This window comes from Castanea sativa, chromosome 3 (genome assembly GCF_040712315.1).
Source record: "Castanea sativa cultivar Marrone di Chiusa Pesio chromosome 3, ASM4071231v1".
Lineage (NCBI taxonomy): Eukaryota > Viridiplantae > Streptophyta > Magnoliopsida > Fagales > Fagaceae > Castanea > Castanea sativa.
Window position 1 is genome coordinate 45,745,059 of NC_134015.1, and position 72,089 is coordinate 45,817,147.

Below are 72,089 nucleotides of genomic sequence, written 5' to 3' on the forward strand. Positions count from 1 at the left end.
GACTAAGATAATGTCCCATTAGTTCATTTATAAATAGTCTCATATAATTAAACAATTTAATTATTTATAACATGCCAATAAATTGGATTTTAGGACATAAACCCCAACATGGACTTCACTTATTTGCCCATCTGACATGGTCCACATATGCTATTTTCTATCTTTTCAAACTTGGGCAACCTAAAACTTCTTCACACTTGGAGATTTTTTTTAATTGCTTGTGACTTGCATGTTCAAACCGTTAATGTCATAGGTCTACTTGATTAATCTTTACGCTATAACACTTGATGTTTATACTGGGTGTTATACCATAACAGTTATCAACAGTCCTAATACCAATGCAAATGTAGTCACCTCCTTCATCGAGTATCTCACATTCATACATGGTGAAGAGAACATTCAATCCTTTGTCACAACTCTGACTGATGCTGAGTAGATTAGCCTTAAGCTCATCAACATACCAAACATCTTCAAATACTGGCAACCTTGGAATGTCTACTGGTCCAATACCTCTGATTACAAACTTGCTCTCATCTCCAAATGTGACTGTCCCAATCTTTCCTTCAAAGAGTGTCTTGAATAATGCTTTATTTCATATTACAAGTCTAGAACAACCTTTATCTAAATACCAAAGACAAGAATCACTTACCTTTATGGCGGTTAAAGCTATATAACACACATAAATATCAGCACATGTAATTATACCAAGACACTCGAGGAAAGAATAGACATATTCAACAAGCCATATGATCCAAAAATAGACAAGTTCATTTTTCAACCAAAATGACTAAAAAATCCATGAAAACAGGGGTCAAGGATCAACTCTTAGATCAAAAGATATAACACAGGAGCTAACCTGTTCTAATACCACTTTTTAAGTTTAGACCCTTTACCAGAATATGTTTAACCTAATATTATACTAAGTTGATTAACAAGATTGTTATTCAAGATTAGGTTAAACACAAACAGTAAAGCAGCGAAAAATAAAGAACACAAAGATCTGATAATCCAAGAAAACCTAACCGGTAAAAAACTTGGGGATGATTTAACCTAGCTGTTCTTAATGTAAAAACAGATCCACTATAAAAGAATTGAATTTTGTACAATAAGACTTAGACCACTAACATCCCATTGCTATCTCGTGTCAAAAATTTACTACCATGACCACGTGACAGCTCTGAGTTCATAGACTACTTCTTTCCTTCATCTGCAACAACCACAAATTCTCATACTTGTGACTTTGAGACACCTCCCAAAGGTTTTAGATCTTCTTGAAAGTTCTTTATGCAGCAACTGAATTCACCATCAAGTTCTTGATGCAAATGTTGATCTTGTTAGCTCTATGTGTGTGTATGAAGGTAAACACTTCTTTGATCTCACAAAAGATTCAACACACAACTCAACAAAGACTCTAAAAACGTGGCTAGGGTTTTTCATTTTATACTTGGTGTGAAACACTTAACCCTACACGTCATACAGGCTTGGACTGGTTTGAAAATACTGTAGAAAATTCTTATTCTGCAATTTTTGATCGATCAAGGCTAATTTTTGATTGATCGAGCCTTGCAGAATTTGAATAATAATTTCTCGCAATTACTCAATTCCAAACTTACTCTTAACCAAACTTTGAGCAAGCCTAAACCTAGACTCATTGTTTTGATCATGGTTTGCCAACATATACTGTAAAGTTGTGATTTAAAACTATGTTTTATGTTGGTTTTTTTCTATGACAAAAAGTGTTGTATTTGCATTATTTTGTTCCTTAGATTTTGTGGGATTTTATTGTATTGGGTTTAGTATTAAGGTTGGTGAAGAATCAAGCATGAAATGAAGAATTAGTGCAATTTCACTAGTGTCTCGGGAGAAGCTTACCTGCGAAAAGGGCATATGAGAAGCACATGTTGGAAGCTGAAGAGTCATGCCAGGCTGTTAGTTTCGCGAGTATCTCACGAGAAGGGCTAACCTGCGAGATACCCACAAAACATTCTGCCTGTAGGATTTTAAGTGTGACTTTCTTATCCTCCACCCATACTATATATACCCTCATCACCCACAAATGTATAAGAGGCCAGTTAAAGAAACAAAAACCCTAGATAGGTTTTCTACAGCACAACACACACATCTTTTAGAGAGAGAACTATTCATCCTTAATAAAAAATCATTGTAACCTCTTCTCCTTCCTTCTTCCATTATCATACCTTGAGAGAAGATTTGTACCCAAACATAACCCACACCTTTTCAAAGTGTAGTGAATGTTTTGGAGCTTAGGAAGTTTTGGAGATTTTCCAAAAGAAGCCGGTGAGGCTTGGCAGATGTTATCGGGCATATTGTGGGATCCGGAAAGCTATAGAAGACATGACTTCCAGAAGTACATTGGTAGCAGGAGCTTGGAGGGCTTAAGTACATTGGGTAAACTAGGCTTGGAAATTATTTTGTTATTCGTTGATAGGCCAAGAATGTATTGATCCCTTGTGATAAATTAATTGATTAATTACCCAAGTTTATTAATTAACCAAATTAACATGCAATGTACGTGGAAACACAAACAAATTACCAACTAAAATATAATGTAGTGAAAAATAAAGTTGACACGGTAATTTATTTACGAATAGGGTAAATCTCCAAAGCAAAAACCCCACCGGGTGATTTTAAGGTCGCCACTTCCAAGAATTCATTATTATCACAACAAGTGGTTACAAGTAAAGGAATCCCAGTACCTTATACCAACTTACAGTTAAACCCTTACCCCAATACCCAATTGGACTTGTTTTGTAGTGACAATCTCTCCTTTTAATGCACGGCTCCCAGTACGTGACTAACCAATAAATGCGCGGATCCCAGTACACGGCTTGATCACTAACTTGAGAAGGATGTTAGTTGCAAAGTTCTTAAGTTCATCACACAATAAAGATCAAAAAGTTTGTTGGTAACAAAACCCTATGGTGCACAAACATAGCAGTTTCTTCCAGATGAATTAGGACAAACTAGGTTTTTGGTCACAATTTGCATGAACAACTCTTTGCTTCACACTTGTGCAACTTGAGCAACCTGTGATAGCCCTTAAAAAAATCCTTATATATGTTTAGGGTTGTGAGAAAAGAAAGCCCAAACATACATTCACGGATTGAAATGAAATCAAATCTGAAAAACTGATTTTTATAAATCTCGACAGATACTTTATCTATTGAGCAACTGTCGAGCCACGGGCTGAAACAGCTTTTTAAGCCTCGATAGATACTAGCTGTCAAGCTTTAATGAACAACACTTCTTCACTTGTTTCTTAAGCAGACTTACATGCCTTTAACACTTAAACTTGAAACCTTGTTTCTTGAAGCATTAAACACATCCTAGATCTGCCCAAATACAAGTAAAGTGCGTTTTGTCAAAAGATTAACCAATTACATAAAATATTGACATATGTTCCTAACATAATTCACATATGTCCTAACATTTATGTACTCCAAATTTATTCTCTAGTGGATCGATTTCAAATTAGAGGGTCGCAGAGAGGTTTTTCGCCGAGTTCTTCAGTTTCCTCTTCGATAACACGTCTTGGTGTTATCTTGTGTTTGCATCTCTCTTCCCTTACTCTTGTGCTTTACTTTTATTGTTTGTTGTTCATGTTTATGCACTAGAGTAGTATCGGTTCATTGCACACATTTACTTTTGTGCCTCACTTTGATTAAGTAAGAGTAAAAGGAATCTAGCCGTAATAATTTTTAACTAGGGGTGTAAACAAGCTCTTGTATTTTACCACAAATTCGAACTTTCAATTGGTATTAGAGCGGGTGCACTTGTTTTGGTTTCATTACCTAAGTGTGATCCTTGACCCCTTGTTTGTATTGCCATGGATATTGCTTTGTATGCGTCTATGGATGTTGTTGATTGTAACATGCCATGTGTTTGTGAAAATACCTCTATGAGTGTATATCCTCATGATTGTGATAACATGTTATATGAATCTATGGGTGTTGTTAAAATTCCAAATGTCAAACTCTTGAAGAAAAAGGCTAAGAGTTTTCATGAGAATTTGAGCATGTTCATTTGTGAAAATGATGATTTGATTGCTAAACTCAATGAATCCAACAAATTGGTTGAAAAGTATAAGAAACTTGCTAAACATTCTTTTGAAAAACTAAACGAGTTTGAATGTTTAAATATGGACTTGGATGCTAAACTTCTTTTGTCTAACAAACTAGTTGATGATCTTAAATATGAAAATGAATCTCTTAAGATGCATGTCAAGTGTTTGATTGCTGAACCTATTGCTAAAAAGGATGCAAATATTTGTTGTAATCATGTTGTGGTACCCAATGTACCCAATTTTGTGCCTATTGTGTGTTCTACCTCAAAGGACAAATTTGTGTACATTGCTCCACATAAAAGAAATCAAAAAGTGGAGAGAAGGGCTCTTAAGCCTAAGCCTTAGTTTAGGTCTCAGCCTATGGTTTTGGACGGATCTATGTTTGTTCCAACTTACTACTATTGTTGCGTGTTCGACCTAAACCCATTGTTTGTCACCATTGTGGTGCCTTTGGTCATCTAAGACCTCTTGCTCTAAGTTTTAAGCTTTTAAAAGAATAAACTGAAAAGAGAAACTTGAGCTTCTTGAAATTTGTGCTTTGCAAGCTAAACCAAATTTGGGGGAAAATGGTAAGTTGTTGAAGAAAGTTTTTGATATTCTTACCTCCTTGTCTATGTGCATCTCCAGTTCTCACTCTTCCAACCCTCGTCTCACTTCTCATGAGACACTCATTCCAAACAATCGTTCCGTTTGGATAAAGAAGGGTTCCTTTGGTTAAGCTATGCTCTTTTGATCCTTGATCTAATTCTTTCGATCTTTGTAGGACTCTTTATGCATTAGATGCTCCATTGTCATACATTTGTGCATCATGTATCTCTTTATATGCATTGTTTTTGTTGTTTTCATTTGATCTTACTTTTATGTCTTTGTTTTGAGTGTAAAAATCCAAAACCACATAAAAAGTGAAAAACTCAAAAAGTTTGATCGTATATGTTTAAGCACATATATCATGTGAGTTTGACCTAGTACTTCCGTATTAATGGCGTAGTGCATTTACGAGCTTAGCTAGTTATGTATACACATTTTCTATGTGTGAGCGACATCTAGAAATCTACGCTTGATTGTTGTAAATAGATCTTCAAGCTTGTCATGAATGATTGGTCAATAGTCTTGCTTGATCTTAATACATGCGTAGACTTGTGCCTATATATCTCCTCACATATTTATTCTTTTTGCTTAAAAAGCTCAACAATTGTCAAATCTCGAAAAGAGATAATGAGCTACAAAAGCCGTTACACATACTAGTATTTGACTAGGAAAAAGGGAAAGTGACTTGTTTTTAAATGTATGGTGCCAAAGCCAAAGCCTAAATAGTCAAAGTTTATTCAAAATGTTTGTGGCATTGCTTCTCAAAAATTGAGTTGTGTTTGATCAAAAGTATGTAAAATGGAAGCAAATCAAAAGGCTTTCAATCAATTGTAATCACATTGGTGAGGGGTCATATATGTTCATTTCTACAAGTGAGATAGGTCACTTAACTTCGTACTAGTTGTGAATGACTTGATTGAATTGATCATTGAAACTTCATACTAGACTATAGACTAGTTCATACTTGATCCACACACACAGTACATAAGATTACTGTTCAATGAATGCCTATTTCATTTATGTGTTTGTTCTTTTTCAAATGTGATGTGCGTGTGCTCAACCATATGTGGATCAAATAAAAAAGATTTTTGTTCTTTTTATTTGTTTTTGGAAGAGATTTGTATCACCCATGTTTTTCAAGTTGTTTTTGTGTGAAAAACATGTTTTTGGGTATTTCTGTGACATATTTCATGTGTAAGCTCAGTTGCGAGTTTAAATGGTCCAATTCTCAAGTTTTCAACTTTGAACAGAGAGTTTCGCGAGTATTTCACGAGTAAGACTTACCAGCGAGTTACTAGCAAAATTTCGCGAGTAAGGCTTAACAGCGAGTTACTAGCAAAAATTTCCAGATCAGCTTTTTAAAAGGCATTTCGTGGGGCATTTGTTTTAAACTTCTCCCATCTTCTCACAAACCCCTAGTTTAATATTTCTACATCAAAACCCAACTAAATTTAACTGTTTTTCATTCCTTTAACATCTCTAAGAAAATCTTTAACTATTTTCATTGATTTTGATCCTTAGATTATGTTTTTGGGGGGTTTTATGTTCATAGTTGAGAATTTCTCAAATGGGGGTTGGAAAACTTAATGTTTGTCATTCTTTTTTATTGGGTTTAGTTTTAAATGATGATTTGCTTTGGATGTCGGCCTCTTGTGGCAAAAATTAAATGTATTTAGGCAAGATTTTCATATGTTCATGCATTGTTTAACATACATGTGTAGTGTGTGCACTCTAAGTGTTTGATCAAATGCCCAAATGGCATTTCTCATTGTTTTGGACTCTGATGAGTACCAATTTTTGGGGATTACCATGATTATGCATGTTTATCATGTTTTGATCATTGGTTGTGTGTTTTACATACTATGTCCCATGAGTGCATACTCATGCATTAGTCATGCATCTCACATTTACACTAGATGCACATTTGCTACACACACTCTAACACTTGACATGTTTTGCATTCACTATGCTAGTTAAGTCTTTTTAGATCTTTTAGCACATATAATATGTCCTTGTGTCTATGTCATGCCTAGGTCTATATCATGTTCCATCATCCTTAGCATGTCATGTTTACTTTATGCTTTGTAGCATTTTTTTTTGATATTTTTGTTTTTTATTTGAGCTTCATTTTCTCATTCATCTTGCACCCCTCAGGCATTTTATCCTTGTTCATATCTTCTTTTCCTTCCTTCCTTCCTCTTTATTCATTTTTCTATTCATGAAAAAAAGGGAGAGAGTATACCGGATTATATACCGGAGTATTTCGTCATTTCCATATGACTCTTGTGCACATTCTTAGGGGGAGAAATTCTATCTCGTGCACATTCGTATGGGGAGAGTATACCAGATTATATACAGGAGTGTTTCGTCATTTCCATATGACTCTTGTGCACATTTTTAGGGGGAGAAATTCTATCTCGTGCACATTCGTAGGGGTACAAAGCCATAGGGGAGATGCATATACAAAGGGGGAGAAGATTTTTTTATAAGAAAACCTTGTTTTGCTTTATACTTGTTTTCTCATTGCTATATGGTGCTTTGAGTTACTTTTAGTATTTATGCTTTGCTGCTCTCATTGCACCGTGTTTATGTGTTGGACTTGCACACATCCTTATGCTATTGTGCTTTAATGATTGAATGTTTGAATGATCATTTGCTTTGCTGTATAATCATTGTGGTCATTTCCGTATGACTGTTTTGTGTTTAATCAAGCTGCTCATATGTTTCACATCTTGTTTACTTGATCGTTCCTTACTTGTTACATTATACTTGTAATTTTATCACTTGATTTTCCTTGAGGGTCTAATGTGTTTTGTGCAAGTGTTTCAGGTCACAAGTATACATGTTCCAAGTTCATCACAAGTGTAAATGAGTTTTTCCATTGTTCCCAAACTCACGTTTAAGTCTAGAGTTTGTTATAGGGTGTTTTGTCACGAAATAGCCAAAATGGGAGATTGTAAAGTTGTGATTTACAACTGTGTTTTATATTGGCCTTTTTCCATGACAAAAATTGTTGTATTTGCATTATTTTGTTCCTTGTATTTTGTGGAATTTTATTGTATTGATTTAGTATTAAGTTGGTGAAGAATCAAGCATGAAATGAAGAATCAATGCAATTTCGCTAGTGTCTCACGAGAAGCTTACCCGTGAAAGGGCATGTGAGAAGCCCATGCTAAAAGCAAAAGAGTCGTGCCAGGCTGTTAGTTTCACGAGTGTCTCACGAGAAGGGCTAACCTGCGAGATACCCATGAAACATTTTGCTTGGAGGATTTTAAGTATGACTTTCTTAGCCTTCACTCGTACTATATATACCCCCATTACCCACAAATTTATAAAAGGCCATTTAGAGAGAAAAAAAAAAAAACCCCTAGATAAGTTTACTACAGCACAACACACTCATCTTTTAGAGAGAGAGCTACTTATTCTTAGTGAGAAATCATTGTAGCCTCTTCTCATTCCCTTTCCCATTATCATACGTTAAGAGGATATTTGTACTCAAACACAACTCATACCTTTTTAGAGTGTAGTGAGTCTTTTGGAGCTTGGGAAACTTTAGGGATTTGCCAATAGAAGCCGGTGAGGCTTGGCGGATGCAATCAAGCCTATTGCGGGATCTGAAAATCTAGGGAAGACATGACTCCAAGAAGTCCGTTGGTAGCAGGAACTTGGTGGGCTCAAGTACTTTGGGTAGACTAGGTTTGGAGGGTCTTTTGTTATTCGTGTAAGATAGGCCAAAAAGTATTGACCCCTTGTGATGGATTAATTGATTAATTAGCCAAGTTATTAATTAATCAAATTAACATGCAAATTGCATGGTAGCATAAACAAATCACCAATTAAACTAAGTATGCAGCGGAAATTAAATGACACGGTGATTTGTTTACAAATGGAGAAAAACTACACGGCAAAAACCCCACAGGGTGATTTTAAGGTCACCACTCCTGAAATTCCACTATTATCACAACAAGCAGTTACAAGTAAAAGAATCCTAAGTACCTTACCAACCTACAGTTGAACTCTTACCCCAATACCCAATTGGACTTGTTTTGTAGTGACAATTTCTCCTTTCAATGCACGGCTCCTAAGTATGTGACTAACCAATTACGCGGATCCCAGTACACGACTTCAATCACCAACTAGAGAAGATTGTTGGCTGCAAAGTTCTTCTTCTTCATCCACACGATGAAGATCAAGAAGATGTTTGGTTACAAAACCCTACGGTGCACATTACACAGCAACTTCTTCACAAGAGAGATGAACTAAGGCAAGAACTTTGTCTCTAGTCACAACTTGCTTGAACAAGGATTTCTCAACACTTGTGCAACTTGTGAACTATTTGACGGCCCTTAAAATAATCATTTTATATGTCTAGGGTTAGGAGAAAAGAAGGCTCAAAGACACATCCACGGATTGGAATAAAAATAGAACTCAAAATCTATTTTTCTTAAACCTCGACAGATAGAGGTGTTAAGATGCTGTCGAGTAGCTGTCGAGCCACGAGGCTGGAACAACTCTTTAAACCTCGACACATGCTAGTTGTCGAGCTTTAATAAACTTGCACTTTTCAGCTTGTTTCTTGGACAGACTTGATGACTTCAACACTTGATCTTGAAACACAGTTTCTTGAAGTATTAAACACATCCTAAATCTACCCAATTACAAGTAAAGTGCGTTTTGTCAAAGGATTAGCCAATTACATAAAACAATGACATATGTTCTAAACAAGTGAAACACATATGTCCTAACAATCTCCCCCTTTGGCAATCCATGACAAAACCACAACAAACAAATGATCATATGAGAGAAGTCATAAATCACTCAACTCATATTCACTTGTTGAATACAATAAAATCTATCCTAACACAAACTCTTGAAAAACTTTGCAAGAAGAGAGTTTATGGCTAGTAGACTTTGACAACCTGTATTTCTGAAACACTTTAAACAAAACTCATCAAGGCATCTTAATGTGAAACAAAAATAATAGATTGCATACAAGTAATAAGAATCATGTGTATAAAGATAGAAAAGAAACAACACATGTAAGGGTAGGTGAAAGAAACATATATCAACATATAAAGATAATAAGTCCAATGTATGTCATACATGGTCACAAGACCTAGATACAAGAAGAAAATGTATCTAAAGTAGAGAAAAGAAAAAGATACAAGTAATCCTCACTACATCCCTTAAAACAACAACACTCCCCCTATCAAAAATGTCCTATACAAGCTTTCCCCCTAAGTATGACCACTCTCATAGCCCAACAAAACTACTACTCCCCCTTTTTGTCACGAGTGACAAAGGGTAGAGTGTCAAGTAGACATCTCATCGGTAGAGCTAGCATCTCCATCATCATCAACCGAAGCATCATCGTCATCACCATCATCATCCTCAGACTCGGAAGCCACAGGAGGTGGTGGATGAGAAACCTCAGGAGCAAAACCACCCATGGTTGCCTGTCGCCGAGCAATGTGACTAACACGAACATTCACCTGATACAACTCTGTAGAAAGCGTATCTAGGCAAGCATCCATGCGCTAAAGCTGCGCTATGATATGTCCTAGTGACACATCGCTCGTAGAAAATGAGGGAGTAGATGAGACTCGAGCAGATCTAGATGGAGCCAGACGGGAGGAAGGAGCTGCTGAAACCATCTATCGCGACCTAAACTGCGCCTCACTATGTTTTATGGTAGCGGCGTCTATGGCACACATGACATGAAAGGGGTCGGACACGGGAAAAGGATGGAAAAATGGCGTAAAATCCTCGTGATAGCGGAAGGAAAGATGAGCTTATCACGGGTAGCCATATCCCTATACACATCTATGATAGAAATAATGAAATGTGAAGGAAAATCAATGGAATGATTCTCAAGAAGAGACAACAGAAAACAAGCACGAGGCTCTGTGATAGAGTTGTAGTGAGAGAGAGGATACAAAACAAACGTCATCACCATGTTCAAGAATTGAGGACCTTTAGCAAAAGGCCGACATGATGTAAACTAACGCTCACCCCAAACAGTTGGGTGCTCACAGAAGGCAGAGATCATCTCGTCTTTGGACACAGTCCATAGACGCTTGCAACCGGGGTAGTCAAGATGCACAACCCTCGAAATATGAAGCACATTGGATACCAACTCCGGTGTGACTACTATACGCGTACCTCGAACGCGAGTGTGAAAAGAGGTACTGAAGTATCAATTCCATGCATGTTGGAGTAGAACTCCTGGATTAGCACGGAAGGACATGTGACCGCGACGTCACATAGTGACTCCCATTCCCGTTTGTGAATGACATCGGGAAGGTCAGTGCCGGCGAAGTCCGCCAGAATAACTTGGCGTTCCGAATGAACACCTCGTTTAGAAAAGTTCTCCGAGAAGTCCTTTTGGGCATCCTCATCATGGAACCGAACAAAGGTGGGAGTAGGATCAAAAGAAGAAGAGGCCCTAGAACGGAGAGGGTTCTGGGACGGAATAGAATTACGTATTGGTGCCATAGACACTACTAACGTAAATAGAAAGAGGGGGAGGAAAGAAAGAAACACCCAAAGAAGTTCTAAAACTGCTCAAATATAACAAGTATATTGAAAAGAGAGAACGTGTGCATGGGAAACGCATAAACATGTGACATGTAATATGAAAAGCATCATGGGCTCAGCCTAATCCAAACCTACCAACACACAAACAGTTTGCACACATCTAAATGCATGAGAATACTGTTAAAATGTGAATACGATGCAATGCATGGATTTTTTAAGATTAAATCTACAAAACCCATCCCAAAAATTGCAACAATAACTCATCAATTTTGAAAAACCCCAAAATTTTCAAGGACCCCAAAAACTAGGTTTCAAAACATGAAATGCATGTAAATAAAGAAGATTAGAAGCTTACCAAGTGAAGGAAAGCTTGAAAAAAAGATGAAGAAACCTTGGGTAGAGGTTTGGAGTGAGAGAGAGAGGTTTGGAAGGTGAAGAGACAGAGCTTTCGAGAGAGAGATCGAGAGAAATGAGAAGCCGAATCGCACAGAACCTTTAAATAAAGGTTCAGTAAATCTCGAAAGATATAGGTGTCGAGAGGTGTCGAGTCATCTGTCGAGGAATGTGTCGAGAAAAGCAACTTCAATACATAGAGCTATTGAGAAGGTGTTGAGGAACAAAGCAAAGACACTAGAACAGAAGCTCGATCGATCCACCAGGTTTTGAGAAGCTATTAAGAGGATAGAAGTTAAGACAATTTAGTGAGCATACATCAACACATGTAAATCTTGTGATGGCCAAATCACATTGTACCTGCACATGTATCAAAAGTAGCAAAGAATATTGCGTGTTGTGTGTGAAAACATCACAAGAATGCATAAGTGTCTCTATGTTATGACGATTTGAGATATGAGAAAATCAGCTTAACTCACACACAATCATAACTGTTTGATGGGGACTATCACCTTTGAGGTACATCCTATAACTTCCACATCTCCTAGAAAACATGCTTGCAATCATGTTTTTAAAGCATTTTGTTCTTTTTGGTTTTATTTTCTTTGCATATTTTTTTTTTATTAAGCAAACCATGCATGAGTATATAAAGGAGAGAAAAGAAATACCCAATTATGTTAAGTTTTTTGACATTGCACTTTTACTATGCCGAAGCATACAGATGTCATATCATGATTGGCGGGCAATAGTGGTGAGATGGTTATTTATGCCTTTCTCTTAGGATTTTCTAGTCCTTCCCGTTAAAAAGAGTGATACGAGTGTTAAGTACAAGAGATCACTTAACCTTACTCATCACAAACAAGGAGCCACAAAGCTCACTTGCTTAGTTTGTGCATAAGAATGCTCATCTAAGCTACAAAAGATGCAAAGTTTAGAAAACTCTGTTTCAATAGGCATTTTAAGGTTCACAAGAACCAATGTACACAAACACACACTATTTTTGTATTTTTTCAATTTTTCAATTTTTTAATTTATTTTTATAAAAAAAACACAATTAAACAAAAACTGAATGTAAGCAAGCAAAAACATGTTAATCAAAGCAAAACAATGCATATAACTAGACTGACTCAAAACAGTAACGTAAAACACACAATTAATGCAAAAACAAAAACAAGAAGAGGAGAGAGAGAAAAAGTGATTAAATCACTTGGAACCCTTTTCCTTCCACACCTTGGAAGAACCTTTTCTTTTTGCAAACTCTTGAACCGTTGATGAGGGGGAAGAATTGAAACCGTTCAAGTTCGAAAGGAACATGAGGGCTTTGAGAAGATCTCCAAGAGGAGTAAGAGAGGTTTGAAATTGATTCTGGTTCCTAGATGCTATCATGCCATTGCTCTGTTGAGTAGCTAACCACTTATAGCAATTTGGTTGAGTATGACCGGCAATACCACAATGATGACAGAGATGTTGCTTCTTCTGTTTAGGCTTTTGAGAGTTAGCCTTCTTAGTCCTAGGGTTTTTAGTTTCCTTCTTAAGCTTAGGGGGGTGCTCCTAAGATAGATTTACCATTGTCTAGGTTCTCACTAGCTAATTTAGTTTTAACATCATTGTTCTCAATTTTAATATTATTAGCAGGAGGAACAAAGACAATAGTGCTAGTAGAAGCAATATTAGAAGAAGAGAAATCATACCCCAAACCGATTTGATCAAAAGCATATTTCTGAATGTTGAGCATCTTATCTAGCTTTGCACTTGATGTCCTCTCCAATTGAGCTCTAACTTGAAATAGCTCCGCTTCAAGCTTCTTGGTCTTCTTAGCCAAGAAATTGTTCTCGAATCTCAGTGCCCCAATAGTCTGATTGGCTTCATCAAACTTAGTGGAAAGCTCCTCACGGTCAAGTTCCACATCACTGAGCTTCTTGGTGGCCAGCCTGTAGAGTTTCTTATGCTTCTCAGAAAGCTTGTACAGTTTCTCATAGACTGTATGGATGTCATTTTGATATCCATCTTTTCAAACTTGGATTCCACCAATTCCTTTTCTTCATCCACATCTTCAACAATCCCTTTAGTAGGATTGATAGTGGCAGTGAAGGCATTGAAAATTCTGTCATCCTCATTGTCAAAATCATCCTTAGGCTCAGTGTCGCTCAAAGTAGCAACAAGTGCCTTGCTCTTCCCAATGCTCTTGAGATATGTGGGACACTCTTGTTTCATGTGACCAAAGCCTTGACACCCAAAGCACTTAGGTCCCGCGGGACCAGTGTACTGACCACCATCCCTAGCATTCTTTTTTCCTTTATCTTGGCTCTTGAACTAAGAAGAACTAAATTGCCTGCAGTCCTTGTCGAATCCTTTTCCGTTTGCATTTTTCATGACTTTCTTGAATTGCCTGGTGATGTAGGACTTCATCTTAGAGTCTTCATTATCTGATGACTCATCTGTCTCACTACTCTTGGCCTTCAGTGCCATACTCTTGCCTTTACCCGACTTGCCAATTCTTGTCAACCCTAGCTCATAGGTTTACAGATTACCAACAAGCTCAGTCAGAGGAATCTTGTCAATGTCCTTTGATTCCTCTATTGCCGTGATCTTGGCATGGAATCTCTCGGGCAGAGATCTGAGCACTTTTCTCACAATCTTGGGTTTAGGAATGGTTTCCCCAAGATTGAAGGCTGAGTTCACTATGTCCTTGAGCTTGGCATAGAACTCATCGAACGACTCATCCTCCTCCATCTTAATTTCTTTGAAGCTTGTATTGAGCCTTTGTAGCTTCAAATCTTTGACAGCCTTTGTTCCCTCATAGGTTGTCTGGAGGATGGTCCATGCTTCCTTAGCAATTTCAGTGGAGGATATCTTCTTGAACTCCTCATTAGTGACCGCACTGAATAAGGCATTCAATGCTTTGCTGTTGAAGTTTGCCGCCTTGATCTTAGCATCATCCCAATCGACCAGCGCTTCTTTAGGCTTGGTCCAGCCTATCTCCACAGCTTACCACACCTTCTCATCTAGAGACTGCAAGAATGCTCTCTTGTGTACTTTCCAGTATGCATAGTTAGTACCATCAGACAATGGAGGTATAATAAGAGATTGACCTCTATCCATGACAAACAGGGGTCAATGGATTACACATGAAGATTAACCCTAATCAGAGTGTGCCTGCTTTGATACCACTTAATAGGCTAAAAAGTATTGACCCCTTATGATGGATTAATTGATTAATTAGCCAAGTTATTAATTAATCAAATTAACATGCAAATTGCGTGGTAGCACAAACAAATCACCAATTAAACTAAGTATGTAGCAGAAATTAAATGACATGGTGATTTGTTTACGAATGGGGAAAACCTACACGGTAAAAACCCCACCGGGTGATTTTGAGGTCACCATTCCCGAAATTCCACTATTATCACAACAAGCGGTTACAAGTAAAAGAATTTCAAGTACCTTACCAACCTACAGTTGAACCCTTACCCCAATACCCAATTGGACTTGTTCTGTAGTGACAATTTCTCCTTTCAATGCACGGCTCCCAAGTACGTGACTAACCAATTGCGCGGATCCCAATACGCGACTTCAATCACCAACTAGAGAAGATTGTTGGCTGCAAAGTTCTTCGTCTTCATCCACACGACGAAGATCAAGAAGATGCTTGGTTACAAAACCCTACGGTACACATTACACAGCAACTTCTTCACAAGAGAGATGAACTAGGGCAAGAACTTTGTCTCTAGTCACAACTTGGTTGAACAAGGAATTCTCAACACTTATGCAACTTGTGAACTATTTGACGGCCCTTAAAATAATCATTTTATATGTCTAGGGTTAGGAGAAAAGAAGGCCTAAAGGCACATCCACGGATTGGAATCAAAACAAAACTCAAAATCTGTTTTTCTTAAACCTCGACAGATAGAGGTGTCGAGATGCTGTCGAGCAGCTGTCGAGCAGCTGTCGAGCCACGGGGCTGGAACAGCTCTTTAAACCTCGACACATGCCAGCTGTCGAGTTTTAATAAACTTGCACTTTTCAGCTTGTTTCTTGGACAGACTTGATGATTTCAACACTTGATCTTGAAACACAGTTTCTTGAAGCATTAAACACATCCTAAATCTACCTAATTACAAGTAAAGTGTGTTTTGTCAAAGGATTAGCCAATTACATAAAAGAATGAAATATGTTCTAAACAAGTGAAACACATATGTCCTAATAGTGTACTCCAAATTTATTCTCTAATGGATCGATTTAGACTTGGAGGGTCACGGAGAGGTTGTTCGTCGAGTTCTTCGATTTTCTCTTCGATAACACATCTTGGTGTTATCTTGTATTTGCATCTCTCTTCCCATGTGCTTTACTTTTATTGTTTATTGTTCATGTTTATGTACTAGATTAGTATTGGTTCATTGCGTACATTTACTCTTATTCCGTACATTGATTAAGTAAAAGTAAAAGCAATCTAGCCGTAATAATATTTAATTGGGGGTCTAAACATGCTCTTGTGTTTTAGCACAAATCCGAGCTTTCATATACAAAGTGAAGTTTTAATACATTTAGTTCCTAAATTCTTAGAACCTAACAAAGAGAAATCGAGAGAGGTGTGTTATTGGCTAATTGATATGGTGTCATCTCCATGAGAATATAAGAGAAAGTTGCTATGGTTGAAGATAAGAGCTTATCAAGACTTGCCTTATATTATACCAAAAAACGAGTTTTTGCAATCACATGGAGTAAAGAAAGATGTTGTGATCCAGAAGAAATTATTATTGATATTATTAATTGTTAGGTTCTAAAAGTTTAGAACAATTGGCAAATCGTGAACACAAACTTGTCTAGATATAGATCCTAGAGTCTATATGTATTATTAGACAATACTCAAGGTTATACAAGTCAAGATTCAAGAATAAGTAAGTTGTAGAAAGAAGATTTTAGAATTTTTCTGGCTTGACCGATCGAGAGACAGGCTCGATCGATTTAAACACATATCTGCAGAATTTTAATTAAGCCCAAACAGCAATTCAAGCCAAAAAGGATTAGGGTTTCAGATCTACTTCTTCTATTATATAAAGGAAACCCTAAGCTCGTTTTTATATAGGCTTTTCAGAGAGAGAAGAGTGAGCCTCTTTTGTATCAAGGGTTTTGTACCAAATAAGCTCTCTCATGTCTTTTACCGGTGTTATTCTTTGAAGAATCTCAAGATCCGATGTTGTAGAAGTTGCTGCCTTCTCTAGTCATCAAAGGTGCTGATAATCTAAACCTTCAAGGGTGGTCTCGGAGTCACAAACAGGAGAGTTTGTGTGTGTGTGTGTGTGTTTTTTTTTTTTTTTATCACAAGTGTGGGTGCTAATGTTGCAAAGGCTTAATATAGAAGGAGTCCGTGGATTCGGAGCTTGCATGTGGTCGTGTCAGTAAGTTCTACATGTGGTAGCAATAGGATTTTAGTGGTTTAAGTCTTATTGTAAAGTTTGATTCTCTATAGTGGATTTTCTTTTTACCTTAAGGATAGCTAGTTTAAATCCTCCCCAGGTTTTTTACTAGTTTGGTTTTTCTGGGTGATCATCTCATTGTGTTATTTATATTTTCACTGCTTTACATGATATGATTGTTTTGTTTTAACCTAGATCTGAATAATAAACCTAAGTATCCACTTGGTTAATTAATTAAGTTAAACAATCAAGTTTACTAAGATCTAAAACCTAACAAGTGATACTAGAGCAAGTTAGCTCTTGTTTTTAGGTTTCTTGACCTAGAGTTGATCCTTGATCCCTGTTATCATAAATTATTTTAAGTGTTTTACTATTTTTTATTGTGATGTTTTGAATAAAAATGACACTATTGTTTCAGTTGATCTTTTTGAGGCTTGTGAAAGGAATTTGCAGTATTTTAGACTCTTTTAGAAGATTGGTGCAATCCCTCAACTACACTCTGCTTCTCATGGATTTTCACCTACAAAGCCGAAGAGTCGTGCTATATGGGTGAGAAAGACTCTCTAAGGTGAGTGTTTCTTACTTGTCCCTGATTTAATTCTTTCAATTATTTGTGGACATGTTTACTTTTAATTTTTGGTTGTTTTATTTTTTTAGGTTGTTTTGATTATCAAAAATCCAAAAACATTGAAAATTTCAAAAAGACAAAAATATTTTATTTTGTGACTTGTTTTATTTGTTTGAGGATTACATGAGTTATAATATCTCTCTCTTGATTTAGAACACGCTTGACATTGTGGAGAAACTTGAATAATATGTGTTATATAAGTGCTAAGCTATTTCTGATTTTGTGTGAGTATGTACTAGTTTGTACATGTGCTCAATGGTTCATTAAGAAATTGATATTTCTGGTTTGTGTACCCTTTATAGCTTAGTTAAGCACTGTCATGCATTGCATTTGCATTTTTAATCATTTAGCATATTGTGTGCTTTTAGTTTTGGTCATAAAAATTTTTTTTGAAACCAAAAATATTTTTATTTCTTTTGTACTACACATCATGAATATGTAATTGAGGTTGGCCTATTATCTTTGCATAGCATACCATATGTACCTTGTTTAGCTTAGATGAGCTTATTTTTATGCACTTTGCTAGTTTGTGCTATGTAGTGCCTATTTGTGTGAGTGTTTATAGTAGTTGTTTAAATGGTCATGATTTTGAAGACACATTCTTTTGATTGTAAGGACTAAAAAATTCTAAGAGAAATGCATAAATAACCATCTTACCACTATTTTCTAGCCAATCATGAACACCTTAGTCGGGATGGCAATGGGCCGAGGCGGGGCTGGAGGATGGGATCTTCGTCCCTGCCCCCCATGGTTGCTGCCCTTCCCCATCCCCACCCCGCCCTAGGGTGCGGGAAAAACTACCTTGCCCCATCCCCGCCCCTTGGGGCCCTGTGGGGACCCGCCCCGCCCCACCCCTAATACAATTATATATATATATATATATTTTTTTTTTTTTTTTTTTGGTATAATAATATAAATCACAACAAAACAAAATGTTTTAAAATCCAAGCATTTAAATAAACCAAGTATTTAAATAGTCAAATGTTGGAAAAACTGGTTTTGCATATCATACAAAACACACAACGGAAGCAACAATCATGGATCTACTTCATTCATGAGATATAACATGCAACATTAAATTTTAGAACAAAGAATAGAAAGCGTACCTTGATGCAGTGAAATTCAAAACCAAGACTTGAGAATACCTCCAATTTTCATCTCAATTCCACATGGTGCCCAAGATGTGTAGTCTCTCAATCAGTTTTTATGTATGTTGAATCTCAAAGAAAAATCCTTCTTCTTCTTCTTGTACGGAAAAACTATTTATTTTCTCTTCATCGTACGTCAGTTCTAACTACCCTTAGTAGTTACTTTATTTAATAACTCTTATTAAATAAAAACTAAATATCTAATTGGGTTAGCGTTTTGGGCCTACCCAATTGGGCTTTAGTTTGTGGCTTGAGATGGGACCAAAGGGAACAAATAAGACTCTAGCTCCAATAAATCCATCGGTCGGATCAAAGTTATGGTCTCGGGAAGTGTGCTAAAGAGCTTTTCACAGTTTTCTAGATGTCTCAACCGTTTTAAATCCAATTTCAACCCATGAATAGTCGTTGGAAAGGGAATTTGATAATATTTACAATAGCGCTGGTCCCAGCCCATTCTGATAGTCGAAACAAAATTAGGATTTCTGGTGCCCTTGGGAGTCACCCTCGGGTCAAACTTGGTCTAAGTTGACGAAAATCTCCGAGTAGCTCGGATTTGACAGAAACATGAAAAATGTTGTTTTTGGGATGATTTTGACTGACTTTTACTTTCGGTCAACCCGGGGTTCACCAAGGGCAACTTGGTCAATTTGACTGGAAAATGCACTTTGAGTGCTTTGATGCCCAAACGGGTTGTGCCACATCAATCTGGATGCTTCCGCGGCCCAATGGAAAAAAGATTATATTTTTGGAAATTTTAGGGTCCAACACACAAATCAAAGGCAGACAAAATACGGTGTCTAGATCATTGAGCTACGAAATCTATATATATAAATATATATATATATATATATATATATCTAAAAGCTGAAGCATAACATTTATTGTTGTCACGCTCCAGTTAAGCCACATTAGCGTCCACTTCATTATCATTTTCTTTCCAATTTTCCTATAATTGTTTTTAACATTTACTTTTTATTTTATTTTAATATTTACACCTTTTTCAACATTTCTCCACCCTTACCTTTTCATCTCTCCACTCCCCTCTACGTAAATATTATTCTTCTTTTTTTCATCTCCCCACTACCCTCTACATAAATAATATTCTTCTTCTTTCTCTTCATCTTCCTTTATTTTGTCTCTACTTATTCACACCCTCTTACTATATATTTGTAACTATCTATTCCATCCTATGCATGGTTTTCTCTCACAAAAAAAGTTTTCTCTCTCTCTCTCTCTCAATTTCTTGATGAATTTTTTATACATTCTTCTATTTATGCCAAATTACTAATCTTTGGGAATCCTTTCTTTTTTTTTTTTCCTACACTTGAATCATTATGCTCATTCTCTCACTTAATCCAATCGGGTAGTTTGCTGGAATTCAAAAAAAGGTTCTCATTCTCTCTCTCTCTCTCTCTCTCTCTCAATTTTTCGATGAATTTTTTATACGTTCTTCTATTTATGCCAAATTACTAATCTTTGGGAATTCTTTCTTCTTCTTCTTTTTTTCTACACTAGAATCATTGTGCTCATTTTCTCACTTAATTTAATCGGGTAGTTTGCCGAAATTCAAGTAAAACAAACAATAAGGAATTTTACGGCATTGGAGAACGCCTGAATATATACCAGCCAAAAGTTGAAAGTCAGCAAATTAGTGGAGCTATGATTAAGCTTCAAACAAGATTGATGGTATTGCCAATGTTCTTTAATTATCATCCTTTTTTCTATTTCTCTATATATGTTTCCTAGAATTAGTATTAGTCTCATTTTTATTTTCTCTATTATATTCTACGTAAACCAGAGTTCTTTAAAACTCCACCTTGGTTAATGCCATTTAGATTTTTTTTAAACTGTTTTTTTTTTTTCTCTTTAATTGTTAAATGTTATCCTATTTTTGTTCTTTCTTATAACTCTAATTAATGTTGATGGTTCTTTTTTTTTTTTTGGTTAGTTAAGGTTGATGATTCTTTCTTATAGAGAAAAGAAAAAATTGAAAACAATTGAATTCTGTATAAATTTGTACCTAAAGGGGACTGGAGCCTTTTTATTTTATTTTATTAGAGACAATATATTAAAGGGGCATATCGTTTGGCCATTGCATTGCATTTCTTAGAGGTTAAAAGATAAAACTTGTCATTATAGGAAAACATTTTGGGTGGGGATAAGGGTGTCATTTTGTTTGCTCTAAGAGTAACAAAAGATCCTATTATAAAGGAAGCCCACAATCATATCACATGCTTCTTACACTAACCTGCATGAGAACAATTCATTATTTTCTCTCACCATGTTTCTATTACATTTGCATTTAGCAACCTAAGATTAGAATTTATTCCCAATAGAAGACTTGTAGAATCATTCAATTTTTATTGGAAACTAGTCGCAGACTTGCGCGATGCGTGGAAATATAAATATTATGTAATGAAGTGTAATATATAAAAAGTAACAATTGCTTCAAGCATTGTCTTTTTTTTTTTTTTTTTTTAAAAAAAAGAAAAGATTTTTACACTTATTTTTTAAAATCTTTTTATCTCTACAAATATATCATTTTAATATTTTTTGTGTACTTCATTAATATTTTTTAAGGTGAACCATATTCTTCTAACTTTGTTGTAGTGTGTTACATTTGCTTAGTATACAACTCATCTTAAAAAAAAATATATATTCTATAAATAAATAAAAAGGTATATGTAAGGTTTTTATTAACTTTAAAGAAAATGAAAAATCAATTATTAACAACAACAACAACAACAACAACAATAATAATATAGAAGTAATTACATTCCCCTTCCTTGAGGTTTGAGGAAATGACACTCTACCCCAAACTTGATAGGAAAAAATATTTTCACAACTTACATTTGTTTGACCAAACTTTGTTAAATTAGTATTAAAATATTGTGTACTAACCTGCCTGTGCTTAAGGTAGGTTCCAAAATTGTCCTTAATTTTAAAATTAAATTCTCTTATTTTTAAATTTTAAATTAAAGTGTATTTCAAAATATTAAGTAATGTCTTTTGCTTTTTCCCCCCTTTTCTTTTCCCAATGAGTTATGGAGAAATTTGTCATTTCAAATGTTTTGGTATTTCATAAATTTGTATTTTAATTCTAAGGTTATGAGTAATGTCTTTACTAACCATGGTTAAACATTTATAAATAGATCTTAAATAAATTTAAAATATTTTGTTATTAATATAAACAAAATGGGAGAGTGTTATTACTTATTACCCCAAATATATTTAATAAGATCACCCTACAAAAAAAAATTATCTCGCGCAATGCGCAGGTCTGCGACTAGTTATTTATAAAAGACAATAGTTAGTGCAACAAACCATTTAGGTACTTGACATCATTTAATTTCATTGTTAATCATTTGTTAGAATATGCAGATTAATCATCCAAAATTGCCTCAATTTAATAAGAACATTAAGTAAGTTTACTAAAATACTTACATAATTGGTTTTTATTTCCTATCTTAATTTTTCCGTTGGGGGTATAATCATCTTCAATAATGTGTTATACTTTTAAAAATAAAAGTGATTAAAATTTAGTTGTTACAGAAATCTATATTAAAAATATACAATATTTAGAGACGCAAATTTGAATATATGGCGTCCGTTTTATGAGTTTTATATCTTACCGACGTCGAAGAGTATGAGAGCAAGTTAATTTGGCGTTAAAAACATGCATGCAGATGAATTGAATGTTACCATATCATGGACAAAAGCATGTATTTGGTGAATAATAATAACAATTACAAAGAGTTTAATAACTATTTTTGTTTTATTTTGAAATATCCCAGCTACAGTAACAGAACAAATACTATCTACAACAACACTCCAAATCACAGCAGCCTTTAGTAAAAGGTTGAACTCAAACAACTCTAAAAATTACCATCCAACATTCCACAGTTTCATTTAAATAGAGAAAAAGGGAACGTGATAGACTGAAGTAAATGAAATTCTACTTAGAATAGAACTCCTATAACCTATTTGCAAATAGTATTTCCTCATTCTGCATTAGTTACAATAGCTTGGGAGGCATTTAGTTATTGTTTGATGGTACAAGCAGGAGGATTTTGCTTGCCCGAAACGGTGGGCTTGACATTAACACAAGTGGAAGTAGCAGATCCTCCAGCTCCCTTGTATACGAGATCAATGTCAGCAACCGCCACTTGTTGGCATGGAACACTTTTACTGCAAATAAGCTTCATAGCTTCCTTTGTTGAAGAAGTTCCTCTAATGTTCTTGAAGCTAACATTGCTGAGCTTAACTTTCGAGACAAACAAACAAAAACCTACACAAGAATTTGATATTAGTATATGTAATTTGTTTTTCTATTTTTAACTTCTAACATCAAAATGAGTGTATATATTTGTGATGTTTAATAATAACCTTGTTTGAGCATTGATTGTTTGGGCAGTAGCCTTGATCAATGAGGATAGGATTGGCAACATTGTTCATGATAATATTCTCGAAATGCATATCTGAAGCACTCCCAGGAGGGGAAGAAGGTCATGTTTTGATTCTAACACCATTCTGTGTACTGCTTAAGGTGCCACCAATTACTCTGATTCCTGAAACAGGTACCTTCCAAGACTTCCAACGTTGATACCATGGGCAGGTCCACACGTTACTTGGTTAGCAGTAACATCTTGGGCTCCATCACCAATGGAGATGCAATCGTCACCTGTTCCAATTTTGGCATTGCTGATGGTGATCTTAGATGAACGTCCGATGTGGATTCCATCGGTGTTGGGGCTATCTCCGGGTGCAGTTATGGTAACATCTTGGATTTGCAAGTTCTTGCATCCCATAATGTTTATTTGGAAAAATTTGCTGTCCTTCGATTGAATGTCACGGACTATTGAATTTGTGACGAAATCGAACCTTATATTTTGTTCATGTTTACAAGTTAGACAAATCAAAACACCAAATATGAACGCCATAGTTTCATTTAAATATTCTCCTAAAAATATTTTCCTTTAAATATATTATAGTAAAATGCTAACGCTTCTTTGAAATACTATATTAAAAAAAATTACAAATATATATATCAATGAATGTGGTTGGTACTACTTCAACAATATTGTATGGCAAAGTCATTTTGGACCAAACAATTTGTCACAACTTGATGTTATATGTGAGTATGATTGGTGAACCATCACTTTGATCACCTTTAACCACCACTTTTTCTCCATTACACATAGTTGCACAAGTTAGGGTCATGGCACAGAAGTTGTGTCCATATTCCGTATTTGGAATTTCTCATATGTAAATTTTGAATTATCTTTTTTGGTGAGTCGTGACACCTCACTATATAAAGCTTACATCCAATTATTAATAATATGACAATATCCTTAACACCATTAAACGAATAAGTGCTTGAATTATTATTTCGTGATGGTTAAATTTCTTAAAGTTGTAGCGTCTGTATATATCTACATAAATATAAAGGAAATTTAAATGCTAATTATTAAGATTGAAATCTTACGATAGGAAGTAGTTTGCAGTTGTACTTTTGGTCACAATTATTTTTTTGCCATGCTGTTTGTCCTTTGCCATCAAAAACTCCACCACCTGACATAGTGAGACTGTCGATACGTTCAAAAGAAACCCAAAAGTCTTTACCGTTGAAGGAGGCAAGGTCTGATGGGGCCTGTAGGGTGCCTTGAAGGTTAAACTCAATAGCACCTTTGCATGGACCTAACAAAGTCACTACACCTAGTTTGTATGTCCCTGCTGAAATCACAACTTTACTTCCCTTTCATCACGCACGCAGCTTTCCAAGCTTTTGTCAAAGCCTGGTAAACACATTATGAAAAATCAAAATCAGTATATTACAACCATTTTTCACGTTAATGTTTTATGGTCTGGTCAAGACACCGAAGAGTTTTTAGTGTAAGCAGAGTTTGAACCCGAGTACTTTTATTTGACATTAAAAGAGTTTACTAGTTAAGTTAACTAGAACCCACTTTTCATGTTAATTAGGTGTATTTAATTGTGCTACACATATTTATACCTGGGTGATATCGGCATTAGGTTGTCCTCCATATGATTTGATGTCAAAGACTTGCCCGGCATTGGTGGATGCCAACAATAGTAGTAAGGAAATTGTTACAATGCTCAAATTCTTCCCCATTTCCCTGCTATTGCCAATTTGTTGTACGGTATGATGGCATCCCTATTTGGTTTGAAGCTATTTATACTACAGTACCTGAGCTCATCACCATTAAAGCTATCCAACTGATATTAACTAATTTTATGCACGGTTGCTAAGAACTCTCATGTTTACACTTCAACTTCTATACTATTATTAGCTTTCGTGCTTCCTCCTTCACTAATTAATTAATAGTTTATCGTTAAACGAATTGAATACTTCCCGTTAGAGAGGGGGGAAAAGTCTAGAAAAATAATCACCTCCGAAAACTGTCCAAAGTTAGTATAGGCAGCATGCCCATCTGTAGAGTAAAATAGAAAATAAAGAAAATACTATATAGGAGAGGTTGAACTCACCTTTTCAATTATTATATTTATCATTATTACTATAATTGGTGTAAAGATCTTTGTCAATTATTATATACTAGCCAGTTACCTATGCAATGCTCGAGAAAGTTGGACATAGTCCTTTTTGTCTAAATAAGAAATTTGATAATTATGATAACCAACGAACATTTATTATAATCGCAATGCCAACAATATTGTAGTTTTGCCACCTTTTGAGTATTTATAAATAAAATATTTAGGGTTTAAATTCTCTCTTCTCTATTGCAACTATCAAATTATAAACAAATGAAATCAACAAATACTTTCAATGGTCTTTCTTAGAATTAAGAAGTTTGAAATTGGAAACGTTTTTTGGTTCTTAAAGTAGAGACTAAGAGACTACTAAGATTGTCCATCTATGGGTTTTTAGTATGTAGAATACAAAATCTTTGCAGATTTACCCTCCTTAATTCTCCAACCGTGAAACTTGCTCGCTTTCTCCCCCTAGACTCTGACACATTACCACCATCAACCTCCACAAAATTGTGTTGTTCAAAGACAAATTTGTGATAAAGAAATCAGGTTGTGAATAATCAAGAGAAAAAGAATGTAGAAATAATGAAATTCGAAAGAAATTCAAATTTTGACCAGGCCTAAAAGTAAGGGTTTTAATTAACTAGCAGATGAAGATGATGATTTTGGCCTTAAAACTCATCAACCCAAAGGTGAGGGGGAATTCTCCTTTTTCATCAAGTTGTGAAACACGACACTTTTCTACTACTATTTTTGGTAGGTGAACTTCAATGCAACTTTTGAAGTGTTTAGTACTAATATCGATTATCAACAATGACGAGCCCTAAAATATGTCATTGTTCATGTACCAACCCATGATTATTCTTACTTTGGTTGATTATGACTTAGATGTTGGTTGAATTTCAACAAATATGAATTTTGAACAATAGTATGTTTCACATCAAATGAGAGGAAAAGACTTCGTTTTTTTTCTTTAATGATAAAAAATATATGCCAACATTGATGTCAATGAGACTAACATTTTAGCTAGGTTGCAAATTACATGTTAAGCTTCCTTCACAAATCATCCGTTTTATTTATTATGATATGCAAACTTTTCATCACCTTCATATTCATTTTTCCAATCATGCTTCTTCACATTCTCTTAATATTTTATTTGATAAAAGTTGAATCCATCCTCATGTAACGTCCAAATCCAATTGGCTCGACCATAATCCAATTGATGATTGTGGACTCCGCTAAACACCTCAGAAGCAACACGGAAGTTCTCATACCAAAAATAGCTGTAGAAAAGTCTAGTTTCTAATATTTTGATGTAAAGGAGAATTCACACTCTCTTTTGGGCTAAAGAGTTTTAAGTCCAAAAACATCATCTCCATATTTATAATGGCAATTTTTCTTTAGGTTGTTGATGATTTGTACATAGTGCTCGCCGAACTCCCGAGGTGTCAATGTGTAAACCAGATTGAATATGAGTGATTGAACAAGTAATTTAATTGACATGTTCTAGGAGAGATTAAGCATTAAATATACTCTAAGATCCTAATGAATCAAAGAGTTGAACCATTAGAGATATATATGTCTGTGTGGGTGTGGGTGTGTGTGTGTGTGTGTGTGTGTGTGTGTGTTTGTGTATGATATTAAATCTTAAGGACTTGTCAACTTGCAATGATTCCAAATAGTAAATTAATCTCAAAATTCAATCATCAATCTATAGAAAGCACATAGATAATCCTAAGAACACATGTTGAGAGTATTAGGTTTCACCTCTAACCCTAACTAGAGATTTAGCCACACGTAGTTAGGCAAAAGAAATAAATAAAAAGAATGCTAAACCTCTAAAAGAAGAAGAAAAAAAATATTAAAAAAAAGTTCTAGGACTTTTCCACCTCTATTGTGTCAACCTCCTCCAAAGCTAAAGAGAAAACCCCACAAATTTAAGACGTAAAATCTGTGATTTTTGGAATTGCATCTGCCGTTAGCTTCCATCACACTTTTGGCCTACAATTTTTTTTTTTTTTTTTAATTTTTGTTAAGCTAAAAAGTTGAAGATTTTCTACTCTTGGACATTTGTGTAACAAGTTATGGCAGAAATACGAAGACAGTGTAGAATGTATCCATATCAGGATTTTTCCAATTTTGGCTTGAACGAATATTTTTCATCCATTTTTAATTCCGGCACTTTTTTTAATTTTTTTTTTTATTTTCTTCTGTAATGCTCAAAAGCAATGCCACAATTGATCTTGACGCTTGGTTCTCTTGGTTGCATGTCTACAAGATTATTGGGCTTTTTTTAATCTCGTTTAAGCAAAAAATACACATAAAGAATATATATATATATATATATATATATATATATATATATAAGAGATATCGTTTAAACCCATATATTTACATGTAATTAAACATATAATTTTTTGTTATATTGCCTATTGAAATAAAAATAATAGTGTAATTATAAGCAATCAACTGGACCCGCGGAAGTATTTTTGCTTATTAAACCTCCAACTCTTTCGGTTGCATTCGTGGGTATCGTAGACTTCTTTGAGGACATTGATCTGGGTAGGTTGGAGACATGAAGATTTCTAGGATGGACTCCCACCAAGCATTCATGACATTTGTGCAAAAAATTTTGATAAAAGATAAATGATACTGTCGTGAAACAGTGTACCAAATGATCAATTTATATTGATTGATACGCAAGCCAGTGCAGTTATCTATATAACTCTTTAATAGGATAGAATAAAACAAACTCCTTCGATTTGATCTCTAAGGAGCCTCACAATCCAAAGGACTTTGAAACTTGATCTTGAATCGTGTGTTATTGTCTCCTAGTTTAACGAGTAGTTGAATGTATGTACTCTATTTGATGCGAGGGACGTTAGCTTAATCTCATACCAAATCAAAGGAACATGAAGGAAAATACTTACTTTGATTTGAAGTAGGAATGAGCCTTGCTTTTGAGGGAGTAGTGATGCTCTTTTGAACTTAGAGATGACTCTTTATTTTGATAGAGTGTCGATAGACTTTTTCTCTCTAAGTGTCTATCTTTTTTTTTTTTTTTCTTTTTTTTTTTCTCATATGAGAAGCCTATATTTATAGGCGACTCAGAGGTCATTGATTTGGAATTTTCACTCAGTATTTATTGAGATTTAGTTACAAATTTTGAACTTCAATTTAATTTTCATCGTGTATTTAATAAGACCTTTCCATGTGCATTTTTTATTCTGAAGTTGCCACATGGCTTTCTTATTTCACACAACCACATGGCTTGGACACATGTCATTTCTATGTGCGTCTTAGTAACTCGTGGGCTTGCCATGAGGCTTGACTTCATTTTTTGATTGTCCGCTGTTGACACATCATCAAATGGAAATTAATTGGATCGCAAATATTTGATCATGATCGATCAGATGAATGCGAATACATCATAAAATTTTGATGTCTACAGCAGCATCTGCAATAGCTAGCCAAAGTAAGGAGCTAAGGTCCGAAACCGACTGTGAGTATGGGAACGTCGTATGAGTATATAATGTATTGTACCATCCTTTAATAGTAGACTTATTGAGTTGGGCTTAATCCCGTAGTGTTTTTTACAGTTTGGGTTTTTTTCCCTATAAGGTCTCTGTGTGGTTGTGTATATTCTTCACTACATTGAAAATGTTTGTCCATGAACAATGTCAAACTTGAATCTTGATTGCTTAACTATCCAGTTAATATTTGATTAAATTTATCATTAAGTTGTTCAAAGGATCTCGCCTCGTTTCTTATTACTATGTTAGAAGTCACCCATTGGTTGCTATTGCATTTTGCAAATTAAAGCTTTGTTATTTTCAGTCACAATCATTAGTAGTAGCTGAAAAAATAGTTATGTTTGCCTTGGAATGACGTAACATTCATATTTACAATACATGATATAATAATAATTGACTTCAATAATGTGTAAATAGTACGTAAGCAGTACTATTTTTTTTTTTTGGATATCAAAATAATATTATTTAAAGCGTAAAGGATGTACAAGAGATTATATCAATGGGGATACCATTATATTTAAAATATATTTCTTATTTTCTAATTTTTTTAAGTAAACTTCATGCATATGCACAAGCCTAGATTGAATAGTTATGACTAATTCATACTGAGTTATCTTTTACCAACGCAAAACAAAAACAAAAACACAAAACAAAACCAAAAATGTGAATATTTGTCATTTTGAATGAAAAATTTTTAATTTAGGTTTTCAAAAAAGTAGTAGTTTTATTTTTATAATTTGATAAATAATATTAGGAGGATTTGAACTGTGATTCTCTTACTAAATGACAGCGTGTTATGTCATTTGTCGACGCCTCGCAGTTGCTCGACCACCTGTCACAGAGATGCTCACTCGCCTTTCATCTCATCTTGTCCTTGGTGCAAGAGATGATATATGGAGGTGTGTCATACCTCGGGCGTGTGACTTGAATATAAGTCGATTTTAAGGAAATTTCAAGGGTAAGTGTAGTCTCCACCAATCATTGGGTTTTTCTAAGGCGTGATTGGTCAACTGAGTCTATTTGATTTTATTATCGATCCTAGGATAAGAAAAATGGCATTTTTCCTAATCTAATGTGAATGGGCTAAAAATCTTGAGTCTTGAGTTTGGAAGTCTAGTTACATGTGGTGAAGGTTTTAGGCACCCCACAATGCTTGTCCAAAGGCAGTCATTTGTTTTGGTAAAATCGTAATTTTAAGACATTGGCAATTGAAAACGACCTATTGGCATTAGCTCACGGGGCTTTGAACGTTTTTGGCTCTGAGGTTTGATTTTGGAATAGGTATGGTCTTGATCGACGCTTTCTAATTGTGTTTGAGATTGTAGCCAAATTTCCCCAGCGGAAATCCGGCAGCATTTCGCCTTATTTTCAAGGCGAAAATCCAGCGGCGCTTCGCCTTAGATGCGTCATTGCATGCAAAATGCTATTCTCACCTAACTTTCGATGCAATAATGCGGCAATGGGGATGCCCCATTTTCACGGTGAATTTCCTACAGAGTTTCACGATTGATGCGCTACGGTGCACCGACAGGGTTTTGAGTCTCTACTTACGGCCCGTATGGACATGCTCATACTGTGACGATCGGATACCGTTCAAAGCATTAAGCATGTTGGTGCATGTCACACACACAAAGAAACCAATGTCACTTGGTGACATGGATCAGGACAATCACACCGCAATGATCGTGCACACAATATAGTACGAATATGCACCTACGACAATCGCCTTAAGCACATACCCACACTACAAGGTCAAGAGCTCTCGTGACTAGAGAGGGTCACTCGTGCAGCCACGAGAGTCCATCTTACAAAGTGCACAATCACCCATATACAAGTAGATATAGATATAGACATCATGCACAATGTAACCACACAGAGTGGAAAATTAAATCAAACATTGTCAATGTTCCAATGGTATGGCCCAGCAAGGTATAGGAAATGTAAAACGGACATTGCCAGTACCAGGGAACACGGCCCAAGCACGGAGTAGGAAAATAAAAAGGGGGCACGTGGAGGGGGACCCTAATACATGCTCTTGAGAAGAGACTTAGAGAAAGGGAAAGAGAAAACCGCTCGGGATGGGCTTATGCCCTCTGATCTATTGAACATTGCCCGTTGGTGGGCTTGCATCTACTTGGTTGCATTTTGCCCTTTTTTTTCGCTTGCGCCTAGGAGGTCATGCCCTCGATCCAAGCATCCTAGCTCTATGTGTGGAAGTGCAACAAACAGGGAAACAAGCCAGCAAACAAGCAAAGAAACGAATAGAAGGAAAGCATGCTAAAAGACAAGCTAGGAAAAGATGTCGAACAGGGGGCAAACAAGCATGTGAAGCACACGAAGAGGAAAACAAACATGTTATCAATCAAAAGGGGGTGTCCTAGGAGGAAAAATGTAGGTTTGGATTAAATGTCTATAGTTCCATTGGATTGGAGTGTGGACGACACACAGACTCATGCATGAGCATGTTGGCAAGTGTGCAAAGTGAAAGCATAGAAACAAGGGTCAAAACACAAGAAAGAGAGATATTAAGAGGTAGAAGGGCTTTAAAAGCACGTGGCATAGGAACCACCATGTATATCTAGACACATGAACAAGGCATAGAGCACTCAAAGTTATAGATCTAAGCGTAGACAAGGCAAAGAGCACAAAAGCATATGGATCTAAGCATAAACGTGGCAAAGAACAGATAGGCATGTAGATCTAAGCGTAAACATGTTGAGGAGCCTAAAAGCATGTGGATCTAAGCCGCAAAGAACACATAGGCACGTAGATCTAAGCGTAAACATGGCAAGCAGCCTAAAAGCATGTAGATCTAAGCATAAACAAGGCAAGAAGCCTAAGAGCATGTGGATCTAAGCACACACATTAAATTTAGACGTCTCCTAGTCCAAGAAAGCTAGACCAACAACATCAAAACATTAAATCATGGCATAGCAAGGAAACATGCTAGAGAAACTTTAAAGACATGCTAGAAAGCAAGAATAAAGCTAGGAAAAGCAATAAAGCATTTTATTATGCAAGAAAATGCTATAGAAAGAAAAGGGTGTGGATTTTAACTAAAAAGCTACATCCACACCCCTAAACCTCAAATCCAAGGTATGGAACTTAGGACAGGAAGATTGGGTGCAAGAACACTACGTTGATGATTGTAGACAAAAAAGGAGAATCTAAGGTGTTTAAAGGTTTTTGGGAGAGAAATTAGAGAGACGAGAGAGAGAATCTACCTAGAAAAACTGCACAAAGCTCTTCTTCTTCTTCTTCTGTTCTGCAAAATGAGGGGTCTGGAAGCCTTAATAGCTGAAAAGTGACTCTTCGGCTTCCGACGCACCTTGTAGGGTAGCCTGCCACTCTACTGACATGGGCAGTTTCAGTCTTTTGCTTAGTTTAGCTTTCGATGCATATTTGAAGGCCTTCCCAGACTCAGATTGAGCTGATTGAGGTGTATATGGAAATTTCTAGTTGTCTAGTGTCCAGAACACAAAAACAATTGAAAATCCATCGGTCGGATCAAAAGTTATGGCCTCGGAAAGTGTGCTAAAGGGCTTTTCACAGTTTTCTAGATGTCTCAACCGTTTTAAATCCAATTTCAACCCATAAATAGTCGTTAGAAAGGGAATTTGATAATCTTTGCAATAGCACTGGTCCCAACCCATTCTGACAGTCGAAACAAAATTAGGATTTTTGGTGCTCTTGGGAGTCACCCTCGGGTCAAAGTTGACGAAAATCTCTGAGTAGCTCGGATTTGATAAAAACATGAAAAATGTTGTTTTTGGGATGATTTTGACTGACGTTTACTTTTGGTCAACCCGAGGTTGACCAGGGGCAACTTGGTCAATTTGACTGGAAAATGCACTTTGAGTGCTTTGATGCCCGAACGGGTTGTGCCACATCAATCTGGATGCTTCCGCGGCCCCATGGAGAAAAGATTATATTTTTGGAATTTTTAGGGTCCAACACACAAATCAAAGGCGGACAAAATATGGTGTCTAGATCATTGAGCTACGAAATATATATATATATATATATATATATATATATATATATATATATATATATATCTCTCTCTCTCTCTCTCTCCAAAAGTTGAAGCGTAGCATTTATTGTTGTTATGCTCCAGTTAAGCCACATTAGCGTTCACTTCATTATCATTTTCTTTCCAATTTTCCAATAATTGTTTTTAACATTTACTTTTTATTTTATATTAATATTTACACATTTTCCAACATTTCTCCACCCTTACCTTTTCGTCTCTCCACTACTCTCTACACATATATTATTCTTCTTTTTATCATCTCCCCACTACCCTCTACATAAATAATATTCTTCTTCTTTCTCTTCATCTTCCTTTATTTTGTCTCTTCTTATTCACACCCTCTTACTATATATTTGTAACTATCTATTCCATCCTATGCATGGTTTTCTCTCACAAAAAAAGTTTTCTCTCTCTCTCTCTCTCTCAATTTTTCGATGAATTTTTTATACATTCTTCTATTTATGCCAAATTATTAATCATTGGGAATCCTTTCTCTCTTTTTTTTTTCTTTTTTTTTTCCTACACTTTAATCATTATGCTCATTTTCTCACTTAATCCAATCGGGTAGTTTGCTGGAATTCAAAAAAAGGTTCTCTCTCTCTCTCTCTTTCTCTCTCAATTTTTCGATGAATTTTTTATACGTTCTTCTATTTATGCCAAATTACTAATCTTTGGGAATTCTTTCTTCTTCTTCTTCTTCTTTTTTTCTACACTAGAATCATTGTGCTCATTTTCTCACTTAATTTAATCGGGTAGTTTGCCGAAATTCAAGTAAAACCAAACAATAAGGAATTTTATGGCATTGGAGAATGCCTGAATATATACCAGCCAAAAGTTGAAAGTCAGCAAATTAGTGGAGCTATGATTAAGCTTCAAACAAGATTGATGGTATTGCCAATGTTCTTTAATTAGCATCCTTTTTTCTATTTCTCTATATATGTTTCCTAGAATTAGTATTAGTCTCATTTTTATTTTCTCTATTATATTCTACATAAACCAAGAGTTCTTTAAAACTCCACCTTGGTTAATGCCATTTAGATTTTTTTTAAACTGTTTTTTTTTTCTCTTTAATTGTTAAATGTTATCCTATTTTTGTTCCTTCTTATAACTCTAATTAATGTTGATGGTTCTTTTTTTTGTTTTTTGGTTAGTTAAGGTTGATGATTTTTTCTTACAGAGAAAAGAAAAAAATTGAAAACAATTGAATTCCGTATAAACCTGTACCTAAAGGGGACAGGAGCCTTTTTATTTTATTTTATTAGAGACAATATATTAAAGGGGCATATCCTTTGGCCATTGCATTGCATTTCTTAGAGGTTAAAAGATAAAGCTTGTCATTATAGGAAAAAATTTTGGGTGGGGATAAGAGCGTCATTTTGTTTGCTATAAGAGTTCAAAAGATCCTATTATAAAGGAAGCCCACAATCATATCACATGCTTATTACACTAACCTGCATGAGCACAATTCATTATTTTCTCTCACCATGTTTCTACTACATTTGCATTTAGCAACCTAAGATTAGAATTTATTCCCAATAGAAGACTTGTAGAATCATTCAATTTTTATAGGAAACTAGTCGCAGACTTGCACGATGCGTGGAAATATAAATATTATGCAATGAAGTGTAATATATAAAAAGTAACAATTACTTCAAGCATTGTCTTTTTTTTTGTCAAAAAAAAAAAATTTACACTTATTTTTTTAAATCTTTTTGTCTCTACAAATATATCATTTTAATATTTTTTGTGTATTTCATTAATATTTTTTAAGGTGAACCATATTCTTCTAACTTTGTTGTAGTATATTACATTTGCTTAATATACAACTCATCTTAAAAAAAATGTATATTCTATAAATAAATAAAAAGGTATATGTAAGGTTTTTATTAACTTTAAAGAAAATGAAAAATCAATTATTAACAACAACAACAACAAAAATAATAATATAGAAGTAATTACATTCCCCTTCCTTGAGGTTTGAGGAAATGACACTCTACCCCAAACTTGAAAGGAAAAATATTTTCACCCTTTACATTTGTTTGACCAAACTTTGTTAAATTAGTATTAAAATATTGTGTACTAACCTGCCTGTGCTTAAGGTAGGTTCCAAAATTGTCCTTAATTTTAAAATTAAATTCTCTTATTTTAAAATTTTAAATTAAAGTGTATTTCAAAATATTAAGTAATGTCTTTTGCTTTTTTCCCCCCTTTTCTTTTCCCAATGAGTTATGGAGAGATTTGTCATTTCAAATGTTTTGGTATTTTATAAATTTGTATTTTAATTCTAAGGTTATGAGTAACGTCTTTACTAACCATGGTTAAACATTTATAAATAGATTCTTAAATAAATTGAAAAAATATTGTGTTATTAATATAAACAAAATGGGAGAGTGTTATTACTTATTACCCCAAATATATTTTAAAAGATCACCCTAAAAAAAAATTATCTCGCACAATGCGCTAGTCTGTGACTAGTTATTGATAAAAGACAATAGTTAGTGCAACAAACCATTTAGGTATTTTACATCATTTAATTTCGTTGTTAATCATTTGTTAGAATATGCAGATTAATCATCCAAAATTGCTTCAATTTAATAAGAAAATTAAGTTTACTAAAATATTTACGTAATTGGTTTTTATTTCCTATCTTAATTTTTGCTTTGGGGGTATAATCATCTTCAATAATGTGTTATACTTTTAAAAATAAAAGTGATTACAATTTAGTTGTTACAGTAATCTATATTAAAAATATACAATATTTAGAGACGCAAATTTGAATATGTGGCGTCCGTTTTATAAGTTTTATATCTTACCGACGTTGAAGAGTATGAGAGCAAGTTAATTTGGCGTAACATGCATGCAAATGAATTGAATGTTACCATATCATGGACACAAGCATGTATTTGGTGAATAATAATAACAATTAGAAAGAGTTTAATAACTATTTTTGTTTTATTTTGAAATATCCCAGCTACAGTAACAGAACAAATACTATCTACAACAACACTCCAGATCACAGCAGCCTTTAATAAAAGGCTAAACTCAAACAACTCTAAAAATTACCATCCAACATTCCACAGTTTCATTTAAACAGAGAAAAAGGGAACGTGATAGACTGAAGTAAATGAAATTCTACTTAGGATAGAACTCCTATAACCTATTTGCAAATAGTGTTTCCTCATTCTGCATTAGTTACAATAGCTTGGGAGGCATTTAGTTATTGTTTGATGGTACAAGCAGGAGGATTTTGCTTGCCCGAAACGGTGGGCTTGACATTAACACAAGTAGAAGTAGCAGATCCTCCAGCTCCCTTGTATACGAGATCAATGTCAGCAACCGCCACTTGTTGGCATGGAACACTTTTACTGCAAATAAGCTACACAGCTTTCTTTGTTGAAGAAGTGCCTCTAATGTTCTTGAAGCTAACATTGCTAAGCTTAACTTTCGAGGGAGACTGAAAGCAAAACAAAAAAACAAAAACCCACACAAGAATTTGATACCTTGGGTTTTTCTGTCAACTCTTGGCAAGTCCAAAGTTACCATTAATTATATTTAATACCATTATATAAATATAATTGCACTCTAGGCCTTATTAATAAATTATATCCCAAGACTCTAATAATATCATTTGACCTCTCCATGAAATATCCATAGTGAATAAAGTCATAATAAACTGTCACTTTGTAAACAACTATTTTATCATTGAGTACCTGGTTTAATCTTTTAGTTATTCACATTTATTGAAATCCAATTTCAAAAAATATAAGCTTTAGTAACTTCTTACTAAAGTGGGCGCCTTGAATAACCAGTTCCCATTAAACTTAACTCAAGGGGATATTTCGTGTCTCTACAAAAAGAGATTATGGATTCCATCTTGAGAATATGTGTTCCCTCAACACTACGTGTGGTTACCCAACATACTGAGATTTTGACCGTGAATATTAGATCTCACTCCTGATATATTAAAGTAACCTATATTTCATGATCGGGTTCACTACCCTCTCAGGATTGAGAGTCTATGTAATTAGAAGTCGTGAAATTAATTATTCAGGTGACAGTTGTTGATTGAATAATTAATTCCACAGTGTTCCAGTTCAATATGTCTTAACTCTTAAGACACATCAACACATCAACTAGAAGTCTTCACTTCCATGATCAAGACAAATCATTTTAGTTGATGTGTTATAGTCTTCGCAGATGAAACGCCCAATTTCATCACCGACTACGAACTACATTTTGAGTTTACAAGGAACTTGTGATTTACATCTTCTGTGACTAAATCACATAAATTACATACAATGCATCTCATGGACTATGATAATGTCTCATTAGTTCATTTATAAATAGCCTCATATAATTATACAAACCCTAACAATCTTCCACTTGCCCTCAAAAACAATTTATCATATATCCGACACTTATTTCCCTTTAGAGTAATTCATAAGCACTCTAAGGCAAGGTTTGGAAACAAGTTTCAGCCAGATTTATTGCATAAATTATCTTTTCTACTACTATAAATCACGTACTCATATTTCTCTAATGAGACAATACTTACGCTTAATGTGTATCTTCACCACCTAGGATGAACACATATCTTGAAGTCTAACTTCATGAATCACAACCAAACTACAAGTCAGTATTTATACAACTAGTAACCATCTAATCCTCACTTTGGTGGACAAGCATATAATCCCTCATTCTCCTAAGATATTTGAGTATATGCTTTACTCCCACTAAATTAAGTGATCTTAGATTCAGTTGATATTTGCTTACCATGCCCACCGCAAAATAGATATTTAGCCTAGTATACAGCATAGCATAAAGACTTCCTATTGATATGGTATAAGGAACCATCTTAATATGCTTTTCCTTTTATATGTCTTAAGACTATAGTCCTATATAAAGGAACTTCAAACTTGAAAGAAAAGAATCCTTCCTTGAAGTATAACATGTTATACTTGGCTAGAATCTAATCTATTTAAGCAATTTGAGATAAACCCAACATCCTAATTTCTGAATTTTAACAAAGTTTAATTCTTAGGATGTGACCAGTCTTTCCCAAGTACTTTATATCAAACTGGACTAGACAACAAAAAATTCTATTCATGACAATAACTCTATATCATTCTAAATGATTAGAATGTCATCAACATACATTAAGAAATTTATTACTCTATATAGCTTTTACACACATAAGGCCTTTTAATACTTGATCAGAATCAAATAATTTGATTGCTTGATCAAAGATGATATTTTATGAATTAGATGTTTGCTTTTGTCCAATAATGGACTTTAAGCAACTTGCATACTAAATACTACTGGTTCTTTGTTATGAACAAGTCTAGTTACATTATATAGATGTCTTCCTAAAGGTTGCTACTAAAAGAAGCTTTCTTGATATCCATTGTCATATTTCATCCAAATGAAATATAATGAATAAGAGAATCTAGATAGAGTCAAACTTGACTATTGGTGAAAAAATCTTTTCATAGTCGAACCATTTCTTTCTAAATAAATCTTTTCACCACTAGTCTTGACTTTGAAGGTTTACACCTTCAAATCTATCAATCTTATTTTCTTGTAGACCTATTTGAAATAATAGGCTTAATGCCATTAAGCGCCTCTACAAGTTCTAGACTTTAAATAGAATCTAATCCTATTAACATAACCTTCATCCAGTAATCCATATTTATATTATCTATTACCTTTACGTAGGACCGAGGATCAAATTCATATCCTTATGGAATGACTTCAAAAGTTTATTCTAAAAGTATGAATCTATTTGATAATCCTCCCACTACGATATTGTACTGGTGTAATAGTTATTTACAGAATAATGTCTTGTGGTGTATCAAATACAACCATCTCATTTTTAAATGAATTTTATAGTTGTCCTACAACTAATACTGACAATTTTCTTCTAGAACAATCTACCTTTAAAAGAGCCCTATTCCTCATTTATGCATGCATTGACTTAAAGAAGTCATTGGAACTTTATTCCTTTACGAAAAGGAGCTCTAGATCTTATTATCCTCTAAATAGAATTCATAGACTGGGAATAAAAAAAAAATGGTTCTAAAAGCCCATCTTTCACCAATCTTTGAATGTTATTTAGATTAATAAGTTCTAGACATAAGTGCCAAAACATACAATACCAAAAGATGAAACTTTCTCTTTAAAAAATAGAACATGTAAATTTTCATCTAGAAAACAATCATGAACAATGCTTAGCCTTACCCAAATGGAAACATTTTCCTTTTGGTCATACTTTTGAGTCTAATTTCCTTTTGGCAACTACTAGGGCAACTAGCTTGTCCAACTGCTTGGTATTTTAATTCCTCTTCTTACCACCCTTACCTTTCGGTTCTGGCTAAGAATGTGAATTAAATCATATTGATTCTAGCCTTAGCTTTTAGGATGTCTTCTATTGCGTAGAACTCACTCATCAATTCAGATAATATAAAAAGAATTTATTTTCAAAACAATCTGAATTGATTAAATGATTCTAACAAGGACTTATGGATCATATCCATATAAGATTAACAATTAATCTTTATATTCAAGAATTCTAGTTCATTTTTTTTAATAAAATATTTTCATAAACTGATATAGAATTGAAAATCCTTAAGCCTTTCTTAGCACTCAATATGATTCGTACCAAACATCTCATTTAGACTTAATATCAAGTCTAAGTCTAGTACTAACTCTTGCATCTCATGCTATAGTACAATTGAGATAGAAGCCAATGTAACATTTTAGCATTTCAATGGAGACTATGATCACATCACAAGCTATCTTACATAAATGCATCATGTATAGGAAATTATGACAATGCTGAATCGAAAACATATTTATGTACTTCAGCTCCTTAAAGTACCATGTCCAAAATTATTTCTTAGTTAATGTGATTCAATTAAAATAGTAGTTAGAGAACAAAATTTTAGGACAACTTTATTTTGAGACTATGAACTTAAATACCAGGACATTATATTTTGCATCCATAACCATATAATATGGAACCCGAAAACCATACTATACTAGGTGTAATGACAACCTAATCCTGCAATTAATATTCCTTGGAAGCGAGGTCATACCAATCACTATGATTAGGCGAGAATTATTCTCATTATTAATGCTATCATGGTAACTCTTACCAAACAAAAATAATTTGCCACATTTTCTTTTGCCTCTAAGTAATAATGACATAGCTCCGTAGGAAGGTTAACATTAAACTTAGTCTAGTGTACATCATTGCCTAGAATCTATGTGAGTCACCAAGTAACTCCCCGGAAGCATGGTCATTCTCAATGTAAAAACACACTTCATCCATCATTAAGAAGTTTTATCTACAGTACCATGAATTAAACACCCTCCGAAGGGAGCAAGGCATATACGCCAAGGCGAGGTGCCTAATCACAGTACTATAAACTGGCAATGGAGGCTGTGAGAATCAACCCTTGAATCTCTCTCCCACTAGAAATTTTAAAACAAGTGGATTGTCATGAAATCATTGTGATCTAATCACAATTTAACCCTACACATCATATGTGTTTAATTGTTTGAATTCGATGTGATCTTACTAAGTCACGTCACAATAGTGTAACAAACAGTCGCGTAATTACAAAGAAGTTTAATCATGTAATCCTTGAATTAAATACCCTCCGCATGGAATGCAAGACTCGAAGTCAAGATAAGGTATGTATTCAAATTACAATAAACTTAACAAAAAGGGTTATTCAGCACTCTTACTTGTTATTTGGGTTTTTCTTAATTAATTGTGATCTCATCACAACTAATAACCTTGCACTTGATAAAGACTCTAATCTCATTAGAATCACTAACTAAAATGGAAGTCCTAAACTATTTAGGATTCCTTAAAAACTAATAAATCAAAAATTAGTTATATAGAACTCTATCCTTAATTTACTAGATAAAGTATTCTAATCTCATTAGAAACTATATACCTTTTAATTAGAATTTTAATCTCATTAAATCCTCTAATTAAATTAAATTAAATTAAGGACTTTTAATCATAAAACAATTTAGGACTTAGAGTTCTATTTAACTAACATCTTTGATCTCATTAGGTCTTTTAGTTAGATAACGATTAATAAAACAGATGGCCTTGCTTTTTATCAAAGTTTTAACACTTAGTCAAAAAACAAGTGAAAATTCAAAATTCAGTGCCTTCGATCGGTCGAACCTATTACTCGATCGATCGAAAAATGAAGAAATTCATCACAAAGCTTCTGCCTCATTCGATTGATTCTCGATTCCTATTCGATCGATCGAAATTAACATTCGATCAGTCGAAAGGAATTCTCGATCGATCGAGACAATGAAGAATTTCATCATAAAGTTTCTGCCTGACTCGACCGGTTCTCGATTCCTCTTCGATCAATCAAAAAGTACATTAGATCGATCGAAAGGAATTCCTGATCGATCGAAACTCGCATAATTGAATTTTTCAGAATTTTTCAGGATCCGTTTTTTACAGTTTTTGCAATTTTTCATCAAAAACATCTTTTGATTTTATGAATAAAGATTCACTGATCAAACACTAAGGTTTTCAAGATTATTATCAAGAACCCTAATATACTAGAAACCCTTGAAAACATAATCCTAATCTCATTAGGAATAAATTTCATTAAAGGATTTTTAAAAAGTAACCAAAAAACTTTAATTCTAGCATGTTTATACAGTTTGATCATAAAGATATATATATAAAGCAAGATTCCCACAGTACACGTTTACCATTGAAGAATGAAAAACATACAATGATACATGTACGTTCAGCCAAAAAACAAATGCTACTTGCAATATAATAACCAAGCTTTAATTAAAACATATGAACAAAAGCATGTTAACGGCCAAGTTGAATATGATGGGTCCACGATATACATATATGAATTCCAAGAATTCAAACATTCAATCGTAAAATTGCTCATATGATATCAAAGGGAAATATTACTACGTCGCACGTAGTTGTATTCCTTATATCAGATATCGATAAACCTAGCAAGCCAGACCCATTGCGAATCAACAACCATTGCTTTTACGAATCGTGTCTGACCCATAATTAAAAACAAATATCAAGCCAATGGTTTCCGAATCAACAACCAATATATCACATATATCAATCACAGCAGTTACAAAACAAAATTATGCAGAAACTTTACTGCAGAAAATTAAATCACCAAGAAAACTATTTTCTTTAATTCTAAAACACAATCACATGTTATACAAACATGATATTGAAGACCGCTCTGATACCAATTGTTGGAAAAACTGGTTTTGCATCTCATACAAAACACACAGCGGAAGCAACAATCACGGATCTACTTCATTCATGAGAGATAACATGCAACATTGAATTTTTAAACAAAAAATAGAAAGCGTACCTTGATTCAGTGAAATTCAAAACCAAGACTTGAGAATACCTCCAATCTTCAACTCAATTCCACATGGTACCCAAGATGTGTGGTCTCTCAATCAGTTTTTATGTACGTTGAATCTCAAAGAAAAATCCTTCTTCTTCCCCTTGTAGAGAAAAACTATTTATTTTCTTTTCATCGTACGTCAATTCTAAATACCCTTATTAGTTACTTTATTTAATAACTCTTATTAAATAAAAACTGATTATCTAATTGGGTTAGCCTTTTGGGCCTACCCAATTGGGCTTTAGTTTGTGGCTTGAGATGGGACCAAAGGGAACAAATAAGACTCTAGCTCTAATGGGCCTTGGACTTTTCTGTCAACTCTTGACAAGTCCAAAGTTATCATTAATTATATTTAATACCACTATATAAATATAATTGCACTCTAGGCCTTATTAATAAATTATATCCCAGGACTCTAATAATATCATTTGACCCCTCCATGAAATATCCATAGTGAACAAAGTCATAATAAACTGTCACTTTGTAAACAACGATTTTATCCTTGAGTACCCGGTTTAATCTTTTAGTTATTCACATTTATTGTAATCCAATTTCAATAAATATAAGCTTTAGTAACTTCTTACTAAAGTGGGCACCCTGAATAACCAGTTCCCATTAAACTTAACTCAATGGGATATTTCGTGTCTCTACAAAAAGAGATTATGGATTCTATCTTGAGAATATGTGTTCTCTCAACACTACGTGTGGTTACCCAACATACTAAGATTTTGACCGTGAATATTATATCTCACTCCTGATATATCAAAGTAACCTACATTTCATGATCGGGTTCACTACCCTCTCAGGATTGAGAGTCTATGTAATTAGAAGTCGTGAAATTAATTGTTCAAGTGACAGTTGTTGATTAAATAATTAATCTCACAGCGGTCTAGTTTAATATGTCTTAACTCTTAAGACACATCAACACATCAACTAGAAGTCCTCACTTCCATGATCAAGACAAATCATCTTAGTTGATGTGTTATAGTCTTCGCAGATGAAACGCCCAATTTCATCACCGACTATGAACTACATTTTGAGTACACAAGGAACTTGTGATTTACATCTTTTGTGACTAAATCACATAAATCACATACAATGCATCTCATGGACTATGATAATGTCTCATTAGTTCATTTATAAATAGCCTCATATAATTATACAATTTAATTATTTATTATATGCCAATAAATTGGATTTTAGGGCACAAACCCTAACATCAAATACTTAACAACATAATTCAAAATTTCTTATAACAAAATAAACATTGTCTTTGCATGAACAGAATCATCAAGGATAATTGACTAGTTCTTTAACAAAATAAACATAAAAAAATAAACATTGTCTTATAACAAATAAAAATTGACTAGTTCTTTAATGTTTTTGGAATATAACCGAATAGAAGATCTCTCTCCTCCTGTGCAAAATACATAATGAAACAATGTGCAAAAACATGAAACAATATGGGGCTGAATATATCAACAAACCTACTGCCTACTATAGTCAAATATATGAAACAATGTGCAAAAATGAGCAAAAAACATGAAACAAACTTGCCTACTAGAAGTCTGGAAGCACTATGTAATGTGAATGAGATGAACCTTGAAAAACACGTATGGACTACAGAGAAGAGGGATGGGTCAGAGGCGGCAATAGTAATAAGGTTTTGGAATAAAAAATATTTTATCTCATATCTTGTACTCTTGTGTTTCACTTTAAATATTAGTGATTTAGGGTTTACTAAATTTACAATTATAGTTCTTATTAGTGCGGGGTGGGACAGGGCGGGGCGAGGCGGGTTGGGGATAAAAATACTAAACCCATCCCCGCCCCGCCCCAGGGTGCGGGGACAAAATATTGCCCCATCCCCGCCCCACCACCTTTGCGGGGCGGGGAAAACCCTTACGGGGCGGGGTGGGGCGGGGCGGGTTAAAGCGGGGCGGGGCAAAATTGCTATACCTACACCTTAGTGCATATCATAAGATTTAGTCCTCAAGAAAGTGTAGCACATGCACAACAAGAAAAGTAAGGCGTTGCCTTTAAAAGAAAAGAAAATGTAGTAAAAGAAAAATATGCATAAAAATATGATAAGGCAAAAAAAAAATTTGCATGATTGCAAGCTTGTTTTCCAGGAGATGTGGGAGTTATATGATGTAACTCTTTAGGTGATAGTCACTTTCAAATTTATGTGATGAATAATGTAGAAATTTTGGTTGATTACCATCTACATATCACCTTATATGTATCTCATGCTCTTACTAGTTGCATACACATCACAAGTAATTCTTTGCTAAGCTTTGTACATGAGATTGTGAGTAAACTAGTGTGGCCATCCAAGATTATACACTTTGTGATGTTTGATGCAAAATTCTTTGAGGGTTGGTTTAAATTTTGAGAAGAAAAATCTAAAACTTTCTTTTTGAAAACTTAAGTTGAAGATTATGTGTTTTGAAAACTTTTGGAATCATTTACATGCATTTCATGTCATGAAAAATCTTTCGAAAAATGATTCTGCAGAAAAATTTCTAGTTTTTCAAAAAATTTTGTTTTTTAGAGTCTCGATCGATCCAATATGTTTTTCAATCAAATAAAATTTTCCATGTTTTTGAAGTTTGCTCTTGGGTTGCTTCGATTGATGTTTGATCGATGCTTGATCGATCGAAACGGGAATATTTTCAGTTTTTAGATTTTTGACAAAATTTTTTCATGCATCATTTATGTTTAGGATTCACATGCATTGCATTGTTTTCTGTATCCATCTTGCAGTTTTACAATCATATCTCTCATTATTTTCACACATAACATGCATACAGTTTGCTAAATTGGGTTCACACATAACATGATTTAAAAATTGATTGATTAATTTTTGAATTATGTACTTTTTAGTATATGGTATTTTTATGCGCGAACTGCAGAAAATATTTTTTTAAGAGATATGATAAATAATTAATGTAAAAATATTTTCTCTACTTATGCAACTGTTTATGGGTCACATAGTGTCAAGTTTGCATTTATTGAAAGAGAGAATATTTTTCTTCATGTGTATCCTTAACTTAGTTTTTAAGTTTGGTTTGTGTATTTTTTTCCCCACCTCCTAAATTTTTCTCTAAACTATTTTTCCTAAAACATGTTTTGTTTTTCCTATATTTGTAGGGGGAGAAACTTGTTTTTAACCCTTATTGTTTATAGGGGGAGTTGCCTCTATTCTTTATAGAGCTGGATTCATTTGTTTCCTTGATTCTCTATTTTTTCTTGCCTTTTGTTGCATATGTTTTCTGTTTACTCTTTGTTTGAGTTATCTTTGTCAATATGTGACAAAAAGGGGGAGAAGTAGACGAAATGTGGGAATCTTGTTTAAAAAGGTTATTAAAATTTTTTGTTTAGGGGGAGATAAAATTGTTTTTGGAAGTGGGAGAATATAAATTTTTTTTGATGTATCTAACTTAAGAGGAGAGTTAGTTTACTTTCATTTTTATATTTGTGTTTCATATTGTTTATATGTCTTTCTTTCCACACACGTGGTGATATGTTCTTTTGAGTATTTCAGGAAAGATAGGTACATTTTGATCAAGACCTTCTACATATTCTTGCAACTTCTAGGTTAGGAGTCTTAGATTAGAAGTTTTGTTGTATTTGGGCATTTTATTGTATTGGGTTGTTCTTGTATTTGGTCATTTCATTTTGTATGTAAGTTTTGTTACGAATTGCCAAGGAGGAGATTGTTAAGTTCTAAAAGTTTAGAACAATTGGCAAATCATGAACACAAGCTTTTCTAGATATAGATTCTAAAGTCTATAGGTATTATTAGACAATGATCAAGGTGATACAAGTCAAGATTTAAGAACACGTAAGCTGTAGAAAAAATATTTTAGAATTTGTCTGGCTCGACCGATCGAGAGACAGGCTTAATCGATTGAAACATGTATCTGTAGAATTTTAATTAAGCCCAAATAGCAGTTCAAGCCAAAAAAAGATTAGGGTTTCAGATCTACTTCTTCTAATATATAAAGGAAACCCTAAGTACATTTTTATATAGGCTTTTCAGAGAGAGAGAGAGAGTGTGTGTGCCTCTTTTGTATCTAGGGTTTTGTATCCGAAAAGCTTTCTCATGTCTTCTACCAGTGTTATTCGTTCAAAAATCTCAAGATCCGATGTTGCAGAAGTTGCTGCCTTCTCTAGTCATCAAAGGTGGTGATGATTTAAACCTTTAAGGGTGGTCTTGGAGTCACAAACAAGAGAGTTTGTGTTTTTTTTTTTATCACAAGTGTGGTACTTGTGTTGCAAAGGCCTAATAAAGAAGGAGTCCTTGGATTAGGAGCTTGCACGTGGTCGTGTCAATAAATTCTATATTTGGTAGCAATAAGATTATTGTGGTCTGAGTCTCATTGTAAACTTCGATTCTCTATAGTGGATTTGCTTTTTACTTTAAGGATAGCTAGGTTAAATCCTCCCTTGGTTTTTTATCGGTTTGGTTTTTCAGGGTAACCATATCATTGTGTTATTTATATTTCCGCTGCTTTACGTAATATGATTATTTTGTTTTAACCTAGATCTGAATTGATAGGCCAAAAATGTATTGGCCTCTTGTGATAAATTAACCAATTGATTTAGCCAAATTAATTAATTAATTCAATTAACATGCAAAATGCGTGGTAGCACAAACAAATCACCAACTAAGTTAATTGCAACGAAAAATAGAGTTGACATGGTGATTTGTTTACGAATGGAGAAAACCTCCAAAGCAAAAATCCCCACTGGGTGAATTTAAGGTCACCATTCCCGAGAATTTACTATTATCACAACAAGAGGTTACAAGTAAAGGAATCACAGTACCTTATACCAACCTCCAATTGAACCCTCACTCCAATACCCAATTGGACTTGTTTTGTAGTGACAATCTCTCCTTTTCAATGCACGACTCCTAGTACGTGACTAACCAATTGATGTACAAATCCCAGTACGCGGCTTCCTCACCAACTTGAGAAAGATGTTGGCTGCAAAGTTCTTTAGTTCATCACCACGATGAAGATCATGAAACTGCTTGGTTACAAAACCCAACAGTGTACAAACGCAGCATCTTCTTCAAGAGAAAGATGAACTAGGGCAAATTCTGTCTCCGGTCACAATATGCATGAACAAAACTTTGCTTCACATTTGCGCAACCTTTGACGGCCCTTAAAATAATCCTTATATATGTTTAGGGTAGTGAGAAAGGAAAACCTAAACATGTACACACGGATTGGAGTGAAATCGGATCTGAAAAACTGATTCTCATAATTCTCGATAGATAGGGTATCTATCAAGTAACTATCGAGCATCGGACAAAAGCTGCTTTTTAAACCTCGATAGATGCTATCTGTTGAGCTAGCTGTTGAGTTTTAAAATCCAGTACTTCTTCACTTGTTTCTTGGACTCACTTGTTTCTTGGACAGACTTGCATGGCTTTAACACTTAAACTTAAAACCTTATTTCTTGAAGTATTAAACACATCCTAGATCAACCCAATTACAAGTAAGGTGCGTTTTGTCAAATGATTAGCCAATTCTACATGAAATATGTTCCTAACATGACTCACATATATCCTAACAATCTCCCCCTTTAGCAATCCGTGACAAAACCATAACAAACAAATGAAATATGAGAGAAGTCATAAATTACTCAACTCATACTCACTTGTTGAATACAATAAAATCTATCCTAACACAAACTCTTGAAAAACTTTGCAAGAAGAGAGTTCATAGTTTGGACGACTTTGACAACCTGTATTTTTGAAAAATTTTAAACAAAAATCATCACGGCATCTTAGTGTGAAACAAAAATTAAAAGGTTGCATACAATAAATAAGAAGAATGTGCATAAAGAGAGAAAAGAAACAGCACATGAAAAGATAGGTGAATAAATATACATCCACACACACACATATATATATATATATATATATATATATATATATATCAAAAGATAAGTACAATGTATGTCAAATGGTCACAAGACCGGAATACATGAGGTAAAAGAAAAAGAGAGAAAAGAAAATACATAAAAACCTTACTACATCCCTCAAAATATAAACACTCCCTCTATCACCAAATTGTCCTATGCTAACTCTCCTCCTAAATACATGACTACTCTCATCCCAAAACTACTCCCTCTTTTTGTCACGAATGACAAAGGGCAAGTAACTCAAGCAGACATCTCATCGTCACTAGAAGAGCTAGCATCCTCATCCTTAGCATCACCACCATCGGAGTCACCATCATCATCCTCATCCTCAGATGCCTCTAGAGAAGAAGAGGAAGACTCTACGAAGCCACCAAGGCGAGCCTGTTGTCGTGCAATACAACCGACACGGGTGTTCACTTGACATAACTCATCACTGAGAGTGTCAAGGCGAGCATCCATGCATTGAAGCTGCACTATGATCGCATTGAGGGTCACACCATCCGCAGAAGAAGAAGGAATGGATGTGGATGGAGCTAAAGAAGCCAAAGGAGTCGCCGTCTCGATTAGTGGCCACTTCGATCGATGTTGAGCCTCACTATGTCTAATGGTAGTAGCGTCAATGGCACATATAACGAAGAAGTGGTTTGACTCGAGATAGGAGACTAAAAAATGGCGAATGATCCATGTGATAGCCAAAGGAAAGATAAGCTTATCACGGGTCGTCGTATCCCTATAGACATCTATAAGGGATAGAATGAAGTGAGAATGGAAGTCTATAAAGATCCTCTAAGAGGGATAGCAAAAATTGAGCATGAGGCTCTGTGCTAGATTTATAGTGAGACAATAGATGTAGAACGAATGTCATCACCATGTTAAGGAACCTCAGACCTTTGGCAAAGGTCGAGCAAGGGGTGTTTTGATGACCACCCCAAGATGAATGTGTCTCACAAAATAGAGATATGAGCTCGTCTTTAGACACAGTCTTAAGACGATCATAGCCGGGGCAGTCAAGATGCGCTACTCTCAGTATGTGTAGCACCTCGGATATAAGATCCAGAGTGACTACAATGTGCGTACTTCGAATGTGAGTGAAGAAATGAGGTACAAAATAGTTAAATCCATGCATGTTGGAGTAAAACTCCTGTATGATCATGGAATGACAAGTGACCAAGATGCCACAAAGTGTCTCCCAACCCCTACTGTAGTTGACAGTGGGAAGGTCAGTATTGGAAAAATCCGATAGAACAACATGTGTTCCAAATTAATGCCATGTCGAGAAAAAGTTCTTCAAAAAGTCCTTACGGGCTTTACCATCACGGATCTTGACATATGAAGGAGTAGAATCAAAGGAAGATGCCCTGAAACGAAAAGGGTTCCGAGATGTAGTAGATTTTTGCTTAGGTGCCATAGAGCAACTAGAGAGAGAGAGAGAGAAAGAGAGAGAGACAGGCAAAAAAGCACCAAACACATTTAGTATCAATATGATAGAAACAAAATTGGTACGTATGCATGCAAAATACATGAACATGTGACATGCAACAATAAAAATATTATGGGCTCAGCCCAATCCAAACCTATCAGCACACAAGCTTTCAACAAAGTAAACACACATCTAAAAATGCATGAATCATTGTTGAAATGCAAATGTGATGCAACGAATGATGATTTTAACTCATTGAAATAGAAACTAACCCAAAAATTTTGTGAAAAACTCATCAATTTTGAAAAAACCCTAAATTTTCCAAAACAAAATCCCAAAAGTTAGGTCAAAAAGATGAAATGCATGATAAGATGAGTGAAATGAGATCATACCAGAGGAAAAAGAAGATCTTTAGGCCGAAAAGCTTTTGGGTTTGAAGTTTAGAGAGAGAGAGAGAGAGAGAGAGAGAGAGAGAGAGAGAGAGAGAGAGAGAAAGAGAGAGAGAGATGAGCTTTGGAAGGTGAGGAGACAAGTTTTGTCGAGAGAGATCGGGGAGAAATGAGAAAAATTCGCATTGACCCTATATATAGACAAATATACAGCTCGATGGATCGACAAGTATCAAGAGGTGTCTAGAATTAAAATGTGACAAAAAGAGCTATCGAGAAGCTATCGAGAGGTGTCCACAGCAAAAGAACCTTGATGGATCGAGAAGCTATCGAGAATCCATCGAAGAGACATAAACTTTCTCGATGGATCGAGAAACTATCGAGACCAAATCTCAAAAACCTCAATGGATCAAAATTACGATAACAACTATTAAGAAAAGAAGCTCAAGAGGCTCGATAGATAGCGTAGCTGTCGAGAGGTATCGAAAAACTATCGAAATTGCTCAAAAATAGTTTTTCAAAGAAGAGAAAAACACAGACATGAATGCAATCAAACATGCTACTCAACCAAGGATCCAATCAACATTTTATGCTCTCAAAATCATCTCTCAATAAGAAAAATGTCAAGCATTTAGATCCAAAACACACACACACACACACACACACACACACACACACACACACACACACACACACTAAACAAGTCTAACCAATTTTGTATTTCAAAAACAAGTCAAGACGTTTAGTGAGCATACACTAACACATGTATTCCTTATGATGACCAAATCACATTGTACCTACATGTGTACCAAAATTAGCAAAGAGTATTGCATGTTGTGTGTGAAACATTGCAAGATTGCATAAGTGTCTACATGTTATAACGATTTGAGATATGAACAAATCAAGTTTAACTCACACATGATTATAACTACTTGATGGGGACCATCACCTTCAAGGTACATCCTATAACTCCCACATCTCCTAGAAGACACGCTTGCAATCATGTATAAAGCATTTTGATTCTTTTTGCTTTAATTTTTCTTTGCATATTTTCTTTTTAGCCATATCATACATGGGCACATAAGAGAAAGAAAAGAAATACCCAACGATGTTAAGCTTTTGACATTGCATATGCCGAAGCATACAAATATCATTTCATGATACGAGTGTTAAGTACAAAAAACTACCTAATCTTACTCATCACAAACACAAGCCACAAAGCTCACTTGCTTAGTTGTCCATAGAGATGCTCATCTAAGCTACAAAAGATACAAATTTTAGAAAACTTTGTTTCAATGGTCATCCAAGGTACACAAGTACCAATATATACAAACACACACTGCTTTTGTATTTTTCTAATTTTTCAATTTTTTTATTTTATGAAAAACTAAATATAGCAAAACTGAAATCAAACAAAAACAAGTTAAATATAGCAAAGTATAAAACTAGACTAATTCAAAACAAGAAAGCAAAACACACAAGTAATGCAAGCAAAAATAGTGACTTAATCACTTAGAGCCTTTTTCCTTCCATACCTTGTAAGAACCTTTCCATTTGATGAACCCTTGATTCGGCGGTGAGGGGGAAGAATTGAAACTGTTCAAGTTTGAGTAGATCTCCAAGATGAGCAAAAAAGGATGGAAACTAATTCTGGTTTCCTGATGAAATCATACTGTTGCTCTATTGAATGGCTAGCCACTTATAGCAATTAGTATGTCCAGTTGCTCCATAGTGATGATAGAGATGCTGCTTCTTCTGTTTAGACTTTTGAGTATTACCCTTCTTAGTTTTAGGGTTTTCAGTCTATTTCTTATCAAGCTTAGGGGGTGCTCCTAAAATATATTTACCCTTGTCTATGTTCTCACTATCTAAAACAGTTTTGACATCAGTGTTCTCAGATTCAATATTATTAGCATGAGAAACAAATACAGTAGTACTAGAAGAAGCAACACTAGGAAAAGAGAAATCATACCCTAAACCAATTCGATCAGAAGCAGTTTTTTGTAAACTGAGCATCTCATCAAGTTTTGCACTTAAAGTCCTCTCCAGCTGAGCTTTGACTTGAAACAGCTCCACTTCAAGCTTCTTGGTCTTCTCAACCAATAAATTATTCTCAAATCTCATTGCTCCAATGGTTTGATTATCTTCATCAAACTTTGTGGAGATTTCTTCTCACTCAAGCTCCACATTACTAAGCTTCTTGGTGGCCAATCTATTCAACTTCTCATGCTTTTCGGAGACTTTATATAATTTTGCATAGGCTGTGTGTATGTCATCTTGCTCATCCATCTTTTTAAACTTAAACTCCACCAAGTCCTCATCTTCATCCACATCTTCAACAATCCCCTCAGTGGGATTTACAGTGGTAGTGAAGGCATTCGGGATTCCATCATCCTCATTTTTCGATTCATCCTCAGGTTTGGTGTTGCTCAATGTAGCAGCAAGTGCCTTACTTTTTCCAATGGTCTTGAGATATGTAGGGTACTCTTGTTTCATGTGTCCAAACCCTTGACATCCGAAACACTTAGGTCCTGAGGGAACAGTGTACTGACCGCCATCCCTAGCATCCTTCTTCCATTTGTCTTAACTCTTGAACTGTGACGAACTGGATTGCTTGCGGTCGTTGTCAAATCCTTTAGCATTGGCATTCTTCATAAACTTTTTGAACTTCCTTGTGATATAGGATTTTATCTTAGAATCTTCATCGTCAGAAGACTCATCCGTGTCACTGCTCTTGGCCTAATGCCATGCTCTTACCCTTACTAGATTTCCCAATCCTTGTCAAATCCAACACATAGGTTTGCAGATTGCCAACCAGCTCTGTCAAAGGAATTTTGTCAATTTCCTTTGATTCCTTAATTGCGGTGATTTTGGCATGAAATCTCTCGGGTAGAGATCTGAGCACCTTTCTAACAATCTTGGGTTCGAGAATGGTTTCCCCAAGATTATAGGCTGAGTTCACTATGTCCTTGAGTTTGGCATAGAACTTATCGAATGGTTTGCCTCCGAGGTTTTCCCCATTAGTAAAAAAATCACCGTGTCAACCTTATTTTCCGTTGCATTATTCTTTAGTTGGTGATTTGTTTGTGCTGCCACGTACATTACATGTTAATTGATTGATTAATAAACTTAAATAATTAATGAATTAATTAGTCACAAAGGGTCAATACATTCTTGGCCTATTATATGAAGTGGAAAATAAAGTTGATACGGTGATTTGTTTACAAATGTGGAAAACTTCCAAGGAAAAACCCTACCTAGTGAATTTAAGGTCACCACTTCGAGGATTCACTATTATCACAACAGGCGATTATAAGTAAAAGAATTCCAATACCTTATACCAACCTACAGTTGAATTCTTAACCCAATACCTAATTGGATTTGTTTTGTAGTGACAATCTCTCATTTTCAATGCATGGCTCCTAGTACGTGACTAACCAATTGATGCGAAGATCTCAGTACGCAGCTTGCTCACCAACTTGAGAAAGATGTTGGCTACAAAGTTATTCAGTTCATCAACACAATGAAAATCACGAAGCTCCTTGGTTATAGAACCCAACGGCATACAAACTCAGTAGCTTCTTCAAGAGAGAGAGGAACTAGTGCAAATTCTGTCTCCGGTCACAATTTGCATGAACAAAACTTTGCTTCACACTTGCGCAACCTTTAACGGCCTTAAAATAATCCTTATATATGTTTAGGGTAGTGAGAAGAAAAAAACCTAAACATGTACACACGGATTGGAGTGAAATCAGATCTGAAAAACTAATTCTCATAATTCTCGATAGATAGGGTATCTGTTGAGCATCGAATAAAAGCTACATTTTAAACCTCAATAGATGCTATCTATCGAGCTAGTTGTCGAGTTTTAAAATCCAGCACTTCTTCAATTGTTTCTTGGACAAACTTGCATGACTTTAACACTTGGACTTGAAACCTTGTTCCTTGAAGTATTAAACACATCCTAGATCTACCCAATTACAAGTAAGGTACGTTTTGTCAAAGGATTAGCCAATTCTACATGACATATGTTCCTAACATGAATAATAAACCTAAGTATCCACTTGGTTAATTAACTAGGTTAAACAATCTAATTTACAGGGATCTAAAACCTAACATTAATGATATGGTTTTGGATAAAAGTTTCATTACTCCCACTATTTTTCACTAGAATCTTGAAATTGCATGCACATTAAAATATTATAAATTTCGTTGGCATCACATGACGTCTGAGACTGAGTGAATGGTAATTCATTTTCAAGGAGTTCATCATTCTGTCATGGTATTGGTAGTTAGGCCTTTGCTGTCCTCTGTTTTATAAACTGCTTAATACATGAAAATTTTGTGCTAGACATTCGCGATCAAGCTAATTATTACAAATTAGCAAAAATTACAAAGTGTTGAGCATTTTTTTTTTTATAATATTTATGCAATATGCCAATATCTCACTTGTTTAAACTCTTATTGATTAGGCCGTGAACAATCATTTTAAATGTAATCCAGGTATGATATTTGATCAAATTGAGGTCAAATTGGGTTATTGACTTAAAATTGGTCATTTTTGTAATTGGATCAATTTTTAGGCCAACTTAATTGGGCTTTAGCATGTGGCTTTAGATGGGACCAAAGGAAAATAAAAACGTTAGCTCTAATGGGTCTTGGGTTTCCCTATTAACTCTTAATAAGTCCAAACTTACCATTAATTATATTTTATTTTATTATAAAAATATAATTACACTCTAGATTTTTATTAATAAATTATTTATCCCCAAGACTTTATTATTTTACATTGGATTCCTCATATGAAATCACTAATAGTGAAAAAAATTCATAAATGTTACCGTCACTTTGTAAATCACTTAATCCTATTTTCTAGAGTCCCCAATTTAATTTTTAGATTATTTTTATATTTTTGAAATCTAATTTCATTAAATATAAACTTTAGTAACTTTTTACTATAGTAATAAGACTGAACACTTTAAATAATCAATTCCAATTAAACCTCAAGTGAATATTTCATGTCTTTAAAAAGAGATTATGGATTTTTTCTTAAGAATGTGTTCTCATAATAGTACATGTGATTGCCTAACGTACTGAGGTCTTGACCACGCAAGATCTCACTCCAGTATACATCAAAGCAATCAACATTTTATATTTGAGTTCACCATCGTCTCAAGAATGAGAGTCCATGATAGTAGTAGTCGTGATATTTATTCGTGCAAGTGACAATAGATAGTTGAACAATAAACCTCATAATGATCTAGTTTAGTGTACCTTAAAAAACACTTAAGACACACCAACATATCAATCAAAAGTCAAGATAGATTATCATGATTGATATATTAGAGCATCCACAGCAGATGTGCCATATGTGCCAAATGCCAAATATTTGGCACATTTGGCACACCAAACACCAAAAAATTCCCTTTATCAGATGTGCTAAATGTGTCAAATTTTTGCAACATGCTATAATACCCTCACAATTTGATACGGTACGGACAAACAATAGCAAAATATATATTGTTATTTTATTCCTGTTTTCTCTCTCCTCATCACAGATATCTCTCTTTTCGTCTTCTCATCTCTGGCTTCTCTCTCATCTTTGTCATCTCTATTTGTCTTCCACAACATGCCGATCACCAAAGGCCACCACTTGACGCCGCCGATCTCACCAAAGACCACTACTCGATGCCGCCAACCATCTGTCTTCTCTATTCCGCTTCGGATTCTTTTTTTTTTTTTTTTTCTTTTTCCCGTTCACGTTTTTTGGCTGTGGTTTGACGGGTGGGTTGGGCAATGGGTGGGTTCCGATGGGCAGATCAGTAGAGGGTGGGTTCGGGTTGTGGGTTATGGCTATGGGTGGGTTGAGATGATGATGGGCGAATCGATGATGGAGAATCGGTGGTGGTGCCAATCTCTGTTCTGATTTTTTTTTGTTTTTCTGTTTTGGTGGTTGTGATTTGATGGTGAATTTAGCGGCGGTTGTAGGTTGATTTTGGTGGCTGTGTTTTTTTTTTCCTAGTGATTGTGGCCGCAACAATTTTTCTGGTTGTTGTTGTAGTTGCTATTGTTGGTGTTGTTGATGATGATGATGATGGGGGAGGAATTCAATATATTATTTTAATGTGTTGTAAATATTATTTTAATGTATAGAATTGAAGAATAAAACATTTGATAAATGAGATGTTGTAAAATGATGTGGTAAAATATAAAGTAAGCTTTTGATGTGTCAAAATGACATTTTTCTTGCAACATCTGCTACGGATGCTCTTATAGTTTTTATAGATGAAATGCTTAATTTTATCACTAACTATGAACTAGGGTTTATGAATTTATAGGGAACTTATGATTTAGATATTATGTAAGTGAATTTCATTCTCATACCAAAATCACAAATATTGCATCTTATGAACTACAATATAATGTCCAAATATTCAAGCAAAAAGTACTTCAAAAAATAAAATAACTTTGATTATTTACTAGTTGCAGACCAGCACGATGCGTGGGAAAATTTGATATGAATATATTTTATTGGATAATTATAGAATTAATATATTAGATTGTATATTTTTAAAAGTCAATATGTATTATTTGAAATCATGTTTTATATTAGAAGTTTTTTTTGTGGTGTAACAACTAACAAATTAAATATATTTTGTAGTTGGGTATTATATATAGTGAGATATGTATTAAATTACAATGCAATAATTTTTTTTTATAAAAAAAAAAAACAATTTATAGTGTGAGAACTATTAAACCAAGTTCTAACCATGTATACGTTATTTATTACTATACATTTGTAAGCGATTCAACACTTATAATTATATTTTTCTTCAAAACATAGATCCACATCTCTTTCTTCCATACAATTGAAACTAAGTGAAAAATTATATAAAGATAATTATGCAATAAATTATATTCAATAAATCATATATCATAAAGTGAAAATATAAAATAAAATAAAATGCAAAGAGCAAACTTTATTTCATCATATGAACATATGAACAAATCCCGCAATATATAACTCTTCAAAGTCATAAACTATGTGATTACTTAGATTTTATAGTAAAATAAGACTAATCCATCCATCATGACATTGCAATATAGTCTAGATATAATTATATAAAAATCACGTTTTGAATCATGTTTCATAAACCAAAAGTGCCATCTATACATCTAATAAAATCTTTAAAGAGTAACACATGTGAATTATTATTTTGAATAACCGGAGAGAGAGAGAGAGAGAGAGAGAGAGAGAGAGAGAGATATGTAGATGGTGGGGGGGGGGGATGGTGGGGTTTGAACCACAAATAGGGGACACCATAAAGAATGTTGCTAGGCTATAACTTGAACCCCCAAAAATTAATCTAAGAGGTCAGACGTAAGGATAATAGGATTTCTAAGAAATAATTAATCAAGTTCCTTAAGTATCTATACATAAAAACATTAATAGCATAATGATGTTTTAGAATAAATTATATTTATCTTATTCTCTTTTTTGGCTTTCCCTTAAAGATGATCAACTAAACAAAGTAAAAGTTTATCAAGAAAGCTCAAATTAGCTAAAAATTTAAAGGTGGATTATTTGTAGTAGAATGAACAAAATAAAAATCACTAACAAATTTGAGAAAGATGCATAAGATTTCTAAAAGAACTTTTACCAAACACATGAGATGCAACAATAACAAAATTACTATACTGAATACTTTTGGACTTTTTGACACTACAAATAAGCACAAAAATGTTCATTATCAATATGTTTCATATCAACATTAAAAATTTCCACAACAATGATAGTCCAAATAAAATTGCACTAATAATTCTAAGTCAATTAAAAATAAAAAAAGTCAATATCATTGAAAATTTTGGAAAAGAAAAACAATAGAATGACTATTGAAAATGCAAGAAGACTAAAAAAAAAAAAAAAAAAAAGAGAGATCATTTTTTATTGTGTGTTTTGTTTACCTCAATGGTCTTCCAATTGTTGCCTTAACTTTGAAAGTTTCAAACAAATATAATTGATGTCTTCTCAAAATGGTAAAAACTAAAGTTTGATTGAAAAATAAGAAAAACAATTAGTATTGTGCTAAATTTTTTTGTTGTTGATGATGGGTGATTATATCTAGAATTTGCATTGATATATATAACATTGTAAAACTTGAATAAATGATCAATGTACGAGTGAGAGAGAGATAATGTTGTGAAAAACCAAAATTTTGGAAGAGAAAAAACTATATTGATAGATAAAGGAAGAGACACTTAATGCTTGATGTATTTTCGAAATTGTGAAAACTAAAACTTGATTGAAAAATATAGAAAACAATTATTATTGTGCTAAATTTTTTGTTGTAGATGATAGGTGATTGTATCTAAAATGTGTATTGGTATATATAACATTATAAAACTTAAATAAATAATCAATGTATGAGTCAGACAGAAATGAGGCTGCGAAAAACTGAAATTTTAGAAGTGAAAACACTATAACGGTCGATAAATGAAGGGACACTTCAAATGTTAATATTATCCACTATAAAGATAGTCAGTTATTGAATTTTAATCATTGCTTGAAATTTTAAAGAAGAAAGCGAAAAGTTAAAATCAATTTAGGTAATTGAATAGTCAAGTATTTGTATCTAATGAATAACAATGTTTGTCCATGATTTTTATTTAATTATTTTATATAAAAAATTTTAAAAAAATCATAAAGAGAAAAGTGATTTAAAAAGAAAAACAAAAAGATTATGATATGGTTGATGAGGTTGGTCAGCTGAAGAATAGCAACATTAAATGCTACATCTCTGCTTTTAGAGATATATATAAAATATAATTTGATTGTATCTAAAATGTGTGTTGGTATATATAACATTATAAAACTTAAATAAATAATCAATGTATGAGTGAGAGAGAGATGAGGTTGTGAAAAACTGAAATTTTGGAAGAGAAAATACTATAATTGTAAAGAAATGAAGGGACACTTCAAATGTTACTTTTATCTACTAAAAAGATAGTGAATTATTCAATTTTAAAAATTACTTGAAATTAAAAAGAAGAAAACGAAAAGTTAAAATCAATTTAGGTAACTGAATAGTCAAATTTTTGTATTTAACGAATAATATCGTTTGTCCATGATTTGTATTTAATTATTTTATACAAAAAAAAAAATTAAAAATCATAAAGAGAAAAACAACTTTAAAAGAAAAAGAAAAAGAGTATAATATGGTTGATGAGGTGGCTTAACAAGAGTATATCAACATTAAATGCTACGCCTCAGCTTTTAAATATAATAATATAGATTTAATTATTTTATATAAAAATAAATAAAATTTCATAAAGAGAAAAATGATTTTAAAAGAAAAAAAAATGATATAACTAATGAGGTGGCTTAACAGGAGTATAGTAACATTAAATGCTACGTCTCAGCTTTTTTATATAATATAACATTGGTATATATAACATTGTAAAACTTGAATAAATGATCAATGTACGAGTGAGAGAGAGATAAGGTTGTGAAAAACCAAAACTTTGGAAGAGAAAACACTATCAATAAATAAACGAAGAAACATTTAATGCTTGATGGCTTTTCAAAATGGTAAAAACTAAAACTTAATTGAAAAATATAGAAGACAATTAGTATTGTGCTAAATTTTTTGTTGTAGATGATGGGTGATTGTATCTAAAATGTGTATGATAAAAAGAAAAACGATTTTAAAAGAAAAAGAAAAAGAATATGATATAGTTGATGAGGTAGCTTAACAGGAGTATAGCAACATTAAATATTACGTCTCAGCTTTTAAACACAATATAGATTTAATTATTTTATATAAAAAAATTAAAAATTTATAACGAGAAAAATGATTTAAAAAGAAAAAGAAAAAGAAAAAGAGTATGATATGACTAATAAGGTGGCTTAACAGGAGTAAAGTATCATTAAATGTTACGTCTCAGTCTTTAGATATATATATATATATATATATATATCTTTACTCATTAAATGTTACGTCTCAGTCTTTAGATATATATATATATATATATATATATATATATAGATTTAATTATTTTTATAAAATAATTAAAAATTCATAAAGAGAAAAATGATTTAAAAAGAAAAAGAATGTGATATGACTAATGAGGTGGTTTAATAGGAGTATAGTAACATTAAATACTACGTCTCAACTTTTAGATATATAATAATAGGGAAATGCTAACGAATGCCCTAAGGGCATTGGTTAATAATCCATTTAAAGAAAATTTTTATAGGAAAATGAAATAAAGCAATTAATATTTTGATAGTTTTTTTCATTTTTCATAAAAGTGGTATTAAAATTTTCTTAAAATGGATTGTTTACCAATGCCCTAAGGACACTCGATAGCATAGCTCTATATATATATTATTATCGGTCGTGCTATCGAATGCCCTTAGGGCATTAGTTAACAATCTATTTTAAGAAATTTTTTATACCACTTTTATGGGAAATTAAAAGGCCTCAAACTATTAACCGTTTTTGTTTTCCTCATAAAATTTTCTTTAAATAAATTATTAACTAATAACCTGAGGCATCAGTTAGCATTTTCTATATAAATATAGATAAGATAATGTCATACAGTTAATTGGATTTTAGGAGAATAGACCTAACAGCAACATCAATGTATTATAGTCTTTGCAGACGATATGCAAACCCCAAGCGATTATTATTAGTTTCTGAACAAAAAAAAAAACAAAAAACAAAAACAAAAAAAAAGAAGCACCTATATAGGGCGAATCAAGAGTTCAAGACCTCACTCCTAATGCTGTAACTGAAAAGCTTCCTTTACCCTCCTCCTCGCTCCTTCTTGCCTGTAGAATTCATCCATATACTCCTTGTAACTATAGTTTCGATACATTGGTGGGTGAACCTCATCTATCAAATCCTCAATTGGACCAATTACAGTGTCATTATTTGGTGCATAGAACATTGGTAATGATAGTCGTGCCAACCGCTTGTTGGATACAGCCCTGTGTAACACACTCTTGTACCTTCCATTACTCAAAACCTATACAAAGTGCAAACATGACCACAAAAAGTCAACAATATTCGTATCAAGTTTTAAATACTGATGCCAACAGATAAAGTCACCCAACTTCATAAGAGAATTCCAACCATATACACAATTGACTAATTTGGTTATCTAATAATTAAAAACACAAGACTAATTGGCTTATAGTGGGCATCCATTTGCGGTTTAATTTTTTTTTTTTCTCATTAATTTTAAATTTTATTTATTTATTTGGTTTGCTAGAGAATTATTTCTTAGTAAAAGATGAAAAACGACGATACTACCTCTATTTGATCAGCTATATTAACGACGAATGCATCCGGCACAGGCTCAACAGCTACCCACTTCCCATCTATGACCACTTGGAGGCCAGAGACCCCCTCCATCTGTAGGAGCACCACGAGTGCAGAAATATCATTATGAGCTTGCAACCCCATTGTGAGCTCGGGGTCTGGGCATGGTGGGTAGTAATTTGCTTGTGTATAGATGGCAGGCCTCTCACCAATCTTCCTCTTTAAACAATCCTTCTCTAGGCCAAGCCCTTGGGACATCAAGCTAAGAAGCTTATCCATTAAGGCTCCAATCTCCCTTGCATATTCAGTAAAAATTGCTCTATAACAATGAAACAAACATGCTTGTGACTTAAAAGTTATTAGCTTGTGCAAATCAAAGATTAAAAAAATTAATAAATAAATACATAAAACGTTAAAGTTACAAACTTTTTCCAAAACTTTTTACAAACGGTACGAGATTATTAATAAATAAATAAAGTAATGTTAACAAAGAGTACATATAAAACTCAATAAGAATGGACTATAACAATAATTTATATAAATATGGTAAAATAATTTATAATAACAGTATTATTATATCCAAAAATTTAAGAAAAACACTTTGGTATGTAAGAGAGGAAAAACAAAAAGGAGGTAAAGATACCGATATTGAGGAGGACTTTTGGGTAAGAAATGAGTAAAATCTTCAGTAGGATGCCAAGGGTGCGTGAAGGTCTCGCCCCACATTAAGACCTTTCCTTGGCCTTCAACCTTTTGGTAATAATTGAAAACTTTTACTCGCTTGCTATGATCTGTTGTAAGAAACTGTGCCCTTTCCTCAGGAGGCAACTGAAAGAACTCTGTCACCACAGCCAACACTCTTTGACATAATTCTTTGGGGACTCCATGGTTGATAATTTGAAAGAAACCAAATTTCTCACAAGCTTGTGATATTTTTGAAACTAAATCATCAATATCATGGTTATTTAAGTCGATGGTGGGAATTGAAGCTGAAGAAAATACCTCTGAGAGGATAGGCCTGTTTTCCTCTGGGAGAATGAAATTAGGAGAAAGTGAGAGAGGTGTGTTATTGGCAAATTGAAAGCCTGTGGTCTCCATGAAAATATTTAGGAGAAGCTCTGGTTGGAGCAAAGAGTTGGTCAACACTGCCTTGTAAAAAGTGCTTTTGAGATGAGATACCTTGGAGAAAAGAAGGATAACCCAAAAAAAATAAAAACAAATGAGAATTATAATGAGATGTTGATGACTTTGGACAAAAGTTTTGTTTGTTCCGCACTTCCCCTGTCTTCGGTACGTTTGGTTGGGATAAAAAAAAGATGATGAAAAATAGAAGGACAAAAATAAAGTGAGAAATGGGATTTTTTACTATTTAGTTAAAGAGAGGAAATAAAAAAAGACAGAAAATATAGAAGAAAATTTTCCTTTCGAGCTCACCTTGTCTTATTATTCTCCCCATTTGAAAAAAAATTAAAAAAAAGTTACACTTTACACAAATAGCCTCGTTATTCATCTCACCTACCCACTTTATTCATCTCATCCTTATCATCTTTGTATCGCTTTACCTTCACAGCACAGTTGCTGACCACGTTGCTGACTACTTTACCTTCCAGCACAGTAATACACTATTGTAAAGTTCCCCAACTGTTGACCACGTTGCTGACCACGATTATTTTTTACATTATAACTTTTATGCAAGTATACTATTGTAATTTTTACATTATAATAATAAAAATAATAATATAAATTTGTATATGTTATAGTAAATTTTATATTATTTAATGAGTATAAATAAATTTATTTTTTACTTATTATGTAATAAGGGTATAATAGTTAATTTATATAAACATCTTTTTATCCTCATACTTTTCTTTTCAACCAAATAAAAGAGTTTTCCACTCTCCCACTTTTTCACCCTTCCAACTAAACACACACGGAAATTAAGTATTTTCTATCCTCTCACTTTTCCATATTCTCACTAATTTTTCATCCTCCTATTTTTTTACTCCTCCAACCAAATGGACCCTTAGGCTATATTTCGTTTGATGTAAAATGTTTTCCAAGTGTAAAATATTTTCAGGTGAAAATATTTTTCAGAAAAGAAAATATTTTTAGGTGTTTGATAGTTTTTTAAAAACTACTTTGAAAAATATTTTCTAGTGTTTGGTTGTGTTCTTGAAAATACTATAGAAAATACATTTTCTACTTGTTGCTCACATTTTCTCAGCTTCCAAACAAATATATAACATCATTTCTTAGTAGAGAAACACAGAAAAAACAAAACCCAAAAAAAAAATCATCAAATCCGGGAGAGAAGAAGGAAGAGAGAGAGGCGAGATCACGATTATCGAAGGCGAAGGCTTCGATCGCATGGTGGAGGCTTCGATCGCGCGGCGAAGGTAGTGCGAACTAGATGGCGGCGCAATCTAGATGGCAGCGTCGGTGTTGGGGTGCGATCTTGGTGGTGGTGCGATCTCAGCGGGACGATCTTGCCGGCGCGATCTCGCCGACCCGTCTGGGGTTGGGGCACGATCTAGCTCATTCTCTCTCACTCTCTCTCTCTCTCTCTCTCTCTCTCTCTCTCTCTCTTTGCGCGTCTGTGAGCCCAAAAATGATTTGAAGGTAAAACAAAACCTGCATTCATTTTCCGGGTCAAAGACCTCTTTTTATGGTCAAATTAAATGATTTTTCGGAAAACTCTATTTTCCATGCGCAACCAAACACATGAAAATGTGTAAAAGGATTTCCTGAAATCGTTTGAAGCCAAAACAAACACAGCCTTAGTTTCATTGGTTAATATTCTAAACACTGATCCTTTTACCAAGGACTATGGATTTTTCATTTTTACCTTGCATCAATCAAGCATGATAGTAAACCCTTTCTATTTTTAGGGTCGATGTAAGCCCTTAGAACATATAATAATCATCAATTTTAAAAAAATTTATAAAAGATTGATAAAATTTATTTAAAAAATTAGTCACTTTTTTATTTTCTTATAAAAAATTTTCTAAAATAGTTTTCTAATATATGTTAGTAAAACCCTTATTTTTATTAGAGCATTGGTTTATGAATTATTTTTAAAATCATTTTATTGGAAGAATGATAAAATAATAAATGTTGTTTATAACTTTTTATATTTACAATGAAAGCGGTATCAAAACTTTTCTATTATAGTTTATTAACTATTGCCTTGAGGATATCCGTTAACCTAACCATTTTTATTATTATCCTCCGTTTCTCCTTTATTAAAGCTTGATCATAGATATTTTGTAGTAGACATTGCTATTATTGATTAGATACATATGTCAAGGTTGTCCCCATTTTTGACTAGTCCAAAGTATATATTATTATGCTATTAACTCTGCAGCTCGAACCGTTTCTCTATTAGACTATCAAACACTTTGCGCGTGGGGAAATATCAATTCAACTGCTAGGCTCTTGGCTAACATTTTCATATTACTTGATTGCCAAAGTTTAGTCGTTTTTATTATTATTTAAATTCTTTGAACATTAAGAAGAAACTTCTAAACTAGCACGAGAAAGAAAAATGATTATATAGGTATTGGACTATGTGGTGAATCCAAAAAACGTTTATCTAGGCAATCTAGTATAATTTTTAAAAAATAAAACAAAATAAAAAAATCATAACCCTTTGGGTTCAGGGCAGGATTTTATTTTAAGCATATTTTCTACATGAATAAAAAAAAATGGTGCTTAAACAAGGATGTGGCATCCTTGATAGCCAGCCATCTATAAGTTGTGGAATTTGTGGGGTACCGGTGTGACTAAGCATTAACGGAAACGCATTCACATGAATAAGAAATAAAAAATTCATTCAAATTTAACATGTGGTTCTGCCTTTCAATGTTCTCCCTTAAAAAAAAAAAAAAAAAAGAAAAAAAGATGTTGGTAGCAATGGGTCTCTTGATTCTTAGAATAGGGGGAGATTGTGTGCTTTGGCGAAGGATTGTTTAGGGATTTTAAATTATTCTTTTTCTTGTTTGGTTACTAAGAAATGAATTTATTGGGAAAAAACTTATTTTAATTTTAGCTACTTCTCTTACATTAATAAATTTATTTTTTCAGGAAATCTTTTTTTAAGGGGTTATGATGGAAGGACTACATCGGAGGATTTAGTTTCTCAAAAAAATAAAAAATAAAAACCATTTGAGAATTCAATTAAACAAAATTGAATTCTGAGAAAAATTAGATAATGAAATTTGTAATTTAGCTAAAAAATAAATTATTGGTGGTCCATTACTTTTGTGAGGACAAGGATCCCTAATCCCATTTAAGTGGACTGCCAAGATCATTTTCGAGGATACATCTTGAGCCTCGGGGATGAGCATTGGTTAACCACAGGGACGGGCACTAGTTAACCTTGGGGATGAGCATCAACCATGGGTGGTGCATGAAGTTTAATATCATAGAGGGAAGAAAGTGGACTGGGAACAAGTTACGAGGAAGATGAAGGAAGAAGGGTGTAGAAGCTATCCCCTTCGCATTAAATGCAAGACAACTACTCCTCTAGCCGCATTAATGAGAAAATGACCATGAACAATGGTGGCACAGCTCAGGTTGCAAGGTAGAAGTTTGCTAGTATGTTCTGGATGAGACAGAAGTGCAGAGAATGCAATCTCAGCCCTCTAAGTGTAGGATTAAGATAATCTATGTGTAAATATAAAAGGAAAAGGAAGATCTCTATGGAGAGGGAGGGTATTGTAAGAGAAAATTGAGATATTGGTTTAAGAAAAAAGTAACACATATATATACAACAAACCATCCTTGGGCCAGATCGAGGATCTTTTTCTCTCTATAATTTGTAATCTTGATCATCTTATTGGCATCTTATCTGGTTGTGATTAAATTTAATCAGTATAGTGATCAATATTTATCCCATTCTCTAACAAATCTATTGAATTGGGCTTATTAAGCCATTGTCTGGATCATTCTTAGGCCGTGGGTCAATCTGTACTCTTACAACTTTATTTTGAGATGTTCTAAAATAAAGTCTTCTTTAAAAAGTTAATAATAAATTTCCTAACTTATTCTTTACTTTATTTAAAAAGTCATTACCATTCTTCAATTAGAGTTTATATTAAAAAAGGTAATCTTGAAAACTTTTACATTTTCAGCTAAAAGACAATGCATTAAATAATATTCTAATAGAAAGTTGAGTTTTTTAAATATGATAAAAAATATGGGATGGAGGTAGTATTGTCTAGAACTCCACTCAATATTTTTTTATTTGATGTGACTTTTGACAAATCCACCCTTAAATTAAATTTTCTTTTTATATCTTTCATGCTTAGAAAAATTTTAGAATAAATTTTCTTTGACATACATTATAAAAGCATAAATAACATATGTGCAATCAAATACTTAAATTTTCAAAATATATTGCAAACTTTGTCCATAAATAATGTATATGCAATGTTAATTTTTTTTTTGTGAGAATTGTAGCCAAACTTTGTTCATCTATCATTCTACTTTTCTATCCCTTTACCAAACATACTTGAAGCAAAACAATTTTTTTTTTTCTTCTTCTTCTTATTTTCCATGCTCGCATTACTTTTCATTGTCTCAATTTCCTTCCTCAGTATCAAACAGATGGCATTGAATAGTGGACAACAAGAGTATCAAAATTTATTATACGATCATTTAAAAAAAAAACCAGTTATCAAGATTCAAGAGTCATTAAATAGTAAATCATACCAGTTGGAAAGAAAAATACAAAATAGTATATTTTTTATTCATGTAATTTGAACGTACATCAGAGCTATCTTTATTATTGGGTTTAGTGGAGCCTAGTTGTATTTGACCTAGTAGTTGTATTTGACCTATATTATGACCCGACTCGAAATAATATTGTTATTGTTTTTAATAGGAGATTTTCTAAGGCTTAGGGTTTCTAATTGGAGATTAGGGTTTTTTTATGTCTTTTTTTAGAGAAAAAACTGTACCGCTGCATTCTGTATTTTTTTCCTGAAAATAGTGAAACCTCTACAACTCCGTGGACGTAAGCAAATTGCTGAACTACATAAATCCTGTCTTGTGTGTGATTGTTTTTCTTTGGTGTATATTTTTCTCTATTTTTTACATTTCACAGGTCTGAGAATTTCGTACATATTTCCTTCACTTATGAATCTCATATAAAAGAGGGACACAAAGGGTAGTATATAAAACGATATATAAGCATATAAGGATAATACAATATTACAAGTAGTGCAGAATAGTGTAGTACGGTGAATACAATATTTATCTAACAAAGAGCACACCGTCTAATTTTATTCTTTATATTTAAAAATATATATAAAAAAATTCTTAACGTTGCAACTCAAAAGCTTCCTTTACTCTCCTCCTCTTTCCTTCTTGCTTATAAAATTCTTCCATATACTCCTTGAAACTATATTTTCGATACTTTGGAGGGTTCTCTTCATCAATCAAATCCTCAATTGGACCAATAACAGTGTCATTATTTGGTGTATAGAACATTCCTAACGACAATCGTGGCAACAACTTGTTAGTGATAGCCCTGTGTCCTACACTCTTGAACTTTCCATTACTAAGAACCTGCACAAAAGCTAATACATAAATATAAAAAATAATTTCAAAAATTAAATGTACAATCCACTAACAAATTAAATACCAGTGAAGCAGACATATCTACTAGAATTTAGAACACCATAATAATAATAATAAAACTACCTAATGTATTAATGTTCATGTAAAGCACTAAGAGCATTCGCAAGCAGCCTTCTATATGCTATATGTTGATATATTTTAGCATCAAAGCATAAAAGCAACCCGTTACCCGGTCTAGTAAAATCTTACCATTACAAAAAAATTTGCAATTGTGCGGCAGTTCCATCCTAAATGTAGGATGAGACTATAACACAATTGTAAAAATCATAATATATTTTAATCTTTTTTTTATTCTTTCTCTCTCTCCACTGTCTTTTCTTTCTGTGGTCTCATCTGGTCTTCTTTCTCATTCTCACATTCTTGCGTTCGTCTGTCACTCTCTTTCTCTCCATCTTTCTCTCTATGTTGGTGGTTAGTCCTCCACGCCGACGATGTAGAGAAGCAAAGATCAAGGCTGTATCACATTCTTCTCGCCGACGCCGGTACAATACAACAACATTCTTTATCGTGGCACCAAGGTATGACTCGGCAATCTCGCGCATCAGGTAGGTGGTCTAGGTCTTCACCGATCTGCTGGTTGAGGGGTGTGAATCAGATCTGGGGTGGTGGGTTGTGGGTTTGGGTTGTAGTGGGTATGGAGCATGGTGGGTCGTGGTCGTGGTTGTGGTCGTCGTGGTGGGTTTATTCTTGTGGAGGTTTGCCATGGTGGGTTTGATGCTGTGGGTTGAATCCGGGTTGGAGGGTTGTCGTGGTGGTGGGGGTGGGTGATTGATGGTGGTGGTTGATTGGCTATTGTGGTTGTGGTTGTGGAGTTTTGTGGGTTTCTTGTGCATGTGTTTTTGTGTGCGTGTGCATGTGTGTGTTTTGCTTGGTGGTTTGATTGGCAATGGTGGAATGGGGTGTGGGTTTGCTGTTTATGTGTGTTTTGCTTGGTGGGTTTGGGTGTTGTGGTTGTGGTGGTTGGTTGGTTGAGGTAGAAGGAGAGACAGAGGAAGAGAAAGAGGAAGAGGAAGAGAGATAAAAAAGCAAAAAATAGAAGAAAAAATCATATTTGAATAAAATGGCAACAAAAAAAAAAGTATGGGATGTTAGGTGTGATGTAAAATGATATGATATAAATGATAAAGTAATTTTTGAGATAGTAAAAGGAAATTTTTGTAGAAACCGGATGTAAACGCTCTAAAACCCTAAATTCATTACCATTTTTTTTTTCTTCCATCTCTGTTTTTTAACCGTTTCAAACACTAAGTTTTTGCTATAAACCCAAAATTTAAATACTTTTTTTTTTTAGAGTTTTAACCTATGGTGTACGCTCCTGATGATAGCTTTTTATCATCAAACCAAGACATTAATTAGTTTTTGGTGTAGGTGGGAATTGAACCCTAAATCTCTTATTCAACCATCAGAGACTTTATCAGTTGAGCTAACTAGAACCCACCCAAATTTTACATACTTAAAAGAATAGAGAAAAAGAAAATGTTAAATTCTATATATTTTTTAAAACCAATCAAGGAAAGTGAGAATATATACAATATGGATTTTGCTAATGTGTGCCCAAGGGCACACAATAAATAATCATTTTTGGAAAAAAAAATTCTTGGGAATTGAAAAAGTATTAACAGTTTTTTCAATTTCCTAAAAAATATTTTCAAAAATGGATGTATTGTCATACTCTAAATACTTTAAGATTGACATAACATTATTGTTTACATTAATAGTAAATTTTGTATGACAATTACACTAATTTACAATTGTTTATCTATTTTCAAATTAACTTTGCTTTTAATGTTACATTTCCTAAACTAAAATCATAACTCCATCATTGGTTCTAGTCCTTGTTTGGTTATCCATTTGGCCTTTTCTTTTCTTTTTTTTTTTTCCTTTTTTTTTTTTTTTTGAGAAACAAACACACACACATATATACATAGGGGAAGGGATGAGATAAGATAATACACTCACACGCTAGCACCAAAACTGCATGCATCAGTTAGTGTTGCGGAGCAAATGATAAACCCCTTCTTAATATCACACTTTATCGATGTGGAACAACTCAACATTATTGGGTATCTTTTTAAAATTGAAATATTATATAATGTAACAGTTGGCTTCTATTAAATTATATTTTTTTTTTTTTGCTAATTATTGTTGTATAATTTGAGCTATGCTGTGTTGTACAACCAACCTCCCGTACACACAATGCTTAAATATGACTGCTCAGTTTTTAACAAAAAGACTAGACAATAACGCGGCTACCTGAGTTTGATCAGCCAAATTGATGACGAATGCATCAGGCACAGGATCAACAGTTAACCATTTCCCATCTTTGATCACTTGGAGGCCAGTCACTCCCTCCACCTGTAGGAGTACCGCAATTGAACCAAGATCATTATGATCAGGCATTCCCATTGTGAGCTCGGGGTCTGGACATGCTGGATAGTAATTTGCTTGGGTGTTAAGCCCAGGCTTCTCACCTATCCTCCTCTTTAAACAATCCTTGTCTAGGCCAAGCCCTCGGGATATCAAGCTCAAAAGCCTATCAAACAAAACTCCAATCGCCCTTGCATACTCGGCAAAAACTTCTCTATATATATAACAATCAAACAAAACAAAACATGCGTGACTTAAAAAAGTTATTTTCTGCAATCAATCAAACACATATAGGATAACTTTGGTAAGGAAAAACGAAAAGGTTGTAAGTAAGCCAGAGATACCGATACTGAGGAGGGTTTGTGGGTAACAAATGAGTAAAATCTTCAGTAGGATGCCAAGGGTGTGAGAAGGTCTCACTCCACATTGTGACCTTTCCTATTCCGTCATACTTTTGGTAATAGTTGAACACTTTAACTTGCTTGCTATGATCTTTTGTAAGATATTGCGCCCTTTCCTCAGGAGGTAATTGAAAGAACTCCGTCACCACAGCCAACACCTTTTGGCATAATTCTTTGGGGACTCCGTGGTTGATAATCTGAAAGAAACCATATTCCTCACAAGCTTGTGATATTTTTGTAACTAACGGGGATGGCCCTTGACCATCATCGATATCATGGTCGTTTAAGTCGATAATGGGAATTGAATCAGAAGGAAGTACCTTTGAGAGGTTTGGCCTCTTGTCCTCTGGGAGAATGAAATTAGGAGAAAGGGTCAGAGGTGTTTTATTGGCTAATTGATAGGGTGTCATCTCCATGTAAAGATATGAGAGGAGCTATGGTTGAAGCAAAGAGTTGATCAAACACTTTGGACAACATTCATAAAACCAAAAACAAAGTGAAATTGATAAATTATAATGATGACTTTGGACAATAGTTTTGTTCGTTCCATATGCTTCCCTGGTGCTTTAGTACTAGTCCCATTGGTTTTGCTCGTCCCATGTAAAAATATTCAAAATAGCAGTACTTCACTAAGGGAGTATTCAGATGGAATCAAATTCCATTGGCATTATCACCACTGAGACATTGGATTTCACCCAGCATTATTCCAGCGTGGTAGTAAGGTATTCTTTTTATCCTCCATTTCTCCTTTATAAATGACCGTGTTCTGGATAGTTTCTTGTATTAGACACCACTGTTATATTCCCTCTAGTCCCACCATTAATTTTGCCCACCCCCCAACCATCCTTTGAGATTATTGATTCCATAAATATGCCAAGCTTGCCCCACTTTTTTTGTTGGTCCCAGGGAAGATAAAAAGTCTCACTGAGGTTGTCACACCCCGAACCCAATTATAAAGATAGGTACACGACAATTGCTGCACGCTTATAAAGTAAGCACTTTACAAATGTGCAATGCCTTCTTAGCAACTAAAATTTATCCTCAAAAATTAAATCAAATAAATCCAAAATACCTCAATAATTTCTTTATGAATAAATCTCCAAAAATTTAATAGGAACAAAATCCAAACCTCATGTACATAATGCCAATTGACCAATAAATATAAAACTATTAGAAGACCATCCAATCCCAAAATCACTAAGCTTCTTTTCCTGCTCATAACACAACATCAAAACTCCCAAAACTTGCTATTCTTTGTAATTTGAAACTGAATGGGAAAAAGGGGTGAGCTG

General features: G+C 34.0%; 2 protein-coding genes and 1 pseudogene across 3 annotated transcripts; all 3 read right to left on the reverse strand.

Annotated features, from left to right (window-relative positions):
* Nucleotides 1-247: 247 nt before the first annotated feature.
* LOC142629039 (exopolygalacturonase-like) lies at nucleotides 248-24,928 on the reverse strand (annotated as a pseudogene).
* Nucleotides 24,929-60,684: 35,756 nt separating this feature from the next.
* Nucleotides 60,685-62,586, reverse strand: LOC142627227 (protein DMR6-LIKE OXYGENASE 1-like). The gene is made up of 3 exons (XM_075801046.1): nucleotides 62,031-62,586; nucleotides 61,379-61,706; nucleotides 60,685-61,091 (listed from the first exon to the last, which is right to left on the reverse strand). The coding sequence occupies exons 1-3, from the start codon at nucleotides 62,483-62,485 to the stop codon at nucleotides 60,843-60,845; spliced, it is 1,032 nt and encodes a 343-aa protein (XP_075657161.1). The 5' UTR covers nucleotides 62,486-62,586; the 3' UTR covers nucleotides 60,685-60,842.
* A 4,971-nt stretch (nucleotides 62,587-67,557) lies between these two features.
* On the reverse strand, nucleotides 67,558-71,538 carry LOC142629851 (protein DMR6-LIKE OXYGENASE 2-like). Of its 2 annotated transcripts, XM_075803896.1 has the most exons (4): nucleotides 71,118-71,538; nucleotides 70,741-70,994; nucleotides 70,283-70,610; nucleotides 67,634-67,957 (listed from the first exon to the last, which is right to left on the reverse strand). In XM_075803896.1, exons 1-4 carry the CDS (start codon nucleotides 71,211-71,213, stop codon nucleotides 67,709-67,711), a joined length of 927 nt encoding a protein of 308 aa, XP_075660011.1. In that variant the 5' UTR covers nucleotides 71,214-71,538; the 3' UTR covers nucleotides 67,634-67,708. The 2 variants fall into 2 exon arrangements, with proteins under 2 accessions (XP_075660009.1, XP_075660011.1); XM_075803894.1 differs by having other exon boundaries at nucleotides 67,558-67,957; nucleotides 70,741-71,538.
* Nucleotides 71,539-72,089: the final 551 nt, after the last annotated feature.

Coding starts and splice junctions, on each gene's coding strand:
- LOC142627227 (XM_075801046.1), bottom strand. CDS start 62,485: ATGGAGACCACAGGCTTTCAATTTGCCAATAACACACCTCTCTCACTT. Junction 61,707..62,030: donor AAAAGTCCTCCTCAATATCG/GTATCTTTACCT, acceptor TCATTGTTATAG/AGCAATTTTTACTGAATATG. Junction 61,092..61,378: donor ATATAGCTGATCAAATAGAG/GTAGTATCGTCG, acceptor CACTTTGTATAG/GTTTTGAGTAATGGAAGGTA.
- LOC142629851 (XM_075803894.1), bottom strand. CDS start 71,213: ATGGAGATGACACCCTATCAATTAGCCAATAAAACACCTCTGACCCTT. Junction 70,611..70,740: donor ACAAACCCTCCTCAGTATCG/GTATCTCTGGCT, acceptor TTATATATATAG/AGAAGTTTTTGCCGAGTATG. Junction 67,958..70,282: donor ATTTGGCTGATCAAACTCAG/GTAGCCGCGTTA, acceptor GCTTTTGTGCAG/GTTCTTAGTAATGGAAAGTT.